The 63885-nt window shown below is 41.4% G+C and overlaps 1 protein-coding gene and 1 pseudogene across 2 annotated transcripts; one reads left to right on the top strand and one right to left on the bottom strand.

Moving 5' to 3' along the window:
* The first annotated feature begins 10201 nt into the window (after window positions 1-10201).
* LOC108787407 lies at window positions 10202-11443 on the top strand (annotated as a pseudogene). The gene is made up of 2 exons (XR_001941256.1): window positions 10202-10274; window positions 11065-11443. The product of XR_001941256.1 is annotated as a 60S ribosomal protein L37 pseudogene (transcript).
* Window positions 11444-20992: 9549 nt separating this feature from the next.
* On the bottom strand, window positions 20993-53874 carry GNB1L (G protein subunit beta 1 like). The gene is made up of 6 exons (XM_018556963.1): window positions 53744-53874; window positions 49416-49541; window positions 40698-40854; window positions 34011-34109; window positions 23446-23661; window positions 20993-21324 (listed from the first exon to the last, which is right to left on the bottom strand). Exons 1-6 carry the CDS (start codon window positions 53857-53859, stop codon window positions 21058-21060), a joined length of 981 nt encoding a protein of 326 aa, XP_018412465.1. The 5' UTR covers window positions 53860-53874; the 3' UTR covers window positions 20993-21057.
* Between the last annotated feature and the right edge of the window lie 10011 nt (window positions 53875-63885).

Here is a 63885-nt window from a genome sequence, read left to right as displayed (position 1 = left end):
ATATAAATATAAAATGGGGAAAAAAAAGGATGTGAAGGAGGTGGGAAAAAGTGTAAAAGAGGGAAGGGATCAAGGGACCAAGTTTTACAGTTGTTATCAGAACACGGTTAAATCTTCCAACAGGATCTCGTGTCTAAGATGGGAATTCTCCTAACTTTGTAGAGATTTACTCTCACCTTCTGTTGTATCTCAAAGAAAAAGAACTGAAGGGAAATCTCTTCACTTCATGTCCTCAGACAGCAAAAAGTAAGCTGACAGGGGATTTAACCTTCTTTAATCTATCCAAAACTTTAAAAAGTTTTGGCAATAGACACATTGAAACAATAGCATCTGAAATATAAAAACAGATATACAGATTGCATTGATCTACATGTAACTTCTGGCCCATTACCAATGACGGCAGGCCAATGATTATGCTTAATAAAGTGATCCTATTAACTGCCCCTCCAATATTTGGAGTGTCTCCAGTATGTTATAAAGGCATTTTGGATTTAATTTCACAACATGGAACAAAATTACCCTTGTAACCCATAGAAACCAATCAATATATATAGTATATATACACATGCATACATACACCTTTTTGGACTACTACATATTGCTGTCAGATGCTGTGGATTACTGTACAAGCGTTCTCTTTATACTATGCCACCAAACAAATCCTATAAACTATGAAAATAATTTTATAAATTTAGTGGAATTATTAGTAAAATATATATTTGTAGGGTATAGATTGATATTGTAAATAATATTTAGTGCAATTCAGTTGTGTATTAAAGGTATGTTTTGGAATGCTATGAAATGCAGAAATGTTCCATGTCTGATTTTGCTTTAGCTGAAGGAAGGTGTCACAATGTTCCCTGTTTGTAAACATTTCCAGTAGAAAGTAGGATATTTTAACTCACTGCAAGTCCTTCCTTATTTGCTGTATTAGAAATAGGGGGCTCACTAATTAAAAACAGAGACTTGGGGACCACCCAACTTGGATATTGCAACCCCCTCTGGGGAGGTCACAACCCCAGCTTTAAGAACCAGCGGGCGATGACATACGATCCTGGAATATTTTTTCCATAATCTCACTGCATGTTCATCTAGGAATGGTGGGGCTGTGTGCGCTGTGTTCACAGTGAGCAACATATGCTTTTCAGGAAGCCAAAAACCTTTCAGGACTCGTTTGATGGATAAGAAAAAAAATATTCTGTCCAAGATTACAAACCCGTCTAGCATTTCTGGCATAATATTGTGAGTCATAAAAATAAACAACAAACAGCAGCAGCAAAACTGATACTTCTTTAAACAATATTTCTTGAGATGTAAAATGCTCAATTATTTCAAATATTTACTTTTTGTCTAAGTAATGCAACTGCTGAGAACTATTTATCATACTGAAAATAATACAATGATAAAAAAGCAAAATATAAAGATTATATACGAATGTTGAGTTTATTGTACCATAAAAAAAAATAACGCTGTTGTAGAAGCACAGTGCATCAATAAGAGATCATTAACTTACCCAACGGTAAGCATACAGGCCAGGGCTTCGGCAGAGTGAAAGAGTTTGTGAACACAGAGGCCATGGCCATTTAGAAGGAAGGAATTTTAAGAACTCTCTCTGTATATTTTGACTAGAAACTAATGCCCAGTTGACAAGCTCTACCAGTTTTGGATCCTTCTTTTTCTCTTCCATCCCCCCACCCTTACACCACATCTTTGGCAGGAAACTCTGCAGTCCTACAAGCCAAACCTAGCCTGCTCTCAGCGCCTAAATGATTAATGAACCTACAGGACAAGGCTTTTTAAAGAAATGTTTTTCTACCCATCAAGCACTACCACTGCAAAAAAACATTATTATAGGGAGTGGAGACAGGCCCTAGGTAGTCCTGCTTTCTAAACAAGTGTCTAATGTAATGTTTGGGATATATGTATGAATGAGTGTATATACAGATGTATATACACTTTGTATATACATTATTGTATATACATTATATGTGTGTGTGTGTATATACGTGTATGTATACAATCAATAGGATATACACACACACATGTGCTCTTATATTACACACAGGAAAATAAATAAAATGTCACAGATTCCTCATAAATATGTTTGCATGTGCAAAGTTAACTACATTCCCACAATTGTTATGGATCTGATTAAGACACAGGAACAGTGCATAATAATCAGACCCACCACAATTGGTGTAAATTGTTAAACATAGGTATTTGTGTAGCAGCAAAATGTCTTTAAAAATAACGTTTATCAATACATTAAAGGTGTCATGTTATATCATTGTAAAAAATAAATAAATAAATAACTAAGGGAACTGGTTCCTATCAACAGCTCAAGAACACAGCTAGGTTATCTGGCTTTTGCCTGAACTGTTTGTAATGTGTTTTTTGAGAAACTGATGTGAACATTTTATGTAAAGTGCAGTGGAATGTTCTGCCCAGTCAATTTGTCCCAGATTAGGAATATCACTGAAAGTCTGAAAACAGCAGCAATCAACCAAAACGATCCAATACACCCAATCAATATTTCCTATAGTATCGGTGGGCTGTGGTACCATATGTTGGTATCCGTAGACATTTGACCTTATTGCCAGATTTGAAAGTAAATGGGTTGGACAAAAATGATCTCATATCTCAAGTGGACACCATTAGAATTAATAATACAATAAATTACGTATGTTTCCCAGTTTGCTTAATAAGCATTTACAAAATAAACATTATTCTCAGCTTTCAATATATAGCTAATAAAAAGACAAGTACATGATAAACAAAAGCTCTACACACAATTTCTAAAATTTAAAGTAAACCTTTCAGTATTATATTGGTATCAGTTAGACTGTAGCATTACATGGCATCTTTGGGTCATCAATTTGATAGGCGACCTTACTAGCCAATAGGAATGTGTGAAAGGCTGGAGGGGCAGAACAAGCTCTTGAAACTACCACGAGATGTTGAAATCTGCATATTACAGTGACCTGAGACCTGGCAACTTAGAGCACTTCAGAAGACCTCCAGAAGACCTCTAAATGTATGTGCTTGCATCATAGTGCTGGAACCTGTTGATTACCATTATGGTACTGACAGGTTTACTTTAAGAAAAATGATAGTCTTGTAATGGACCCCCACCACCACCACTGGTAAAAAGTAAAAAAAAATGAGTTTAAAATGCTGGACTGGAAACTGCTACCTTCCCTGCAAAGTAGATTTTCCTTGTAAAACTTGGTAATATTTTTTTAGTCTTACACATTATGAAGAACATTTTTTTTAAAGTTTGTTTTAGCAATAGACATACCACTATGCCTATATGTAAACACATATGCACACACATTTTTTTTACATTCCTTTTATTATTATAAATGCATATGTGTTAAGTATTACATTATAGTACAAACTGCATGATGAAAAGCACATTTCTATGAAAACATTGTTTCATGTGCTAATTAGTAAACGTCTATAAACTATACTCATTTGAAATAAAAAAAAACAGCATGCCTGGGGAGTGACAGGCTTAATTTATCATACAGCTCCCATAACTCAGCTCATGCAGAATAACAGAGTGAGTCAGCACCACCCATTCCAGATGCATAGAGCACAGTAACTGCCCAGTGCTTTACATGAACTTTCAAGCCCAAGTCAAGGCCTGTACAGTTTCTATTAGTAACTGAAATGTAATCTATTTGAAACTATAGCTATGCATTTCCTGAAGAAGCACAATACCAGCCTACTTTAGTGAACATCTAAATCTGATTAAGATGAAATATATAGGCTGTCATTGCTGACCTACTTAATAAAATGCTAGTTGCCTGGCTATAGCTAGGTTCTATGATTTTGGGTCATAGACTAAGAACAACTATGATAAGATCAACATTTTACTGTCAAATTCCAAAGACTCTTTAGGCATTAAAAGTTCTGTCATCTGATGGCTAAATGACAAGGGGTGGTGCTTAATCTTCACTAGGAGAAATGTAAAGGCCTTGTATATAGCCTGAGCCTAGGAACCAAGGAACGCCACTTTGAATAATAAGACAGGTAATGGTAGAAATCACCTGGTACCTGAAGTTCATGACTGCGATTACCAAAAGGTACATTTTAGGCCTGATCAGAAACACATTAAATACAAATTCTGGCCTCTCACCCCCATTTTATTTCAGCTTGGGAGAAGGATCTTCAAATTTCTTTGACTGAAGAGGAAGTCCAAACGACCTTGATACTCACCCACAAACTCTCCATTGCCACCTCAGCCCAAGAAATGGGCTATAAGATCTTATCTCGCTGGTATTGATGCCGACCCTTCTTCATAAGATCATCACTGTATTGGCACTGCCTTCTTGAGGAAGGTACTGAAGCCCAAATTTGGTAGGACTGCTCGTGCATTTTGTCCTTCTGGGCTAGCATTTTTAATTTCTACAATCAGGTTGTTAGCTCCTTATTGGCTCCTTCTCCTAAGATAGCTCTTCTTTCGATACTACCCGGTTCCATTCCTTAAGTTAAAAAGGACCGTCTTAGATTTTTTGTAGCTGCATCACGAGCATTATTCCTTGGCAATGGAATACACAGGTCACTCCCACTATACAACAATGGATAGCAGAACTGTGTACTATTATGCACTTTGAAGAGTTAACTGCTCATATCCATGACCGACAAACACAATGTATGGACAAATGGACACCCTGGATTTTGTATATGGATCCTGATGCCTTCTGTGCTTTATGATGAGCTGCTATTATTTCTCCTCTGTGGGTCACTGACAGTGCAATACTCCTTGTGCCTAGTTGGTGTCTGTAGTAAGGGATCTTACTTTGCTTTGTGGAGCCGATGGGGTTGCTTTTGCTTTTATTTTGCTCTGTTATTTTTTTTATTGTCCTTGTCCTTTTTCTCTCTCCTCCCTTGGTATCTGATGTATCTATCTTTTTCTTTACCCTCTTTCTTCTTAAAACCTACCTTCCTTTCTGTCTTTCTATCCTTTTGTGTAGGTGTGTACCCCTTGTTATGCTCCCTTATTGCTATGAAAGACTATTACAATTGTGCTATCTAATAAGAGGTCTAATAAGAGATAACTTTAGGTCCCATGGGCTCAGTGGCTGATTTAATTTTATTGTATTTTTTCCATTTGTGACTCTTTCCTTTTGGCACTTGAGTTTTGTGCCTTTTTATTGTTTGTCTGTTGTTTATTTGAAAAAACTAAGAAACTCTTATTATAAAAAAACCCGAAGAATTCTGGCATAAACAATGCTCTTAAGATCAGTGGATGGCATTGAGAACCATACTGTGACTATGCCCAGCTTCAGTAATCTCATGGAGGACAGGTGGCCACACACAGTACAGCATAGGATTCAGAGGTCTATAAAGACCAAAAGTCTACTAGTAACTATTTTATGTCATATTTCTTTTAAGTAAGGTGGAAGCCCATATTATCTTATGATCAAACCAAGTAAAGTTATTTAAATATCTGCTTTCATTTGCATGTGAATTTTTTTTCCTAATTAGATAAGTAAAGAAAGACTTGTCCTTCTTTATTAAAAGAGAACTATGGGGCAAGTGTTTTTCCCCATAGTTCTCTTTAGAGTCACAGGAGGACATACACTGACGTCCTCCCATGACTCAAAGCTCCTCCCATGACTCAAAGCTCAGTATATAGCGGGCTATTCCCCGCGATATACTTAGAGCCCTGCAGCAGGGACGGATCCCGACAATACTGTCGAGATCCACCCAGCTGCGTCAGTGACAGCTGTCTCTGCCTATCTAGAGGCAGAGCCAGCTGTGCCCACCCCTTCCCCCATTCATCCCTCTAGTCAGCGCTGGAGGATCGGAGAGGGGAGTCCCTGCGGGGAGCGGTGACTGACAGTCACCGCTCACTGCAGGGAGACGATCGGGAAGTGAGTGGATTGGCTGCATGTTTCTGCTCACTTCCCGATCGATAGAGCTGACCTGTGACAGCTTCTTTGTCACAGCTCGGCTCTAACTATGAGGATGAGTGGAAATCACTCACCTCATAGTTCTCCTTTAATGTATGGAATATTTTGCAAGATAATTACACTTATGGGGTACAGGGATTACAGGGCATTCAATTACAATCTAAAGTTAAAAAAAAATCAGTGATGTCAGCGCCAGATTACTCCCTAATCTGGTGCATCATGTTTATGTACATCATATGCCACATACAGAGTAGATTCCATACTTTATATAGGTCTCCAAGAGCAGCAGAGTGCTTGCACTTGCACTCACTCCTTGCAGCTCCAGAGTCCTGGGCTTAATACCCCCCAAAGGCACTCATGTGGGGGTCTATGTGTTATCCCCATACCTGCACGGGTTTGCTTCAGTTTCCTCCAACAAGCCAGTGACATAATGGTATGTGGGTGCATGCATGTGACAGTTATAGAGCATTAGGTTATGAGTTCATAGTTGTTATTGGCACTGACATCAATTGTTCAATGTTCTTTATAAAGCAGCGTGACAAAAATATCCCCTAGTCATTGTCAATCAAACGTCTTCTTTAGACAGTGTCACTGAATATATCAAATACATTTTACATAAGTTATCTCCCAGCAGTGCCATTCTGGGGCATAACATATGGAACGTGTATTGGGATTTGTATTTCCTTATAGAACAAGTTGGAACACCTATCGCCCTGGAGAAACCGAAGTCTAGGCCATGCTACAGTACTTACAGAAGTGAACTAGTTGAAGTGAACTGAGCTAAAAGATAAGAGACTCAGGAAATAAGAATACATTTATCGGCCAAACCTGACTTTCAAGACGGTAAGCTTTGCTAGCAATGCTTTGCATTCAGCCATTCATTTGAATATGATCCAAAAGAAACCAATTTACAGAATGTAAACATCATACAAACTGTTAAATGTATCACGTAGACAAAATAAATTCACGTGATGTTTTTTAAACAGCATTAGGCCATTAAATGCTTTTCAGAGCTGCAAACGGGCTCGCTTAGAGGTTGATTCACTAAAGGAGTAGAGGCCATTCACTTAGCACGGTGTATGTCCACTAAGAAATTAAATAGGCTAAGTGAAAATTTACAGAGCAAATTAACATTAACTTTATAAAGTGATCATATTTTATTCCGAAAATCATTCCGATAGTCTTTTTCTATTTAAAAACACACAAAGACACATACATATTTTTTTGTTATGGTGTTTATAGAGAATAGAAAACATTAATTACCCGCAAGTTAGTGGATGATGGGAAGACACCCTCTATGGGTCATTTTATATATCACAGATATTGAGGTGATGATTATTTCGCAGTGGCCAACAAAAGGCAGAGAAGGGACTAAAAAAAAATCAGACTATAAAATATTCCATTCTTGGAGACCACAACACCAACAACAATTGTAATCCATTTTCCACAAAATCCTCGGATCAGGTTTTGCAGAGAAGGGACTAAAACAATCAGAATGACCTTAACTCATAACTGTGTAGCACAATAAATCCTTCCTAGAACAGAAGGTATTCACATGTTACGTGAATATGTCAAATAGTAAGAGAAATAACGTCACCAGCACTCCAAAGTATAATAAAGCAATAGTCCACTTATTGACACATTGCCATTCAAATGCGCCAATAAATGGACTATTGCTTTATTATACTTTGGAGTGCTGGTGACGTTATTTCTCTTTCTGATTCTATCACGGTCACTACAATCTGATTCTATCCGTGGTCACTACAATCACCCACCCGACCATACGGGTCTTTTCTGTTCGGTAAGGAGTGCAGCGAGATCTCTTGATTTCTGAATTCGTATGTCAAATAGTATTCACATGTCAAAAAAAAGCATAGAAATCAAGGTTTCCATACACTGCACTGATGATGGCCAAAAAGCCTGAAACAGCCTTATGTAGTTTGGAATAAATAGCTCTATAATATCAGGCTATATTTGCACTATACACCAGCAGTGCAATTGCAACTGAAGCCAAACCTTAAGAAACAAAATTGGATGGAGTTGAGAGGGATTAGAATACCTGTCAGAATTTATTTGATGTCTGTGTTAGTGAGATTCACCCACTCTATTTGTCCTGGTGACCGTTATCAGTGAAAGTAAATCCCAAATTTTGGGGTGTCATTAGAACAGAAATAGATGGGAAATCTTCCAACCACCAGGAATTTATCTTCTCTTTGAAGGGATTTCTTCTCACTTCCTGTTGTAACTATGGCACAGGAAGAGAAATCCACTAAAATGGGATCCCTTACTTTATCCAAAACTAAAAAAAAAAAGAAGGTTTTGGCTTCAGTTCTACTTTAGGCCATTAAAGAGACATATATAATTAAATTCCTCTTCATATTATAGTTCAAAATTTCACTTGATTAAGTGAAAATTTACTTTCCTAATAATTGCCCTGCTACCACTACACAATAGCAATAGGGCTATGACATGGCCATTCCAGGTTGTTCCCTCTGTCACTCACAATACTAAAAAAAACAGAACCAAATTTAATAAAGCGCCTAAAAAGTGTTCAGGTGCACGATAGAACCAAAGCGATGTTACCAATATTTGATAAAGTCATAACAACATTACTTTACCTACACCAGACAAAGTACCAGGTTCATTGGCTACCACCTGAATGAGAAGTCCATAATTATGTTTCCCACAATTTCCCACCACCCCTAATTCACCACTGCAGCCCCCCAAATATTCTTAAAACTTCATGACTGGTTTAAAGTTATGCATGTGGCATTGCTCAGCCACTCAGGCATTGTGGGAAGTAGGGAGGTGAATCACATGTTCTATGGAAATACCCTTATGTATCCCTACCTGACAGTCACTGTTCTCTGCAGGTAGAACACTGTGAGCGATCAGCGGTTACACCATACTCATCAGTTACATTCAGCCTTCGTTATAGACAATGGCAGTGTCCCATGCTGCCTCTAAGCTGCGGGGAGAGTATATTTTACACTGCCCGCACTTCTCCTTTAAGACATGGTCAGGGCCAGTTTTAATGGTGTTTCAGTACTACTTCAGAGGAGCCAAGGTAAGAATTTATGAATCAAGCTGTAAACTTGCAGTAAATCAGTCTTAGAATTAGCCTTACTGCTCCTGTTTAGCATTGCCTTGTAGTGTAGAATTGATAAATGTTCGTTATATTTGCATTTTTGAAATCCAGTAATAGAGCTAAAGAGGAAGTGATAATGCAGAGGGGAGTCTGCTGTAGCTAATGGAAAATGCAGTTCATCCCCAATGCAATGGTGCACAGTAAAGTCTAGTACCACTCTACATACAGGTGAAACTCGAAAAATTAGAATATCGTGCAAAAGTTCATTTATTTCACTAATGCAACTTAAAAGGTGAAACTAATATATGAGATAGACTCATTAAATGCAAAGCAAGATAGTTCAAGCCGTGATTTGTCATAATTGTGATGATTATGGCTTACAGCTCACGAAAACCCAGATCCACAATTTTTAGAAATTTTTTGGCAGTGTGGGCAGGTGACAAGTCCTGCTGGAAAATGAAGTCAGCATCCCCATAGAGCTCGTCTGCGGAAGAAAGCATGAAGTGCTCCAAAATCTCCTGGTAGACGGCTAAGTTGCATTAGTGAAATAAATGAACTTTTGCACGATATTCAAATTTTTCGAGTTTCACCTGTATATAACACGGTACGCTGCTTGCAATAGCACCACCTGGATTTAACTTTTCAAAGTACCGCAGCGCGGAATACTGAAAAATGCCCTGGATGGGAAGGGGGTTTAACACCGCGGATGTCAACTGGTTAAAGTAAACCTTTGCTGAGTGAACCATGGTAGCTGCCATTATTGACCTTCTTCTGAAGAGGCTTACCTCTTAATACAGGCCTTCTTGCCAATATTGTGCAATACATTCATTTTATTATTGTTGTTGAAACTGAAATACAAAATAAAAGTGATTTCAAGACATGGTTTTGATGGTTTTTGCATTGACTAATTGTTTGACCTTTTTGTTGTTGGCATGATTATGACAACATATAGAGCATTTTTCCAGAGTATTATTATTCAGCATAGCAACAGACAGGGTGTCTAACCAATTGCCTTTACAAGTTTATCGAGCAAAACTGTAATAACAGACTGTGGGTCCTCAGCACTATTTTATTAACTCAGCATAGAAAGGTCTTTATGGTGCTAGTTGAGGAAAGACACTTTATAACAGATGCACCCTACAGATAGCACAATTCAACAATTCCATTTAGTGTGCTGCCAAGTCTGCATACCATGAAAAGCATGGACGATGGCCATGTTTGTGAACAGAACAAGGACAGTGTGAATTGTTCTGAAAATAGCCCAGGTAAGGATGGGATGAGCCATAGAAAAAAAAAATGACTTGAAGAACTGCTGGCAAAGCTCTTATTAGCCCCTGCAGAGTAGGGGTAGCCCCACAAGGCTACCCCCACACTGCAGGGGTTAAATGCTCGTTTTTGAGCTGGCTCCCTGCTTCTGTGGTATCTGAAGCCTGTCTGCTCCTATGCTGCAGCATTTAAATGTTGATGTCTCAGCGTCCCCACAGTGTATAGAACATGATAATTTACGGGATCTTAAACGCCTGCAGTGGAGGGGTAGAGAGGCTGGAAGGACTGGTCTAAGAGCAAGCCGGCTCTGTGGTTTGGGTGAGTATTAGCACCTAGACAAAAATGAGCAGTTAACCCTTGCATTGCAGGGGGTACCCCCTCTGCAATGGTTAATACAAGTTTTGTCCAGAGTTCTTCTTTAATATTTGATCGACATGCTTCTGCAATTTCAGTAAGAGGAACATGAATGCGTATCTTAACGTAAAAGCAGAACTTTAATATAGCGCAACTTATCAATTCTGTATGTGGTGGCTGCAGTTGTTTTCTTTTTTTTTTAGGATTTTTTATATTTACCTGCTGATCCAACCAGTAAATCTGTTATTTTTCAACTTCCTACGACAGCAGAAGTGGCTGATAGATGGTTGAGACAAACAAATTAACACATTGTCAGCTTTTATTCACTTATGTAAAATCTTTATTCATAAAGGGAAAAAAAAAACGTTTGCTGTAACTGCTTAAAAAGTGTTATTTGGAGTTCAGATTTAATTTGTTAGTGAAGTTCATCTACAGTTGATATAAAAAAAATCTACACACCTCTATCCTATCGGGCGCTGGGAAAGATCACGAAGGGAACATCGTCTTTCGTAAAGCGCCACAATAAGACGCACACTCTGTGCCGTCGCTGTGGGTCTAAAGCCTTCCATTTACAGAAGTCAACCTGCGGCAAGTGCGGCTACCCAGCTAAGCGCAAGAGAAAGTACAACTGGAGTGCTAAGGCCAAGAGACGCAACACCACCGGCACCGGCCGCATGAGACATCTGAAGGTTGTGTACCGCAGGTTCAGGAATGGATTCAGTGAAGGTACAACACTTAAACCCAAGAGAGCCGCAGTTGCAGCTTCCAGCTCCTCTTAAGAACTGATATTTGTAAAAAATAAATGTGGTCAAAGGAAAAAAAAAAAATGTGGTCAAAGGAAAAAAAAATAATCAAAATCTACACACCCCTTTAAAAATGCCAGGTTTTTGAGATGTAAAAATCAGACCAAGATAAATCAATTCAGATTTTTTTCCACCTCTATCTGGACAATTCAATTAAAAACAAACTGAAATCTTTAAATGGGGAAAAATAAAACTAAAGAACTTATAATAACATGGTTGCATAAATATGCACACCCTTAAACGAATACTTTGTTGAAGCACCTTTTGATTTTATGACAGCATTCAGTCTTTTGGGGTAGGAGTCTATCATTGTGCACATCTTCTCTTGGGAATTTTTGTCCACACTTCTTGCAAAAGCGCTCCAATTCCGTCCTATGGAAAGGGCATCTCCTGTGCACAGTCCTCTTCAGGTCACCCTGCAGATTTTCAATAAGATTCAGTTTCGGGCTCTGGCTGGGCCACTGCAAAACTTGATCTTCTGCTGGTAAAGCCATTCTTTTGTTGAATTGGAAGTATGCTTTGGGTCATTGTCGTGCTGAAAAGATAAATTGATCTTCCGGTTTTGTGCCAAAATTGACTGACGTTTGGAACTGTTCATAAGTCCTTCCACCTTGGCTAAAGCCCCAGCTCCAGCTGTATAAAACAGCCCTAAAGCATAATGCTGCTACCACGTTTCACTGTGGGTATGGTGTTCTTTTGGTGATGCACAGTATTGTTTTTGCACCAAACATACTTTTTGGAATTATGGCCAAAAAGTTCAATCTTGGTCTCAACCGTCCATAACGCATTTTCACACAGGCTTTTGTCAGACTTGATGTAGGTTTTTGCAAAATGTAGCCAGGCTTGGATATTTTCCTTAGTAAGAAAAGGCTTTCGTCTTGCCACCCTACCCCACAGTGCAGCCATATGAAGAATAAGGGAGATTGTTGTCACATGTAGTACACAACCAGTACATGCCAGAAATTCCTGCAGCTACTCTAATGTTGGTGTAGGCTTCTTGGCTTCCTCCCGCACCAGTTTTTTTTCATCAACTTTGGAGAAATGTCCAGGTAACGTCTTAGTAATGTCACTGTTGTGCCATATTTTTTACACTTGTTGATGACCATCTTCACTGTGTTGACAGCAGGTGTGTACTGACTAATATTTAACATCAGTTTGAATGTAATTGGTCAATTCTGAACACAGCCACATCCCTAATTATGTACACTTATGCAGTCACATTATTTTACAATTTCAGTTTGTATTTTTAATTAAATTGTACAGATTACAGATGGAAAAAATTCTGAAGTGATTTCTATAATCCACCTAACACTACCATCTCCACAGTCACTGACGGCGACAATTCGCACGTTCAGACCCAGATTTTCGGCTGACAGTCCAGTCTTTAAACACTTTAACAACAGCTGCTCTTGAACATTTAAGGAATTCTGCTGTTTTGCTGATACTCGCTCCATGGCTCCGAGCGCCAACAATTATCCCGAGTTCAAAGGCTGTTAAATAGAGTTGTTTACCCATATCTTCAGGAAAAAATCACTTCTACTGTCGTGGTAAACAACCTGCTTCCCTATTTATAATGGTCTGGCCCTCTAGCAACTTCAGCGCCAAATTATAGCTAATTATAGCTAATTTGCCTACAAACGTCAGGTGGTCAACCTAAAAAATGTGGCCACCCAGTGTATAGGAAAGGGATTCCCAAACATCTCCTCTACAGGGCCTATGCAGTCTCTCACATACACAAAAGCTGATAAATATTGTGTCAGTACAAATAATATTTTGTGTCACTAATAACACTCAAGGCTACATCGGAAGCTTGAATCCGATTGGTTACATGACAATTAAAATGGGGATATTTCACAGTATGGGCTTCAGGAAGCAATGTGAGGAGCTGTGTGATATTTGGCTGCAGTGGGCTATAAAGAATTCAGACCTAGCATCAAATATTTCATGCAAGACAGGTAATGTGTAAATGTAACACTTTCATGTATTTATTACATCTTAGAGATAATAGTACTCCTCCTGACAATGCCTTCATTTGCTTTACTCTCAGCCCTGGTTCACACCCAGGCGTTTTTGAGCAGTACGAAAAGCGCTTTTAACTGCCCATCACAAGAAATCCCATGATTTTCAATGGCCCTGGTTCACACCTGAGCAGAAAAATGCCAGACGCATGAAAAGATACAGGAGCTTCGTTGGGCAGTTAACAGCGCTTTTCCTCCCCAAAGACTTTATTGGAAATGCCCAAAAACGCGTAACAGAAGCATGTTGTACATTTTCGTGAGCGTTCTTGCGCATTTATATGCGCGTTCTTCTATTACCCACAATGGTTTATAAGCTGCCAATCAACCCGCATTTCTGCATGGACGCGCATTAAAAACGCGCATACAGATGTGCACAACGCGCATATAACCGCATGCTGCTAACGCTGGTATAAACACACAAAAACAGTGTGAACCAGAGCTAAGGGAGGACAGCATCATTTTTGTCCGGGCATCGCCCTGTGACAGCATCTATTCATGGACAGAGATGATGGCTGAGAGATGATACAATTGAGTGAAGCCTCTCCCCTTCTTTAGTAAATCAGCCTGTGTGTGGATGCACCAATACTTTTGATACATCCCTCTGGTCTTGGTGTAAATGCTATATAAATAAAACTGAAACTCTGGGTGTCCATACTTTAACTATTTCAGTTAAGTGGAAGTTATATGTATTCATGTGTCTGTAAGGAAAAAAAAGGGTGTAGGTACACCCAGTTTCTGAAATGGAAAACATATCCCAAAACGCTGATGTTGCAGGGACTGCTGCAGATAAACGTGGAAAATGCATGTTACAAGTAAAACCACTCAAGGTAGGTGTCTTTTGATTTCAGTCATTTTGTGCCCCAGCTGGAGCAACCTAAGCATTTTTTGCCAGCTTTAACATTTGCCTGAACACTTCAGTAGTCTATTATAATGACCAATAAAGTTTATGTAGGCAAAGATATTAAAAGCAGGGTCAGGTTTAAAAAAAAAAATGTTTTTGAGATGTATGGTGTTCCTTTCCCATAGATAACATAAGACCCCTCCATAAATATCATTTGCAGCATCTCATAAATGTTCAGAAGCTACCAACACAAGAAAAGACACAGAAGGATGATGCTGGCAAAATGTTGGTAAAATGAGAAGTGTCTGTTGCATAATTCCCAGATGATGGCTCCTCTCAGCAGGTGTATCAGAATAAGCTTTTGGATAGTCTTCTGGGTCATATTTTAAAGCTTCAAGAAAACCTCTTAATTTCCAATACAGATTTATGGTAGCCATCCACATTCCTATAATAAACAAAGAAGCTGTCTATGGGAAACTTGGTGAACAGTCTCAGATGTCGAAGAGAATGTTTCAAATATGAAAACGTGGTACTACTAGCAAAATTCTGGTTGTCACATTACCTTTAGCAGAATTTCTTAATCAGAATGTTGATATTCTGAAACAGATAAATGACTTTATAAACTCAAACATTATATCAGTAGTACTAAAAAATTATGGCTTGCTCATAACACATTTCTTCTTACATCCACCATTTATACCAAACAGAAAAAATATTTAGACATTACACTTCCTCATTACTATATATGCAGTAGGGGATAATATGATATGTTTAAACAATATATGAGGTAAGCTAGTGCTTGACAAAAGTACTTGTCAAAATGTCCTGTATCAGGCCCGATACCTATGCTAGCATCGGTATCAGGACATCCCTATTGTGAACAGTAAAAATGTATCAAGGAACCACAAGCATCATATTTGTAAATGTTTTTGTGGAATTTAGGTTTCTATCCTAATGGAATATTTTGTTAAAAAAATAAAAAGTAAACAACAATATTAAATCAAAGTCCTAACAGTAGTACAAGCAAAAAAATTAAGTGTATTTTTTTTTCTTTTAATTGATGGCTTCATACTCAGGTGCCACACATTTCCATGATGAATAGCACACTTGGCAAATTAATCGTATATGTCAAGTACTAGCTTACCTCATATATTGTTTAAACATATCATATTATCCCCTACTGCATATATAGTAATGAGGAAGTGTAATGTCTAAATATTTTTTCTGTTTGGTATCAATGGTGGATGTAAGATAGAAATTTATTGCTATAGTGTACTGGACGTGTGTAATGTATATGTAGTACATATATACAGCACACACCTCCACTACACTCCAGCAAGAGTTACAATTCTCCGCTGCTAACATGATCCATAGTACATAACATCCATACATAACATGTAGTTGTACTACGGATCATTTAAAATCACCTGCCCCTTTAAGAAAAAGTATCGGTAATTGGTATCGGCAAGTACATGAGGGGAAGTACTTGTACTTGGGCCTGAAAAAGTGGCATCGGGATATCCCTAGTTCACAACAATATCAAATTTCATTCATCTGACTCAGCGAGCTACACAAAAGGTTTGCTTCTGTATAAATGTTTTATTTCATTTATAATACTTGTATTTTGATTGGGGACATATATTGGTGGATACATTTAAAAGAACATTTGTTAGATTTTTGCAAATACCAAAAGACCATTAGATGTTATCTTCTGTAATAAAATAGGAAAGTATTGTATCTAGATACATACATAGAACAGACCACAATGGCTGTATTGTTTTACTGATTATTTACATTCCAGAAAGGAAACTTTGTAGTAAGTGGAGTAATATGAAAAACATTAATTCATACACACTTTTAGACAATGTTGCAGTGCTGAGAATTCCTGTTAGTGTGAAGATGCTCTATTCCTGTATGTATAATCTTTTCTTGGCTGGACCTAACAATAGGTTTATACTTGGGAATAAAAGAAGTACTCACATATATGCATATGTGTTTTCTAATCAGTTTGGAATGATCCCACAACCTAAATGCCAGAGAGAAAAGCAACCCAAGTCAGCACTTGGGCCCCGTTCACACCTCTGCATTTTGTAGCTTGAAGCTGCAAAACGCTCAACACAAGAAATCCCATTGGTTTCCATGGCCTCTGATCGAACCTGAACTTGTAGCAAAATGCCTGTAGGTTGGAAAAGTACATGAACATCTTTTCAGGCAGGTGTATATTTTACCCCATAGACTTCAATGGAAACACATTAAAACGCATTAGAGGTGCTTTTCAGCATTTTGCAGGCGTTTTTGAATGGTATCACAGGTGATACTGCTTTCCTTTGGGCTATATAGAAAAAAATACCTGAAGCTGAACACCTTCAAAATGCTTAACAAATCCCACATATACAGGCATAAAAATGGTCAAAAACAGAAGCTACATGTACAATTTTAAATTGTACATATATTGCTGTAACACTGTTCTTAGACAAAGATATTCAGTCAGTATTTGTCAAATGGACAGTTTACCTGTCAATGCCTCAGAATATGAAGACATATAAATGAAGGGCTTCATAGAAGCCAGAAAGATATACAGAAGAATGACACATTTACAAATATGTTGATTTATTAATGGCCTTATGGGTAATACTCCTTTAATGACGTTCCCAAAATTGGACAGCAAGAGTGTAGCAGCAAACTCCTATTGTGCATACCTTATATGTTAAGCATATATGCACGCAGAGTTCAGTCATGTATCAGCAGGTATGGTTGTAATAAAGAAAAAAAACTACAGGCTATCAAAATGCAGTCACAGGTTTTTTGCTAATGCATCTTGAGTTACATAGGAAGGGACAAGGTTTGCTGCACAAAAAACTGGATTTTGTACTCTTTTAAAACCCGTTTCTTGAAGATCATTAGGGACACAGGATTAATAGAACTTGGAGTCATAGTGCTGCCTACAGGAGGAATTAGACATTGGCAAACAAAAAGCCATTAGCCAGCCAGGTATAAACCCTCCAACTCCCATGATGCTTCAGTTTTTAGAAAAGCAGTATTAGGAGATCTTAAACACAGACCAGATGGGAGCTGTGTCCCTGAATGAACTTGAAGACATGGGATTTACGGAGATTTCAAAAATCCTGTTTTTTGACACAGGATCAGTAGAATTCTGAGGCAATTGGGATATCTAAAAGCAGTTCAACCGAGGGGTGGGTAACACAGCAAACAAAAAAACTCTAACAAGTCCACAAAACAACAGCCCAAAAACTAGGGGCTGCCTGCCGCTCAAAGAGCTGCCTGGAGGACCCCACGCTTGCAAAAGCAGAGAGGTAAATATCCCCCTGGCACAAAGTACAGAATGTGAGAACAGGTGATGGTTTGCATCTCAGTCCTGCAGAGCAGACAAGAAAGAGCTTCAGTGGAGGAAAGCTATAGATCAGGATGAACTTATCCCATGGAGCCAACAGAGCATCTACTGCCACAGTCGGTACCTGGAGTCAGAGCTGCACAGTTTGTGGTTGAATCTGAAAGCCAAACAACCTACATCTGATATCCCCAACCTGCGACAGATGTTTAAAAAAAATGCTGGGCAAAGACACCATTCCCTTTGGTCCAGGCATTGTCAGCTGAGAAAATCTGCCTGCCAAATGTCCATGGCTGAGATGTGGATGGCAGAGGAAGCTGGAATGTTAAGTTCTGCCCAGTACATAATCTATCCGCTTCTCTTAGCGCCGCAAGGCATGTGGTTCTTCCCTCATGATTGAGGTATGCCCTGGCATAGCATTGCCTCACTAAATCCTGATCAAATGGCCTTGCAGTTGAGTGCCCCAATATAGATGGGACAATCGAATCACTTGCAGTTCCAGTATGTTGACAGTGAGATAGGCTACCTCCAGCAACCAAGTCGCTTAGGATAGGGTGTCTAGGACTCATCTTTAGGTGGTCAGGCTTGATTATCAGGGGCATGCGATTGACCACAGATAGCACCTTCTTCTCCCACAGACAGAAAGTTGACTTGCAGCGAGTGGAACTAAGCAAATGGGCCTGCCTCAAATGAGGCTGCCATCAAACCTATAATTTTCATGCAAAAGCAGAGATCTGGTCAGCTTCTGGACTGTAGAGTCTGAACTTGAGAATGGAGAGGTTGGAGCTTCTCTTCTGGAAGCAAAGCTCTGGACTAAGCAATATCCAGTCCAAGACCCATGTACTCTAGTTGGTTCCAGCACCAACTGTTAAGGTTCAGGATATAACCGAACATTTTGTAGAGTCTGAGAGGTTGTCTAGTTATCCCATTATGGGAATGACCTGTGAGCATGGTAAGGCTAGCACAGGGGCTACAACCTTGGTGAAAACTTAGGGTGGGGAGGACAGACTAATTGGGAGAGCTACAAACAGGGGGTGCTGTGTGCCCACAGCAAGGTGCAGGGAACATTGTTGCGCTGGAAAGATAGGGAAATGAAAGTATGCATGCTTGATGACGTCCACAGAGGCCCAGAAAGTCATCCAGATGGAGGGAGTCTATAACTGACGTGGTGGACTCCATGTTACGCTTCTGCACTCGAATGAAGACATTGAGGACTTTCAGATCCGGGAAGGGGTGAATTCTTCTTTTAACTTTGGGTATAGTGAACAGGTTTGAGTGGAAACCTTGAAACGGTTCACCTTTTGGAAAAAGGTAGTGGTTCTGCCAAAGCAGCATGGTGGTCAGTTAGACCACCGGTGGTTAGACTTTGAGCATAGTTTGGCAGATTTTACAACCTGAATCCGGATTGAGGCAGAAATTGAAGCTTGAGATTGTATCCCCTGGATACCACATATTTTACCTATGCATTCAAGATGTTTTTGGTCCACTTGATTGCAAAGGTTAACAGATGCCTCCATCTCCTCACTGGGAGAAGGACTTGTCTGCAGGTTTGCAAGATTTGGGAGTCCAATATCTGTGATGAAACTGGGTCCCTGGTTTTCGAGTTGCACTTAAGGGCCTGGGAGAATCAACTCTTTTTTAATTTCAGAAGCAGGAGGTTTTCTAGACTAAGGCTTAGGTTTTGTTTTGCTGGGACTTTCCCCTAGTGACATCTTTGATAAAGCTGTCCACAGAGGCACCAAAGACACCATCAAAAAGCAAGCACTGTGGTTCTGACCAACATTTAAATAATTCTCCACATATTAATAGACAGGAGTATGCTGAATATGAGGTGTACAATATCCAATAATCAATCAACACACTTGTACAAAGCAGCAGGCATAAGTTCTAAACACTCCAAAACTGAGAGATCAGTAAGGATGGTGTCAAGTTCCGTGGACATCTATTTTGTCAAAACAGCCAAGGTCTGGCAGACATGGCAGGTTGCAAAAGCTCGCTACATGCTGAGTTTTGGGTCACAGGAGGACATTAGTATATGTCCTCCTGTGACCCTAAAGAGAACTATGTCAACAAAAAGTTTGGCCATAATTCTCTGTTAAAGCAAGAATTGGATGGCTCCATGACAGAAACTGCCCACATCTTGGTAAATGCCTCCTCCATGGGATATTGCTTAGCAAAATATTGACAAAACAATTTGTGAGGAGTTTCCTAGCCTGTATAAAGATAAGTGTTAGTAAGGAATTGACTTTTGACAGTCTTAGGACCTCTAGGGAGCCTAAACTAATAACCTAGTGTTTTCAGACACAGGTTGCTCCAGTTTTAAACATGTGCGCATTGTGTCAGTAAGAAATGGTAGGGTATCCTTAAGCCTAGCAGTTTGACAGGCAGTGGTAGGTCTATGGTCTTGATTTTGTTCATAAAATATAACATTGCTGTAGAAATTTCCTCCCTGTATAATTCAGGTGGGGGGGGGCAACACTTGAGGGAGATGGGAAATACTTAGAGGACCATGTGGACTCAAGTAAGGGACAATGACCCAGGCTGTCAGCATCGGCAAAGCCCTAATTATCACAGTTGTAGTCCTGCAAAGTGCTCTGTGCCAAACAAGGATGGCACTGAAGTACAGGAGAGTGCCACAAACTTCATGGACATAGTCCCAAGGAAGTCTTCAGGGATCAGGATCATCCCAGTGGCTATGTCATGGCCCTGGCCCTGTAAATAACTTTGTTGCTGACAAATTAGTACCCTAGGTGTCTGGGAAGCACCATTAGCAAAACCTAGTGTCAGAGGATCAAATTACAGGCAGGACCCACATGTTCATCATGGAATGATCTGGGTACGGCCTCCAAGGCAGTGCCAAGGACTAGTTGATACAACTGCACTGGGAGCTCACCTTGCAAGGAAAAAAGAATCTTGATTAAAGAAAAATATTCCTGTCAAAAGTAAAAAATGTCTAGAAAAAATGGTTTAACTTTTCTCTGAGTAGAAAAAGAGTCCTATTCTCAGAGGACACTACCAAAAAACTAAAACATCATGGGAGTGAGAGGGAGTATACTTGGCCGGTCAATTGATTTTTTTTCTTTGCTAGGGTCCAAGTCCTCCTGTAGATAGCAGTACAACCCAGTTGTCTCAGAATTCTACTGATCCTGTGTTCCTTAATTAACAATTAAAAAAAACATGTTTTCTGATATGTTGCTGCATAATATTTTATAGTACGAAGGCAGCAGGTCAGATAAACAGTATGAAAAATATGTTTTCCAACAGGGCTACACTCTTTTGGACAGGAAGTGCTGTATTAGGCACTTCTAACACCCATATTTATTTACAAATACAGTACTTAACACTGTTGAGCTATTTGCTGTAACCTTTACATGATATTTGCCAAAATATACTGGTGCAGTGAACAAAACGTATTGTCTACGTTTGTGAATATATTGACCATATGCTAATGCGATGATCTTTTGATCCAGCTGCCAGCAATCGTTCTTCAGGTATAATATGATCTGAAAAGGCCACACAGTGCACACTTGCTGAATGGTACTGGAGAACAGCTAATGGCTTCATCTTCTTCCACCCGAAAATTCGAACGCGGCAGTCCCAGCCTGCAGCTGCCAGTATCTTCTTGTCTTGTCTGATTGCAACATCAGCAATGCCTGGATTGACAATTCCCTGGGCTTTACAGATCTCAAAATCAGAAAAAAAACAATACAAGGATCAAAGAGCTGAACATAATGTTACATAGCAATAGTCAAACTGAAGGAGCTTTCAAAATTACAGGTTAATCAATAAATGTTTAGAAAGGTGCACTATCACTGTGAAAAAATGTTACTTTCTCTTGGAAAGTGCTGCTGCAAAGATTCCAAATACAGAGATATTAGCTATAATGGAACCTAAACAATTCACTTCCTTATTTTTCTATTTTTTCTTTACTAGGTTATTAGGTCACTGTGGGCGAGGGGCCTGCCTGCGCAGCCCACGCCCCCTCCCGCCCCTGAATGCAGGTGTTTTTTCGTTGCTAGATCTCAATGAGCTCGTCATTTGAAAAGTAGATCTCCAGATGAACAATAGTGGGCGCCCCTGGGCTATAGCATAGCTTTGTGACATTGTCTTCAACAGAAAGTATACCATTATACACTTAAAGGACAATTAAACCTTCGTTGATTTTTTTTGCATATCTACTGCTAGCGAGTAATAGATTTATGCAAAAACATTTTAAAAAAAAGTTAATAAAACGGTTAAAACTTACCTGTGCCTCTGCTGCACACTCCCGTCCGAAGATCTAAAGATTCTCAGGCAGCCTCAAAGGATCATGGGGCGGGCGCTTGAGCAGTAGAGATCTTCGGCCAGGAGAAGAGACACAGGGTAAGTCAATGCAGGCAGCGTTCACCCGCACAGACTCCGTGGAACAGGAGTCAGCGCTGGATCAGAGACCGGCACCAGTGCTGGAAGGGCTCCTGAAAACTACTGGAAAAAGGAAGATGTACTATAGCCAGGCTATGTACTGAATATTACAGGCCTACGGATGCATTGTTTTATCATTATTATACTTTACTCCAAGTAATGCTTATTAGAATGTATTTATTGATTTTCATAATGGAACTGCAGTTGGACTAAAGCCCAGGGTTATGTTGCCGAAGAGACTACACACAAGCATGCCAATTGGAACATGAGAGGAGTGAGCCACTGTGCTCATTTCCACATGATGTCATTAGCTCAGGTACCTGGAATGTAACATTCCACACATCTGCTTTGCATTATTAATGGATGAGTGGGAAAGGAAACCTGAAATCATTCACTATCCCTATCATTTATGTGGGAGGCACATCTATTTATTTTATTAATGCTCACTAAATACCATTTAGGGAAATACATTAGATAGCACATGGAAATGATCAAATGTCAAAACTGTCCAAAAGTATTCAAAAGCCAACACATACTATCATACTACCACTAAACACTACTAAAAGAAAAAAAAGTAATACAAATAATAACATGTATAAATAATTTAACACATCATAAAATGTAATTTTATTGGTATCTATCTACCAGTAGCTTCCTCATTTCCCACCCTCGGCTTATATTCGGGTCAATACTTTTTCCCAGTTTTTTTTGCTAAAATTAGGTACCTCGGCTTATATTCGGGACGGCTTATACTCGAGTATATACGGTATATAGATTACTAATACAGCAATACCATTGGGGAGAACGTAGCATTATAAATGATAGATAACGACATAATAAAGTAATTATATATACCGTCAGATTTACAAGTATTAAAGTATATGTGAAGCCAACATTTTTAATTTTCAATTCAATTTGTAAATAGTTATTTCAACTTGGCACATTTTACTTTTTGTCAATATAAATTAGGAACATATTTATAATCATTTTAATATATCTTTATTTGATCAATTTTTATATGCATGCTGCAAAATACTGAACTGGAAAAATATATACCACACGTGCTACATCCACACAGAAAGTTATCTAAAATTTTACAACCTAATTTCTACCTTTTTAGTCTGAAAGAAGTTGTCTGAATGTCACCAAAAATGGCCACAGAGTTTGGTTTGTCATATACACAATCATAAACAAGTGTAGGCACCTTTACAACTTTCATGGGTTAAAATAAACATAAACAAATAAAACAGCCATACTACATATTTTAAGGCACTCAATCAGAACTATGATGTTGAAAGTAGGCAATGATGAATTGGCAAAGGGCTGCTAACTAAACATTCTTGTAGCAGCAGGACAAGTATTGTATGGCTGAATGGGTAGACCAGATGGGATGGTAGTTTTTACCTTGAGGTTCTGCTGCTCGTCAAGAGTCCAGACACTCAGTATTTTCTCAGAGGATCCTGAAACCCCCTTGGCATTCATGCAGTCAAAGTCAAGGCTCATAACAGGTTCCTTGTGGCACATAATTCTGCTCATTATTTTCTGTTCTAGGACATTCCAGAGGACCACAGAGCCGTCTTCATAGCCAACAATGAGCAAGGGACTTGACCCCGAATTAGGCTGTTGGGTAAATAATAGCAAAGAACATTAACAGGGTTATTCACAAAAGGGTTAAGGGTCAGCTTTTTTGGCCTAGATTGTTCACTTCTCCTGCCTTCTCCAAACTCTTCCCCCTTTTGTGAATAACCCTGAAAGTCATTCTGAAAACTAACACAGTATATAGAAATGGAATTGCACTTCTAAATCATATAAATTAAGACATTTAAAGTACCTGCAAAAATAACACCCACCAATCAAATGTATATGTTCCATGTAATGAGGAAACGTGGCTCACCTGATAAGCAGCTATAGTTGTCTTTCTGAAAACTAAAAACATCATGCAAGAACTGACCTGTTTCCTCCTCTCATCTGGTGTACCCTATTGTTCCTTGATGCTTCAAAGAAATGTTGAATTGCTTACTTGTGTAAAGCAAGTGCGCTTGGTGATTTGAAGCCAAGCACTATGGGGTGATTTATGAAAAACTGGAGCAGACAAAATCAGGAGTATTTGCCTATGGCAACCAATCAACTTCTCTCTTTAGTATGTTCAGTGAAGCTTTAAAAATGAAAGGTGGATGCTGATTGGTTGCCATGCACAGCTGCTCCAGATTTTGTCTGCTCCAATTTTGATAAATTCCCCCATGTATATTTTAACTTATATACACTGATTGATGCAAGGAGAATGTAAAGTTACATTGGCGGTACATGCCATCGGTCACGGCTCCCCCAAAATCATATAGAAAAAAGGAAATATAAATTCTTAGCTGCAAAGCCTGCTGGAGTACGTATTCCAGAAAAACCACCATGGCATCATAATCAAGAACTCTGTGCATCTACACCATATCACGTGACCCAAATGATGAAAAAACAAACAGTCTTTAAATTGTTTCTTCACATTAGTTACTACCCAATGTCTATATAAGATTTTTTTTTCTTTCAGGCTGGAGTTAAGCTAAAAAAAAAACGATCAAGTGAAAAACGTCAGCTCTAACTAAACCCCATCAAAAAAACTAAACACAATTCTCAATTGTTATCTAGAACAAGAATATTGTAAACATATATTTTACTAAAAAAGTATCTGACCAGTTGTGAACAATGATTGGTATAAGTGAAACATGTGACAACTAAGCCAATTCTTCAAGATGAACTTAGAATAAAGTGCGATTATATTTTGCACAAATTAGTATGGTGGTCCTTTTGTTCAAAATAAATGCTTTTACTGAAGGGTAAACATAGCCTTGGCCACTACTGTAACCAATAAGATATAATTTGATTAATGATGCCAAAGGTCAAAAGCCATGACACACTGACCAGACACCTCATTTATTTTAACCTCTGAAATAACTCAAAGGAGATGGAACCTTGGTGGATAGAGTGTCAAGTTTCAGAGAAAAGGATTCATCATCTCACCAGAGTGAATTATAATAACCAGTCAGACAGGAACTGGTCAAGCCAGGATAAATATCCCTAGGGAATGTCAGGTTTAAAGCCTCAGTCTGTTGTATCATAACTGCCATACACTCAGCAGAGCTATGGAATGAATTGGCTATAATGATGTATTCAGAGAAGTGGTGCTGTCATTTGCTTCCCTTACATGTAGATTTCTAGGAACTTTATTTTTCATTCACAACTACTCACGTGCCACAATGTATAAATGGCAACAACTTACTCATGTAATGACAAAGATTGTGATATCAAAACAAGACAAGGTAAAGAAAAGTAGGACACGATATTGCTCTTTTCCAGCTGATCTATTATAAAATGTTGTATATATTCATTCATCTGGCCGTTCTGCTTTTTAGAATTAGTTTGCATTTTTTGTTTATATTTGTGTGAATTCTCTGCTGACATGTTTATATTCACTACTTAGTCATGTATCTCTGTTCACATTCAAATTTGTTTTACTTGTGATTTTCAAATAATGTTTTGATGTACATTAAAAGAGCTAATTGTTTTGCATTCAAAGTAGTTTGTTGAGAAGACAAGAAACAAGAAAGTATTACTCAAATTTATTGGGGCCCCTTCCATGTCGTTCCATAGCAGGGGGCCTCTATTCCCAGAGCACACTTGTAAATAACATCACAACATCTACCTCCCAGGTGTTTACCTCCTTGATGGACCAGAATGTGAAAAGTGAAATTTAGGGATGTTCAGATACCAAGTACCGTACTCGGTACAAGTACAGATACTTTTCCAGCTCCAGGACTAGACTAGAGAAAAATTCAAAAGTTAGGAGGCAGCGGTCATTTGTAAGGAGCACGGAGCTCCGGGGATTTGTACATCCTCATTTTAATACAATATTGTTTTTTATAAATATATAAGTAATGCACAGATACTATTTTCCACTGATACTGATACTTGTCCAAGTACTCACAGATACAAGTACTGATACATTGTTGTTTATTGTCATGTGACAGTTTTTCTAAAGCAATACAGACTAATGATTTCAGGACAGTGGTGGAGCGCCAGAGCCAGGCCCCAGCTGCAACCCTGGTACTTCTCATGAAAATGCCAAGTATCGGCACTGGTACCTGAACTGGTATTTGGACATCCCTGGTGAAATTAGGTGGTTTTTGTGGAAAGCCAATGATACAAGCACACTATAATGCCAGATCACACCAGCTGCTAGATGCAGGAAAAACATGCAATTTCAGTGTTTTATCCTGAGAAAACCCAGGAACTGCACAAGTTTTCAAAGAATTGTATCTTAAAGGAGAACTATGAGGTGAGTGCTTTTCACTCACCTCATAGTTCTAGCCAACCTGTGACAATGAGACTGTCACAGGTCGGCTCAGTAGATCGGGAAGTGAGCGAACAAATATCGGCCTTCGATCACTTCTCGATCCTGTCACAGCTCTCTGCCGTGATAGGGGAGGGACTGGATTCCCTCGTCCGATTCTCCAGCGCTGACTGGCGGAACGTACGGGGGAGGGTACACACTCACGCAGCTGGGCGGATCCAGACATACAATTGTCGGGATCCGCTTCAGCTGCGGCGTCTCAGTATACCGCGGTATGCTGAGCATAGGGTGACGGGAGGACGCTAGTTTGTGTCCTCCCGTTACCCTAAGGCCCTAACCCCATAGTTCTCCTTTAACCTTGTTATTGATGAACCATTTTTTATGTATTTAAAATGCATTTTATTGACTTGAAAATTTACGTAAGACTCCCAAAACTATGGGGCATATTTATATAGTTACACTATAAAGTAAAAAATACAATACTTTTTGCACAACACACACAATATAATCTCCAAACTTCCCTTTAACTATAAAAGAGGAGACTGTGTTGAGTTTATAAATATAATACCCATTTTTTTGTAAAATATAAAAGAAGAGGTGACGACGTCTAAATAGATACCCAACATGCCCAGGTTAAAAATTGAGTGTCCGTTAAACGGCGATAAAATATGGTAACTCAAATTTGTTCATAGGCGACGCTTTAAAAGCCTGTACAGGTCATCAATTTAGAGGTATCTGTTCATATTGGCCCTAGAATTACTTATTTAATCTTATTTTTTGTAACTTTACTTAACTCCTATCACATAGGGGACTTACAAGCCCCCTATGTGATAGCATACTAGTGGTGACAGGTACTCTTTAAGGTGACATTAGGGGTCAATTAGACATCTAGTGTCGCCTTTCCACTCCAAAAAAGCTATTGGAGCACTGATGGCGCTCCAATAGCTTATTGCCTGGCTTCTCCTGCCGAGCAATGACAGCGGAGGGACTGGAAGTAATGCAATCAGTGTCGCTTCCGGTCCCATTCAGCAGGGAGGAAATTGGCGAACGGATGTCTAGGCTGGGCTGCACTTCACCGGCCCAACCCGGCAGTCGGTTTAACACATGTAAACAGAGTCGCTGCTGGGAGTCTCTTTAAACCCCGCTGCCAGCAACCTATGACATACGTTGGTGGCAGCGATAGGGTTAAGGCAGACCTAAACCCAATATATAACTTAATCCCTTCTGAAATTGCTCTACTTAATAAAACATCCGGCAGTGGTTCTATACATGTCCTGGCCTTGGTACCGGCAGCTTTACTGTATTACAGGTTGGGAGATGTGAGCAGGTAGTTTACTACTCAGACCAAGGCAACTAATCAGTGGAACTACCTGCATACACATCCCACCCAGCACTGAAGACTGCAAATAACACCGGGACAGGACACAGAACTAGTCTAGACTTGCTGACTGGTATGTATTACATGGCTGATTTAGCTATTTTAAATTAGACAGAAGAGGGAGGCATGAGAACACTTTAGGTTGTGTATTAGTTCTAGGCCTCCTTTAATATGACGTTTAATAAACTGTGCTGATAAGTCCCTAGTGAGGTATTTATTAAGTGGTGAGAAGTCAGGTAGGAGCTCAAAACCATGAAATATTTGGGCCCTTCTCTTGAATTCACCATGAATTCTCGGTGATAAGTGCACAAAGAGTACCGGGCATGTATGTTTAACAAACCATGAAATTATCATTGGGATAAATATGGAGAAAGGCCTCCTAGATTTATCAACAAAGTCAGACTTGTGTTGAAGAAACACCAAAAATAAAGCAAGCAAGCGAGTTACCATTTTACATATAACTATTAAAAACTGCTGGATTGATTGTGCTGTAAAAGAATCCATTAGGGTGCTTTGCAGCATGTAGCTATTACCTCCCATCTTCATTGACCCTCACAAGGAGGTTATCACCTATATAGGACTACTTTTTGGGTAACAGATGCATCAGGAAATACGTAGGAAACATTCAGTTTCATAAGTGACTTTGCGTTCCACTTTCAACTGCTGCCCCAAATTCACACAGGATTCATTTACACCAGCGGGTGCACGTTATGGTGCATATAATGTGTACACTGGCGTGCATTGTAACAATGCATTCCAGCGTTTTTTTTCTCTTAATTCTTACCTTAAGAGTTAATTTACACCAGCCTAAAAACCACGCTAAAAACCAAGCACAGTGGGGCAGAGCGATGAGTTGTTTTTGCACAAAAGTGTTGGGGGTAGGTTACATGTTAATGTTTAATTTCAAGGGTAAGGTAAAGTGTGAAGATATAAAGGACAGTTGATACGCAGGGCACAGCAGGGGTGCTTACGGTTAAAGAACAACTCCAGGCAGAATAAAAATTACCCTCTGCACTGCAAGGGTTAACTGTTTGTTTTTGTCTTGGGTCTAAAATAAGAGAGATATATATTTACCTAATCCTCAGTCCCACCTAGCTGCTAGACCAGTCCCTGCAGCCTCTTCTCCCCTGGGCTCTGGCAATTTAATGTCCTGTGAGTCATCACATCTAATACAGTGCATTAGATGTGAGGACGCCGAGGGACATTCCACAGCCGGAGCGTAGAGAAAGGCGAGTGGTCACTGCCGCAGGATCGAGGCTCGGCTGAGTATATCTTCTTTATTTGGTCCCTAGAGAAAACCGCACAGTTAACCTTGAATTTGGGGAGGTAGCCCCACTGCAAGGGTTCATTTTTATTCTGTCGTTTATTCTGAAATCCAGGCAAACCGCTTAATACACATATGAAATACATATATGGGAGTTATTTTACCTCTCAAAAGATTTGTATTTCTGTCCATCCAGTCCTGAGATTTACACAGCTCTGCCCTCACAGCACGGTCCTGTCTAGAAGGGGAGGGGGACCTGATCTTTCTCTACAGCAGTTTCAATTTTACTTACAGTCCCCCCACCTTGTCTATGTCACACTGTATTCTTCTCCTATCAGCATGCTCCTTGGACTGCAGCAAACCTGATTGGTTCCTTGTGCTGCTTTTCCCAGTAAAGACGCAAAAGGCTGATACCAATTCAGATTCAGGTAGTTGCACTGCTTGCATTAAAAAAAAACAAAAAAAAAACCACATACATTTAATGATTTATTAATGAGTAAAGAGCTGCATTCATTTTGCCCTTTATATCTGCCTGGGGTTTAGTTTTAAATGAACATTTATTTTCAGCACCATGAGCCACATGTCATGTTGATGAGAGATGTGGGAGGTGGGGGAGTGGCAGACCTTAAGAGTTGGAACCGGTTATTTCATTTTTATTTATATTTTGTATTTGTATAATATTTTATTTTGGAATTTGTTTCCTATGTTGTTTTCTTTTCTATTTTCTGAGTATTTATTTTCTTATTACTCATTTATATGAGGATCTGTACGCTTTCAAGATATTACCGGTTGTGTGTATCTCCCTTAATCTGTCAACATTACAGTTTGTGTGTTTTAACAACATAAAAAAACCTTCATATATTATTTGAATCTGTGAAATCATGTTTGTCACCTGATTCCCTTCTATAGCTTACAATCATGAAAGAAATACCTTGAGGTCATAAAGCTTTCAACAGCACATTCACAAAACATCATGTACTGCACAATTTGTAATTTACAATATGTGATTGTTCAGAGGCTTTCCTTATCTGAACAATTACAACGTGTGTAAAACAATAAATCAGACGCTCACAATTAAAAAAATATATTAGTATAACAATGATTAATAGAATGCTGTTCAAACAATGCCATTTCATTTTCTTCCTTGCTCATAATATCTAGGGTGTGACATTAAACGGCACTTTAGTGGAACCACCCAATATTATGACATCATAAGGGGAATATTTATAAAGCTAATAATCAATTTTCATCACCAAATACCCATCCAAAGATTCCCTTTCCTTATAGCCGATTAACATTTGTGGGCTGGATTCATCCAAGCGTTTGCCAGATTGAAGTACTTTTTCATTAAGATTGAAAAAAAATTAGCCCAAAAGTGACCAGTCAGACTTCCCCATTTAAATTATGGAAAAATGCTCCTGTCACGATCTGGATCAGGCTCGGAGTCCAGTAGTTGAAACAGCAGGCAAAGTCGTGGTCAAACAGGCCGGGTTCGGTACACAAGCAAACAGTAGTAGTATAGGAGCAGGCAGAAGCGTAGTCAGAGATGAAGCCGAGGTCAGTAGCCATAAGGTATCAGGTATGAAGCGGAAGACGATGATAGTCGGTAAATCAGCAGCCAAAGGTCAGTACATGGGTAGCAGTATGAGGGGGATCATATCACAGAACCACTGCCAGCTACAGCAGAGGCCCTGGGTTCAGATGCAGTTCCTGACAGTTCCTCTATAAAACTCTATTTTGCTAATTTGGTTCTTGGCTTAAAGCCCAACTAAACTCAGTTTAAATCATCTAAATACATTTCAGGTCCATCAAAACAAAAGGTGTGCAAATCCTTACATTTCCTTCACAGCAGGGGTCTAAAACACTCTGTGCTGGGTCCGAGTTAGGATTCTCAAATCAGCAGGGAACATAAGCTTTTCTACTCATGCTGCTAAAACGATTGGTTTTAGCGTGTGGGCTGGTGTCTGTGTGTGCCAGCGGTGGGGGCAGTGCTTTGGGTTTTTACAATGCACCGTTTTCATTTTTCTGAACTTTATTGAAATGTCACAAAGTGGTATTGCATTAATTTTTATGCACCACAACAGAGAAATGGACTTCAGGTGAAAGACAGTGCGCTGCAGAAAATGCAGACATGCTGCATTTTCCACCCAGTTTGCTGGGGAACTCTCCACTCTGTTATGTTGTGAACAGAATAGAAGCCAATTTTTTTTTTATGTCCCCTTGCGAAAACCTGTGTTGCTTATATGCAGACAAAATGCAGGTCTCCGGGCATGTAAATGTAAATGAGCCATAAGACTTTGCACACCTTATGGTTTAACACACCTGGAATGTATTTTAGCTGATTTAAACTGAAAGCGCCATTGGCTTTTATGTGAAGTTCTGGCCAAGCTAGGATTAGGTCCGCTTCCATTTGAGCTGTGCAACTTCTGGTGCCTCCCAGATTGGTGATGTAAGCCATGGCATTGTCCAACTGAATCCTGGTCAGGCGGCCCTGTAACTGGGTGGTCCAGCACTGAAAGGACAACCTATAGGCCTCCATCTCCAGGAAGATGATCAGGAAACGAGATTCCTACACTGATCAGGTCCCTTGAACCAAGCGGTTCCCCAGCCTGACAGTTTGGTATCCATAGTTAGCACCTTCCAGACCATAGGCCATAAGGATTTCCCAGATTCAAATGTCGGGTTGGAGATCCACCATGTTAGAGAAAGCTTTGTCTTGCTCGACAAGTGAATGGGGAGGTCCAGGGACTGAGCCTATTTGTCTCACTTAGCCAGGATGCTGAGCTGCAACGGTCTGGAATGAAATTGAGCACAAGGAGGCTACCCTCAAGCCCAGCACCTTCATGCAAAAATGAATGGTCTGGCAACTCCTGGACTGCAAGGTCTGACCATGAGAACAGAGAGATGGGATCTTTTTCAAGGAAAGGAAGACCCTGGACAGGGCCATGTCCAACTATTCAATGCTATAAGGGGGTTCCAGCAACCACTTCTGGAAGCCCTGCAGAGTTTATGTTGTCCGATCAATGATGTAAGGCAAGGCTTCCAACATCTGTTCTCTGAGGAGAAGAAGGTCCTCCAGGTACACTGCTATGGGGAAGCTCTGAGTCCGAAGAAGAGCTAACACGGGAGTCAGCACCTCGGTGAAGACCCAAGGTAAAGGGGACAGGCAATATAAAAGGGCAACAATTTGGTAGTGTTGCATGGCCACAGCAAAAGGCAGGTAGCGTTAATGGGCAGAAAAAAAATGAGGATGTGCAAATATGCATACTTGATGTTAACTGATGCCAGAAAGTCTACCAGGTGAAGGGAGGCAATGACAAAGCAGGTAGACTCCATCTGGAATTTCTGGACCGTCAGGAACCCACTGAGGATCTTGATATTAAGAATAGGATGAACACCTACCTAGAGTGAAAAGCTTGAAGTAAAACCCCTGGAACTCTTCCATTTCTTGGTATGAGGACCATGACCTCCTGGGGAAGAGCTCACACAGAGCAGCCAGAACATCCAACTGTCTTTGGACACATCTTGGTAAGTTTGACAGCAGAAAGCAAGGAGCAAACCTCCAGCTTGTTACCCTTTGTTCCAAAACTCTGAGAGACTGAAGGGAGACAGCGAAAGGGAAAGAGAGGGGGCCCGCTTATGCCTGCGGTCTGAAGACACTAACAGTGCACTAATTTTTCCCATAAATTCCACAATGACAGTAAATTCCTCCCTGGACAGGCCAGAGCAGGGTGCCCTGGAAGGTCCAGAGGAGAACCCTGAAAGGGGAAGTGAAGGAGTCAGAACCCTCCCCAGAATCATTGTTAGGCAGTGACTCCTCAGAGGTAGACGTCCCTATGATCTGTCAATTGCAAGAGGGGAAAATCCCAGTATTCACAACTGTGGCGGAGTATGCTTGGTGAGCCAACACTGTAGGCAGCAGCAGTGGTCATTAGAGATCTGGACTCCTATAGCATCCAAAGTAATAGCAGCAGCAGGACAGCTTGTGTACCCAGGTGAGCCAACACCACAGGCAGAAGCAGTAACCCGGCGCAGTGGCTGGCAGAGATCTAGGCTCCCTGCAGAGTAACAGCAGCAGCAGGACAGCCTGTGTAGCCAGATTAGCACATGCCAGATAGGAAAATGGTGGGTGCATGCACACTAGGAATCCCAATGCCCCCAGGGAAAGGCACCGAATTAAAAAAATAGAAGAGGGCAGTGAACCCCCTCTGCTGCTGGAACCCCAGCAGTGACCCACCGGAGGTAAAAGGAAGAAACTAGGTACCTGGGCAGAGACAAGCCCTGACTTACTACCATCAGAGCAGTGGATAACTAGGCAGAGTGGTCATGCCTCATCGAAGCTTTGCCCTCAAATTGTTTCCCACCGAAAAGGAGTCTTTCAGGGACAGCGCTCTACCACAATGGATCATGGCCCTGGACTTGTAAAGCACCCAGCGACAACTTCCAAGCTGTACAAAGTGCCCAGGAGAGTTCCCCACACAGGATTCAGTGTCATAAGCACATTAAGAACAGTCCAGCCCCATGTCTTCCAGATATGGTGCGCCAAGGTGACAACCGTTTGGATAGCTGCTGCAGTTGCTGTTCACAGCTTAGGGAAACTTTCTAGATTCTTCAGCAGGAAAGTTCAGAAAAATGAAAGAGAGAAAGCATCTATTACCGAAGGACAATAGAAAAAAAACTGAGGCAGCCTAGGAGTAGGAGGTTATACAGGGCTGTTTTACAGCTTCCATCAATTTGCCAGTGTCCAGTCATCTGAAGGTAGCTGCATAACCCACCTGTTGAGGAATTCTATCACCGTGGCCTGTGATGAATAATCAAGAAAATGCCGTCGAAGATTCAGCAGCTCAAGTCACAGACTAGTTGGAAAGCCAAATCATAACCTACAAAAAAACTCATGCCTGCTGTTTCATTGTTATAAAACATCATGGGAAAAGTTGTTTCATTAAAAAAAAACACCAAATATGGTAATTCAAATTAAGTGTGCTAACCTGCCAAAGTTTTATGCACATCACCATTCCGCACTTGCTGTCTGCAGCAGGGTCCATGCAGCCTAATATCTTTTTGGATGCCAGGTCTATAACCTGTACCTGTACATAAGGGTAAAAAAAAAAAAAAAAAGAGTGAAAAGTACTTTAAATAAAAGTGGTATTTAAAAATATATATATATATTTTACACACACACACACAGGCTGGGTTCACACCTAGGCGTATTGAATATGCACGGTTCGTGTCACGCGTTTTTACCGTTTTATCCACCTCGATCGCTTCTTGTGTGGTATATACCTTGATTTTACTGCTCATATATAACATCCTCTAAAGCATGAGAAACGTCAAAGTCACAAACTAAACATCATTAAAATCCATATTCCTCCTTGCACAACATTCACCATAAAAGTGCAATCAACAGTTAGGTCACATATTTTTCACAGCAGAGCTGCCCAACTGGAGGCACGTATGAGTCCTGTCCGTGCACTGTGCAGGACTGACTTGTCAAACTGACAGCTCAGTCCTGTAGATTACACAGGGAGAGTGCAACTCTCTGCTGTCAGTGACAGACACCCTAAACAGAGCAGGAAAAATGTCTTTCACAGAACTCTGATGATTACACAGGAAAGCCTCTCTTGCCTGTGTAATGTACAGGACTCAGATGTCCATTTGACAGCTCGGTTCCACTTCGCATTAAACTCCAGAGTTAAATCTTAAAAATGCATTCCAGTACCTTAACTATTCATAAAAATGTGTCTTATTTGTGTATCACTCTGTAGATCAAATAATCTCTGAATTAGTGCTAACACTGTCCTTCCTTCTGGAGGGTGGCTACTTATGTTCCCCATGCTTCCTGTGTGTGTTGTAAAGTAGCCACCGCTCTAAGCTCGCTACTGAGATGGACTACAATCTCAATACAAATGAGTAAACTAAACATAAGATTGTAGTTTATTACGGGAGTGAGTTTAGGTAGTCCTATTAGATTTTTAAAAACTTTTTAAAACATATTTTATTAATTTTCAACAGCGTACAACAATAAAAGAAAACAACAATATGGATACATTAAAAAAAGGACAATGTTGAGTAACATAACACAGGATGAAAAGCCAGTGATGCAAAAAGCCATACAGTAAGAAAACAAAGGAAGAGTACCAATGTACTCAAATCACAATGTTAATTGCTGAGTAATGATACAAAGAGCAATAGGCCCATATGGCCACAAGATTTAACTAATAGCCCCATGGGTTAGCAGAAAACATTACTCAATGTTCTGAGCGCCATAAAGTATTGTAATTAGAGATGCAATATACAGCTTCAAACCTCAGTCTCATAACATACATTATGTGTCATCCTGCAATCATAAAATAATGTTCCACAGCTCCAGACCTGCCCATTGTCCTCACCAAGCAAGCTTAGCTTGGAGAACAATCCTCCGGCAACTCTAATGCACCTAGGGTCCCACCAAACTGTTCCTCCAAATACTTCCTATTAGGTTTTAATCCTTCATCCCTTTTTTAAGCCTTCAATACTCCTTCATCCCCTTTTCCCCTGATTTTTGTTTTTTAATCGCTTCAATGTAATTTAAAAAAATTGTGCTCATTCGTTTTTGTAGTGCAGATTGAGAAAAAAAAAAGCCAACAACAAAACTAGCTACCTGACTTTTCAAATGTATTCAAAGGCAAAGCTGTAATTTGCAATTAAAGCTATAATGTAGTCTCCCCCCCCCCCCCTTTTTTTATTTAAATGTGACCAGCTTTACATATGTATAATATGTAATAATATAGAGTGAGTGCACGAGGGCAGCCATTTTTCCACATTACATACTCTCTCTTTTTCTCTGATTTTTGCAGTGCTGCACAATAGTTGTGATTTACTGCTTCTTCCAACAATCTAAGTCTAGGAGTTGGTCAACTCATTGAAAACTATGCACTCCTTGGGTGGCTGAAATCTTGTCCCAGCAATTGTTGGGATGCAGAGGCACAGCGATATCACTGACAATTCCCTCTCGTGATTGATCTACAATGCTCTATAGAAATTACAGTAGGAACAATATGGAAGGCAACCAGATAAAATGCAGGTGGAATCAAAAATGTATTGAAATTAGAACTATGGGGGGAAAAATATATGCATGCTGCAGTCTGTCACTAGCATTAAAGCAGAACTCCAGACAAGAATAAGCAGCCCATGAAAACCAGCTTTTACTTCAATATTGACCTTTAATCCAGAGATTTACCCGCAGTATTTTTATATACCACTAGATGTCCTCAGTCTGATGACCAGCATCATTCAATCCACTTCCTCTGAGCCTAGGTTGTCAAAGATGTACAAAATTGTGTGTATCTTCCTGCACTCCTTACCGGATCTCTTAGGAGATGATGTCTGTAATAGGGTGCTTGTAGCGACCACGGAGGCACCGTGTAGTCAAGTAGTAATTCCAAAAGATGTCACCAGCACTCCAAAAGTAGATTCAATATATTTTAATGACAACGGTCATTCAAAATCACAAGTACTTTTGGGGCCACGTTGGGTCCCCGTCATCAGGCTTATTCTGAGCCTGATGACGAGGACCCAACGTGGCCCCGAAAGTACTTGTGATTTTGAATGACCGTTGTCATTAAAATATATTGAATCTACTTTTGGAGTGCTGGTGACATCTTTTGGAATTAGGTTGTCATAGATCAGCCCTAACCTGTTACTGGACATTGAAGGGAGAAGCAGCACAGTGATGAACTCATCTCTCTGTCACTCTACTTTCTTTTCCTATCAGCATGATTCTTGTCAGCATATGAACTCATTGGCTACTTGTGCATCTTCTTACTTTTTCATTTCAGCTCATCACGAGGCTTATACCAGGTGTCATTTATACCTGACTACAGTGCAGCTTTACACAGCAGTTTTTTGTTTTTCTGAGCCCCATTCCCTCATACCATAGTTTATTTCCTGTTGATCCTGCCATTAGCATAATTATTTTTCCACCTCCTGTAAAGTGACTATGCTGTTCATTCTGCAGTAAAACTGCACATTATCATTGTCACGCTTTTGGACAGAGTAGTCTTAGATGGGTTTGTAGCTTTCTATTGACTTCATGTAACCAACAAACCAATGAAAGCCTAACTGTTATAGCTGTAAAAAAAGATTTAAGCCATATGAATAAAAGGGACCTTGTAAGCACCCCTAATAGTTAGATGGTTTCTCCCGACTCCACTGCCTGCTACATTTGCAGAACAGCTTGGTCTTTTATAGGAAGTAGTAAAAAGAAGACCTCCTGGAATAATCAACAGGCAATAAAACTATGTTACATGGAGGATTTTTGATTTTGCCCATAGTTCCACTTCAAGGTAAACATTGCCATAATGACTTGAAATATGTGCTCACTGAAAATATGCCATGCTGTCCCTTTAACTATATATCATCTCCTTATGAATCAAACAGGAGCCAGACTTGTACATAGAGGACATTTTAAATGCGAACTTGTAAGCTTAGATTAGCAGTACTTATGAAGAAAAATGATTGCTAGTTTTGCCAGAGGCTTCCAGTGTCCTAATGAGGCTGCATCAGACTAAGATAATGGGTACGCCCTTTCACAAATTAATAAACTTTATAAATGCATCCGATGACACAACCATAGAATAGAGTGTAACTCATAAATGCAGCTATAAACAGATAAACCCTTACGCATTACATTAACCAGGATAAAATGTATCATTCGTTGGTCAGCAGCCAGACATAAAGACTTCCTAAGAGGAGATGGAACTCACAATTTTCAAACGTTTTGAGCCCTGTACTTGTAGTAACACATATACATGATGCACATTACTACAGGTGCTTTCACATATACTTGCACTTAAAATATATATTTAAGTAGTGTTCAAATTACAAATTTTAATATTTTTTAACATCGTTTCTTTTTACTCACCAAGGTAGCATCATGTTGATCAGAAATGAAAGCCACTAGATTGACAATGTCATAACAGCATTTTATTCCATATAACTGCCCTGTTTAACAAATTTACATTCAACAAAGAACCTTCCATTTGTAGCTACTACAGCTTTGCAAACCTTTAGCACTGTAGATGTCAGTTTTTGAAGATATTCAGGGGAACTTTCATCCCTCACACTCTTTAGCTCTTACTAGGGATGGCATTTTTCTCTGGCCCTACAGTGAGGCTCTTCGTGCAAGGGCTCGATATTGCTGAGATCTGGTGATTGTGCCGGTCAGTCCATCACACACAGGTCTACAGCTTCCTGTTTCTTCACCAGATTTGTGTTGCCTTGATTTAGAAGTATGATTTAGATTGTTGTTTGCACCAATCAAGTGCTGGCTACAATGAACATTATGTGTAGCAAGCTTTCTTTCTTCCTTACCAACACCAAAGCAGCCTCATACCGTTACATTTTCTCCTTCATGCTTCAAAGATGCCATCAATCAGCCCTCCAGTATTCTTTTACTTGCTTTACTTCTCAAATATGTTTTCCTCTTTAATCCCAACACCTCAAATATAGTAACAGAGTCATTCTTTCAAACTGTTGGTACTATATAAATCCTGTATAATACCACTACTACTACTACTAATGGTGTGTCAGTGGCTTGTTGTCTTTCAATTCCAGAAATACACTGAGACAATAGCTTATGCATCCAAAAGACCCAACACCCAAACATAAGCGAAGTAGCCTGGTATATGCAGTGCACTGAGGAATGGAAACATCTGTACATTTGGGAGACAAAACTTATCTTTAGCTTAGCACAGGTGTACAGGCTCCTCATCTGTACTGAAATAGCTTAATCTGATGTCATTGCAAACGGTCACCTTCTTACGGTATGCATTCGAAGCTGCAGCAAGTCAGATAGAGCCCGTCTCATTTCCAAGCTAGAGGACATCCAGTATCATTTAGCATTTTCCACCCCAGCCCAAATGTTCCTGGCCACCCCTTTTATTCATCAGATGCCAGTTCTTTAAATTATGGAGGCTCCACGACACTTGTGGGCTTTACCTAGGGCGGTCTTAATGCAAATGCATCCTGCCTAGGAATATCTACTCCTTCAATGTGACATCCACCCATCAATACATTTTGATATCTGCATACCTCCTTCTCAGAGACAGCCCACTGCCTTTATCAGGGCTGAGGGTTCTCAATAGGAGTATTGAGGCAGGGTGTTCCAGCGATGGAATGCTCCTCAGGTCCTCACATTCAATACAGTGTATTGGACCGTAGACCTCTGGAGCGGATAACGAGACAGGCTGGAGGGACCGGTCTAACAGCCAGCTGGGCTCCAAGGATCGGGCGAATATAACTTTTTTTAAACCTAGACGAACACGAGCACTTAAACCATGCAGTGCGGAGGAAGCCCCACTGCAAGGGTTAGGAAGTTGTTTTACCGTAGTTCTGCTTAAAATAAAAAAGTATGAATTATTTAAAAAAACAAATATATTTCTTAGTGATTCCAAACTTTTAAATGCTAATGTGCATTTTTAACACGTGGTAATGCACTTTTTATTCTTTTGCTAAAGCATGTGAGGGGAAAATCATCAAGAATAAAAAATTTTGTTGTGCAGTTGCACTAAAAATACTCGATACAGGTATCTTTTTTGTATCTACCAATCATTTTAATGGACATGCTTCAAGGACAACTGCATTTGAGTCCTCTCCTCACAGTAACCACTCCCAAAGTCTTATACTCATCTCAACTCCTCCATGATCCTTGCTGTATAGCGTGCTGGGAGCCTATTTTCTGGAAGTCTCTACTTCCTCTGCTTATCTCTATTAATACCTATAGAAAGATTGTCCACCGGAAATTCCGCGATCGTACGATAATCGTGCAGTGTATGGAAGGCGTGTGACCGTTTCTACTGTACGGTCGCATGACTTTTGTATTTTGAGCATGTTGGAAAACCAGCTGAGAATCGTACGATTTTCGGCTGGTTTTTAACATGATCGAGAGATAACTGCTGAACGGGCCGGTGTGCATTGCAGTCATCGGAAACACGCCCCTCAGGGGGGCGGGCTTGCGATGATCGCAAGTACGATCTGCCTCTCCAAGATGGACAGATCGTACGTTTTTTACATTACTTTACAACCTTTGCAAGACAAAAGTCTTGCGAGGGTTGTAAAGTGTATGGCCACCTTCACAGAGAAAAGGCTGTGCAGTTCCCAGCACACAGCAAAAATATTCAAGCAACAGGGATAGGTTCACCACTTGGGAGGTAATTTAAAACGACAACTGCACTAGCGGCTATTCTTTAAGAGAACTCTTTAGCGCGATGTTCAGAAAAGGTCCAAGTGACGTTGTCTACATTGCAGGACAAAGCCTCCCTAGCAGCACGTACTACCTTTCCTTTGATACCCCACACTTTAGGACTAGTTCACCCTAGCCCCAGTGCGTTCCGGTCCGATTGGTGAACTGATGTGCCATGCGTTCCGGTGTGGGCGATTGCACTGCTGCCGGAGAGCGTGGCTGTGGTGCCATTGACTTCAATGCAAGAATGCGTTCCGGCAGCAATCGGGCCGAAGCGCATTGGGGCTGGTGTGAATTAGCCCTTAAACGGAATTGTCAAAGCACATATTTGTTTTAACATTTGTGTTTAGATTTACTAATTTGGTGGAAAGGTAGGGAGGAGGGAGATATTAGGGCCATTTTTACAATGAAAGTGCGGTTATCCTTTATAGATAACTAAATACATATTTCTTACCTGTGAGCTTTCCTTTCCTGGCATGGCTAGTAAACGATGCTCACTATTTAATAAGGAGCACTTGCAAAAACCAACACTATCTACAGCAATAGAGTCAGTCACTTCATTTCTTCCTTCTGCCAAATTCCAAGTATGTATCTGCAGATCACGACCCTGACTGGGAGAGAAAGAGGAAATATTAGTATGTACTGACCGTATCATGATTATTTGCAGGAAAATTCTTGTGCAGTGTTACACAATTCATTACGGACAATCGCAAAACCATATACTTCTTATATTATGGTATGCCTGCTAAATCAATCACATGGATGATTAGGATTTAAATATTATGTTATACACATAAATGTATGGTATCAAGAGGAAGTGTTCGGGATAACACTCCCACTGCTACTTTCTGTCACATACCTAAATCGATGAGAGATTGCTTTTAGTGACACACCAAATCTAATTAAACCTCTATTGCTTTACTGTACATTTGTACTCCTCATACAGTATTATAATAAAAAAGCAGCAACTGTAGTACCATATACTCTATATGGAGAGAAATTGTAAAGATGTAATCTTTCCCCTTGCTTACTGTTTTTGGACATATACCTAAAGGCTCCTGTTTAAACAAGACTCAAATTCAGTTGCTCTGTGATGCAAAAGCCTCATAAATTAGAAAAAAAATACCCCCCTTGAGTCATTCAAATCCCCTTCATTTGTGTCTCACATAACACTGCAGCCACAAGTGGGAGGATTTCAGCAGACCAGTCAGTTCTGCCAATCCAGAAAGCAGTGGGCAGGACTAGGTGTGGCCATGTGCTGATTGACAAGCTACAGGCCTATGAAATCACCAGTGACAATGCTGATAGTCACACCCCCTGAAACATCTTCTCATCTCACTGTTGCGCAAAAAGCCCATTTGAATGAGTCCTAAAAGGTTTACTAATAAAAAAAAGAGAAAGGAGCATTTCCTGCAACAGCCTTTATATTTTGCACAGACAACTAAAATCACAATCTTGAGTGCGCCCACACTGCTGCTATGACTATCCAATTTGCTTCAGCTGGTCTCTTTAGCTATAAGGGCAGTGTGCTGCAACACAAGTGTTTTCATGCACTAATCCATAATAGAAGTCACCAGCACTCCATGATACCTGCAAGAAGTAAAGCACTTTTTATTAAATTGCCACATGTGTCATACAGCCAACATTTTGGGGCCGCGCAGGGTCCCTTCTTCTGGGTGACATAGTGATAGTCGTCACTGTGTTGCCTAGAAGAAGGGACCCTCCGTGGCCCCAAAACGTTGGCTGTATGACGCATGTGGCAATTTAATAAAAAGTGCTTTACTTCTTGCACGTCTCATCGAGTGCTGGTGACTTCAATTATGGACTGCATCTAACACGGCACCATCCGTGTTGTCACTTTGAGCACCAACCCTCCGTTAAGGTCTGTACGCTGTATGGAGTGCAGGTGATTTTGTGTTATTGTTTTCATGCACTAAGGCACTGCATGTTTGGGGCAGCACAGTGTCGTGGTGGTTAGCGCTTCTGCCTTGCAAGCACTGGGGGTCTCTGGTATGAATCCCAGCCAGGTCACTGTCTCGAAGGAGTTTGCATGTTCTCCTTGTACTTGCGTGGGTTTCCTCCAGGTACTGGGGTTTCCTCCCACACTGCAAAGACATGCTGGTAGGTTAATTGGCTGCTGTCTAAAATTGGCCCTTGTACATATGCATGTGAGATAGGGACCTTAGATTGTAAGCTCCTTGAGGGCAGGGACTGGTGTAAATGTGCAGTATGTAATTCTCTGCGTACAGTCAGCGCTATATAAATACCTGTAATAACTAATGTTAGGTAGCCCATTCATTTTAATCTGCTGTAAATGTGCCTCTATGTCAAGATTTTTTTGGTGGGTGTCCCCAAGTTCCCTCCTAAAGAGATAACAGGAAGAGAGTTGAATTGTCACCAACGTATCTGGAGATTTCTCTTCACCACCTTTTCCAGTCACAATAGTCATCAGCACAGAAAGCCAGAGTGAATGCTCCCCGCCAGGACAAACAGCAATAAAAAAAACAGAGGTTCTAAGTCTTCTACACTCTACCCAAAACTGGTTTGGCTAGAGTTTTACTTTAACTGTCCATATAAACTAAAAGTACAGCAAGCAAAATAATAAACCATTATGGAAAAAAATTACATGTCCACCAGCAATCACTTGGATCATTGCTCTTCAAATATCACACTACAAACACTGAGTCAATTTCACCTTACGTGTAAAACTGCTGAATTAGCATAGCTGACAGAAGATTCATTGTACATGAAGCGTAATTGCCGTTACCATACGGACCATTAAACTAACACGATATTACAGAAGAGATATGATTTTGGTTGAAAGACAAATTGGGATCAGTGTCTATACTGTTAAGAGATGGTTTGGCACTGCCTCTTCCTGGAAGTTTGGTTCTATTAAAAGTACCATTTAGATTAATATATAATAATGACACCTTGAAAAAGCATTTACACGAACTGAGGTTACAGCAGATAAGTTTCCATGAAAAGCAATAACTTGTTAATTACCTTCAGGGTAAAATTACAGACAATTGCAAGTAGAGTACACGTCTAGCCAACAGTTTTCATAAATCTGATCCAATTATTTGATGAAAGATGAAACATGATAGTAGTTCTACCTAGAGCAATCAGTTGGTTAAAAAAGCCATGCAAAAAAATCTTCTGACAAGCCACTTACGAGACACACAAGGGTTTCAGTAACTGCTCTAACAATACTGGAAAAACTCTTAAACAATAACCTTTACCCATAAAATACAATTTTTGTATTTCCCGAAAAATCTTGCTCTTCAAGTCCATTGGGGGATACAGAAATTCACAAACAGTCAGGTACTCCTGCCTACAGAAGGTTAAAGCACTGGTAAACGCAAAAAAAGTAAGCCAGCCCCGTATAACCCCTTATCTACCGAGCATGCCTCTTTTGTAAGAAAGCTCCACAGGGCCAGTAAAAAACACAGAGGGTGGGATCTGTGTTCACAAATGGACTTGAAGAAATAAGATTTCACGTAAAGTACAAAAACTTATTTTCTCCATTGTCCAATGGATGGCATTCAAAACCAGTGGGGATGTCGAAGAGCAGTCCAGCTGAGGGGTGAGCAACAGCCACTGACAGACCAAGGTATTGGGTACCGTCTGGAACACAGAGGTACCTGAAGGACCAACTGCTGAATCTGAGACCGATGAGAGCCCTAGCAAGACAGGGTGCTCCCAACCAGGACAGATATGCCACCATCAAGTGGAATAGCATCTCCCGGGAAACATTGAGCCTGAGTTAGTAACAAGACCAAATTTAAGGTGTGTTCAATGAAAAAAAATACAATCCATAAAACAGGTAAAAAAAAAACCACCAGCCAATCTACAGGAGGAGGCCAAAGCCTCAGAATTCTAATTGCCAGATCAGGCAAACAATCGTGCAGCGAGATGTCAAGAAAATGTGAGAGCGCTCAAAGCATGAAATCCTAACAGATATCATCCAGCCAAATAAACATTAGGACTGGTAGATACAAACTTCAAGGATACTTCTCTTAAAGAAGAACTCCAGGCAGTAATGTTACTAACCCTTGCAGTGGGGCTATCTCAGTACTACAAGGTTTAGCTGCTTGTTTTTGCCTAGGGTACAAAAAAAAAAGGTTATATTCACCCAATCCTTGGAGCTGGCAGTGCTCCCTCCAGCCTGTCTCCTCTTCTGCTGAAGCGATAGTATGTCCCACAGCATCCTCATTGTATTGGACGTAATGACTCACAGGACCTTAGACTGCTGCAATGGAGGGGGAGAGAGGCTCCAGGGACCCGTCAAAGAGTGAGTCGCCCCCGAGGTTCAGGTGAGTATAACTTTTTTAACTGTCAGTTTAACTGCCTGTCATTGATATCCCTTGAGGTGAGCATGCGGTTCACCTGCTTGGTGGTCTGTCTGTTAAGGTGGATCACTGGTGCATTCCGTGTGAAAGAACCATTGATTTATAAATTCCCTCTCCCACTGTCAGATATGGGGTCCCGAAACCTTTGGGGTGTTTTTAGTCCTCATAGAGTAAAAACCCAAATAACGGATGGAAGGTCTTCGTAGCTGCAGAAGCTCTACAAGACTCAAAGCCTTTGAAAAGCAGGCTAACTGCGGTGACCAGAAAACAGCCCCACCAAAGATAGACTGTATCAGAGACAGTAACAAGAGCCACAGGGCCTACTTCTGGGCAGAAGGACCAGTTTCTAGGTGTAAGAAGATGAGAGGTCCAGAGTGGACAAGGAAGTCCCTGTGGACACAGCAAAGGCCTCAGCCTGGGCACAAGAAGATGGGAGATCCAGAGTGGACAAGGAGGTCCCTGTGGACACAGGAAAAGCTCAGTTGCATCTGTCAGAGCTAAGTTAACCTCCAATGAGGATGAACCTATGACAACAGGAGTCCCCGATTCTGGATTATAGGTGTTGGTTCCTTCCAGGGTACTAGGTAAATGACCCCAGAACCTCTAGGGTAGTACAGGCTATGGTCATTCTGGTCACTATAGTCCTCTGTGTGCCTTTGTGAAGACGTGTTACGTACGCACAGTGGTAGTGCAACTAGGACCAATGTGAGTCTTCAGACACAGGGTCACACCTGGGGCTGTGTCATGGCTCTGGACTCAGAAAGAGCTCTACGGCTTACATAGCCCAGTGGGGTCTGGGTATGGCTGCCAAAGTTAGTGGTGAGGAGCAGCCGATTCAGAAAGCTCAGTTCTATGTAAAGATGAGCTCAAGCAGCAGTGTAGCAAGAAATCTTGATTGACGCCACAGAGAAAAAAAAATACTAGCGGTGTAGCAAGAATCTTGGTTGTGGGCAGCAAGTACAAAAAAATACCACAAAGTTAAAATGCTAGCAAAAATGTGTTAAACTTTTTTCAGCAGAGGTGAAGAAAAGGCATTCAACCTCCAAGGACACTAGCAAAGAAATGAGGTATGCTGGGTAGAGGAGGGGTTATATGGGGACTTACTATTTTTCTGTTCCAAATGCCTGTAGGCAGCCAACTGTTTCTGAATTCCTGTGTCTTTCAATAGACAATAGAGATAACATAAAAAAATATAAACACAAGGGACAGCGCCCTCACCTCATGAAGCACGTTCAATTCATTGGATATTACGAAAGATTATAAATGCTCACAATTAAAATTCATGTACACAGGTGTTGTACAGCAATCTCCAATGATAAAGGTGGGTTGCGGGCCCCGTCTATGGATGGGATTGTTATCAGCTTACCAACTACCCACCTTTCTGTAACACCTGTATATACTGTATGAACTTAAATTGTGAGTATTTTCAATCTTTTATAATATCCAATAAATTAAACATGCTTCACGCGTTGAGGGCGCTGTCCCTTGTGTTTATGTTTTGCATGTCTATGAGAATTTCACCGGCGAAAGGGACTGGCTGCCTCCCTCGTAGGAAACAAGTGGAGTAGAAGAAGATGCAAGTCACTAGTGCTGACTTGCTGTTTGGATTTGTTAGACAACAGTTTATGCCTAACCTGTTAATAAATAAAATGATGTATTGCTGCATTATATGGCAATGAACTATGCTGCTCCATTCTGTGTTCCATCTTAGATGCTTTTTTCATTATTCTACATTCTGCTTAATCTTGTTATTTGATCACTACTAATGACAGGAAGAATGTAAAAAATCCAGAACTTATTATACATCAAACTCAGAAATATTTATACCCTGATCTGTGAACAATTGGGGTACTTTCTAAAATATACACCCCCTTGGAGAATGTTTCCCCGGGTAGTCAACCAGTTCCTATTAACAGATATGGCAAATCCAGTAAGATCTAGTTGATCCTGGTCATATGCCGCCAACAAAATATGTTTAAATGAATGGAATTAAAAAGTCCAGTTGTTCATAACTTACCTATGAGAAGGATATGTGTGTTCTATCTAATTGATCCACCGAATAAGAATATGTCAGCTCCAGGTATACAGTACATTTCATCAATGGGGCACCAAAACCCCTGGCTGTCAAGTCTCCATGTTTACCAAAATTGGTCAGTGGCATTCGGACTATAAAGAGAAGATGCTTTCTCCTTATATCTCACTACAAAGTACAGAAATGCTAGCCAAATGCTGTCTACTGTGCCACTTACATTACAAATAGTTTTATAGCCAGGAAGGTTTCTTTCTCTTGCATATAAAATGTTATACTAGGCAATGGATTTTTAAGATTTCTTTGGTTCATCTATACAACTAGGTAAACATAGTTAAAAAAGGACAAAGGATTTGTAACTTTGTTCAACCAATATGTGATCTGCACACTCCTGCCAGACGCAACATGCAGCTCCTTCTTCACTGCAGTAGGACCTCTTGGTCAAGACAAACCTCCTGCCAGATGATTGGACAATGAATTATCAGCAGCATTTGTGAGGTTCCTCTGTCCAGACTGTTGCGTATAGTGTAAATGGCTCCCAGTGCTGCCCCTCTCTATTTTTTTTATTCTACAAACAGTAGTAAGTCTAAACCCCTTGAATTACATATGTATATTACTGCAGAATATAATGGGACTTTCTTGTCTATTGAAACCTATTTTAAGTACACAAAAGTAAGAGTCTTAAAGACAAAACAGTGAATGACTCCCAAATCCCAACATTGATGTGAAGTACAACACTTGTGTATTTATTAAAATAGCATCCAATACCCATTGAGTTAGCTTTTAAACAAATGTAGTCACAATTATAAAATGCCATAATTACCTGTAGATGTTGAAATGAAATATTGCATTGCAATATGTAATATTTCCCAGGATAATTGATATAATAGATAGCAGCCCATTGGCACAATATTAAGCAACTCTTGACAGGTAATTACAACAGTAGCGAGACAACTATCCTAGACTAGATGTATCCTGGCACCAAAAAAAATAAAAGTCGGGCTCCAGGATATTGCTCCAAATTATCTGGCCCTATCTTGCCAACACACTGGGAGTTATCTCTGAAGGCTTGTACACAAAAAGAAACATAAAACATGCTCTAATATACAACACACATACTGTAATATTTAAAAATATCTAATCCTAAAATGGTCCACAAGAAGGTTATCGATTAAAAAAAGCAACATTACAAATATTTCCTTACATATTTTGTAATATTATGTAAAATTATAAATGGTTACATGAATCTAACATGATGCAATGTGTCTTCAGCTGTTGGGAGCAGGGCAATATACCATCCTGGTAAAGTGGCACTAAACTCAAGAGTTAAATCTTAAAAATTCATTCAAATACCTTAACTTATAACAAAATATAACTTATTTGTGTATCACTCAGCTGTAGATCCTCAAATCATTTCTGAATTGGTGCCGACACTGTCCTTCCTTCTGCAAGGTGGCTACTTTTGTTCCCCATGGTCCCTGTGTGTGTTGTAAAGTAGCCACCGCTCCAAGCTTGCTCCCGTACTGAGATTGTAGTCCATCACGGGAGCGAGCTTGGAGCGGTGTCTACTTTACAACTCACACAGGGACCATGGGGAATAAAGGAAGGACAGTGTCAGCATGAATTCTGAGATGATTTGTGGATCTGCAGCCGAGGGATACACAAATAAGATACATTTTTATTAATAGGTAGGGTAATTGAATGCATTTTTAAAGATTTAACTCCTGAGTTTAGTGTCACTTTAAGGCAAACAAGTATTCTCCTAGTATACTGGCACTTAATGCTTGCTGGAACCCGATCTCCTAGAAAGACCTTTGTAATCTACAAATCCCATTTCAATGCCCTGCAACCTCTTATTGCCAAAAAGCACCTAAACCCAATATATAGGCAATTGAAAACTTATTGCAATATGCTCCCAGTAGCAATAATGTCAATGATACACTCCATATTCATAGTATGGGGATTATTCACTATTGAGCCTTCGCCTCAATTTGGCCACTGGAGCCCTCCAGTTTAGCCGAACCGAAGGGCTGCTGTACGGGCTATTCACAATATGTTGTGTGTCCCTGTGCCTTAAAGGAGGTTGGGCTGCCTCCTAGTGAACCTGCACCCAATTTATATTTTGCTACATGTGCTCCAAATGGAGACTCCTATAGGTTAGAGTTAGGACCGCACTACACATAGGGGCCTTGAAGAGGCAGTGCGGCTTTCACATTTTCTGCAGAAGACGTGTATCTAAAACCTATTTTTAACCTTAGCGGTTAGACAGGTTTTTGTTGCATGCTGGCTGGTGAGTGTGCTGGGAAACTTTTTCCTGATGATATGAGACAGGACATTCTCAAATCCAGCAATTATGACATTTTCTGGGAACATCTTCTAGAAGGAGATCACAGTCATAATTTTCTGATGTTGAATGTACAGGATTTTGTCAAAAGTGGGCATCTGTCCAACTATGGTGAGGCTGGAACTTGAGTGGTTCAGGAACCAAACCTGCTTTTTTCATTTTTTAAGGTATGCAAATGTTTACCGTGGCAGAAACTGATGTTCACCCTGAAATCTTGAACTATTTGTATCCTGTTAGATTCAGATGATTATGAAAATGTTTTCATAATCTATATCAGGAAAAATGTATAATGCCTTCCTCTTTACTTCCAGCAAATGTTATCAATCTACAGTATTAAAGAGCAAGATAATTGCTGGAGGAAGAAATTATGCAAACAGGATCATATAGCAAAGAAACGGTATCTATAATATCCTAAAAGGAGAAAGACAGGTGCTAAGGTTTTATTACCTCATAAGAGAGTCTTTGTTGTGAAGGGTATGGATCCAGAAAACGGATTTGCTATCATGTCCATTTAGTACAGCCTCTGTTCTCCTTGTACTTACATTCCACACATGAATCAACCCACTAGATGACCTAGTCATAAAAAAATCAGATATAACAATATCTTAAATTAGGCATATTTCAGATATTATAGTGGGACAAATTCTACCTGCTTGCTTGGCCTAAGTAAAATCACTTGCTGGGAATGAGTGCACATATATGTCAAAACGATTTGTCTGCTGATGAGACTTGGAATAGTGAGAATCACTATAACACTATTTTCCAAACTGTGGCCACAGGTTAAATACGGTCCTTGGCTTGCCTTTAACTGTTCTTCCTCAAAAAAGAAGTCTATGAATCCTCCAAATCATGGAAACCAACACACTTCCTATCTGGCAGATATCTTTTCTCAACAGCCAATCAGCTACCAGTCTTCCAAGCTGCATTTCCATTTAACCCCTTCATGACTGAGGCCTTTCCCCCCCCCCCATTTTTTGCACCTATGTTATATTCCACATTTTAGGCCTGAAAATTACTTAAAAATCCCAAACATTATATATTTTCTGAAAGACAAGACCCTATAGAATAAAATGGTGGCAGTTACAAATTTTTATGTTGCAAGATATTAGCGCAACTCCTTATCAAACCCCAAAATTTAAAGAAAAATTTACTTAAATGGCCCAAAACACAATAAAATACCAATTTTTAAAATAAAATATAAAAGATGGAGGTTACAACGAGTAAATAGATACCCAACATGCCCAGGTAAAAAATTGTGTGCATCCGTGAAACGGCGACAAAATTCAGTGACCCAAAAAATCCATAGACGACACTTTAAAAGCTCCCACAGATCATCAGTTTAGAGATACCCAAAAATACTGGCCCTAGAATTATTGCTCTCACTCTGGCGTGCACGGCGATACCCAACATGTGTAGTGCATTCTTCGTTTTCATACGTAGGCGCACCCGATGCGTGTTTACGTGAGGACGCGCATGCTCGCGGGGGCGGGGAATGTTTTTTTTATTTTTTCTAAATTTCTTTTATTTAATTGTAAATGTAACATTTTTTTTTATTTTTTTATGGAGCCACCGATCGTCTATATGTGAAACACCCGGTAACAGGTGTTTGCATTGGTCGGGTTTTTCCTGCCCGTGCGTGCCCGCCAGGGGGCGCGCGCGGGCAGAAAAAAAATGCCGTCTGACGACGGCAACCCGCCAATGCTGCATTGCCGTCGCCAGACGCCATTTTTGCTGCACAACGGGCTGACGGCAAGTGGTTAATTGCCATCACATAGGGGAGCTTACAAGACCCCCATGTGATAGCAGATGGTGGTGACAGGTACTCTTTAAGGTGATGCTGGGGGTCCAAAAGACCCCCAGTGTCACCTTTACACTACAAATAAGCTATTGAAGTGCAGATCACACTTCAATAGCTTATAGCTGGGCTTCAGGAGCCCAGCACTGACAGCTATGAGACTGGAAGTGATCAATCTGCATCGCCCCCGATCACATAGAACGGGGAGGGGGTTGACAAACGGAGGTTCGTCCATCTCCTCCCCGGCTTCCCACCGACACCAAAGAAGCCGGTGTTCTATCGAAAGTTCCAACTTATCGAGATCTACAACTGCCTGACTTCCGGTTTAGTTAGAAGTTCCTACGCTCTGTAAAACGCTCAACATGTGAAAACCAATGATTGTCTATGGGAATGGTTCCCACCTGGGCGTTTTACAGCGCATAGGAACGTGCTGCAAAACGCCCAAAGAAGTACAGGAGCTTCTTTGGGGCGTATTTGCCGCGCGTATCCATTAGGATACAGCCGGATAGCCCTCGGAAACGCGCGTTTGTCACACGGTTTTTTACCACGTGCAGCATGAAACGGGCGGCAAACGAGCCTATTCGGTACGTCTAGGTGTGAACCCAGCCTAAGAGGTTTGGCCGAGGAGGCTCTACTGCACGTGAGCCACCCGCAGCATTTCCCTATACACATACTACACAGCAATAAAGTGTTAAAATGAAGTAGGATCACACTAATCCAGCACTTTATTCATCTGACGTGCCCCACTCAATTTGGCCACTGCTTGAGTGGGGCAACTCAGATTAATAACGTGCTGGATTAGTGTGATTCTACTTCATTTTAATACTTTATTGTTGTGGTGTATGTGTATAGGGAAATGCCGCGGGTGGGGCATGTGCAGTAGAGCCTTCTCGGCTAAACCTCTTAGTTCTAACTAAACCGGAAGTCAGGCAGTTGGATCTCGATAAGTTGGTTCGATAAAACACTGGTCCTGGGCCCGTAGGAGGGGCAACGTCGTTGGTCGTGAAGGGGTTAAGCCATGCTTATTCTTGTATGCTTGCCTGAGCAATGATTGTGTTCCTAGCACCAGGCCCCCGTTTCTAGTGGCTCCTCAGCCTGTGTTCCTGTTCTTAATGACCCCAAGTGTTCCTGAGATACCATTCCGTTCCCAGTGACCCCCAGTTTTCCTGAGAGAAGTTCCAAGTTCCTAGTGATCCCCAGTGTTCTGTCCTCCTGTGTATGGTTGTTCCTAGTTCCTAAGCTTCCAGAGACCCTGTGAACTCCAAGAGAGCTCCCCTCGTACCTGCAGTCTTGGGCCTTGCATAGTCCGAGAGAGTTCCCATCTGTCAGCACATAGGAGCTACCAGCGTTCCTGCACCTGTGTGCTCAAGGAATTCCTTCTGAGCTCTCAGTGGCTTGACTCCTCTTTCTTCCAGTGCTACCAGAGTCTTTTGTTCCTATGTAGACAGCACCCCTGTGATGCAAGATACTCACGCCCTGCATACCATCTTCCCAGACCCCCAGTGCTGCATGACACACAGGTTGTGAGTATCTGTACCCCCAGAATCCCAGTGCTGCGAAAGACTCCTCACCTTCCTGTGTACCTGTGTTTTCAGAACCCCAGTGCAGAAAGAGACTCACACTCCTGTGTATCTGTGCCTTTTCTTCCCCAGGCCTAAAAGAGTCTCTCACTCCTGTTTTCCTAGCATCTCAAGTGCTCCCTGCATCTTGTGCACCTCCAATTGTCACCCAGGGTGTCCAGAACTGTCTGTATCAATATGCTAACTGCTGAGCCCCCTGAGGTCCTCAATGTCCTCAGACACTGTTGCCTGAGGACCTCTGCACCTCTGATTCCCTGTCACCCTCTGTATGGCTGACTTGTACACTCCAAGAGACTGCTCCTGTGTACCCAGTGCTTCAGCCCTGCAAGAGACTTTCCCTGCTGCCACTATGTTCCCAGTGCATTTCCCTTCTTCTGCTGTACATCCCAGTGTTCCCTTGCCTCCACATTATCTGGTCAGCAGTAGACTTAACGGGTGTGCTTGTGGGCCACAAACTGGAAACTGTCCTGCAAAGTAACCCAGTACCCCTTGCAGGGTGCTCTGGCGAATACCAGGCACTCTTTGCGCCTCAGCCATACTGCCATCATGCTTGAAGGCTTCACTGTGAGTCTACATTCCTCAGCCATACATGACACACTCTACCCTGTTACCCACCAACCAGGGCTTAGTGCCTGAGCGGTCCATCACCAGGCCTAACTGTTGTCATGTTGAGGGTAGGGAGCATGTTTAGCCCTATGGAACTACCAACTGCCAGAAAGTTAGTATTTGCAAAGGACCCTACATGAGTGGATCAGGACGGTGACAAAGCATGCTAAAGATAACATAGGTTAGTTACATAAACCTGTATAAAGAACAGATTTTAAAAGGTTCACAGGTACTTCCTCTTCTCCTCCTTTTTTATTCATTTTTTAGCCGTGCTATGTCTGTGGTAAAGCCTTACCCCTACTTCATATCCCTATATGTCCAATCAACAAGGAGTTGATCTATAACCCTTCTGACCAGCGTATAGCTGGGTGGATGCCGTTTGCACTACACTACTGCCACTAGATGGCAACTAAGGATAGGCTGGGCAAATGCCATTCTACACACAATGTCAGTGTTAAGCTGGCCATACACCTATAGATTATCTGCAGATTTTCTATGGTTAGATAGAAAAAGTGCAACAGATTCCTCCATCTACGCTAAACTGTGTGGATGGAGGAATCTCCCACTGGGCCAAGCTTCAGTATCTGGCTATTTAGCCCCGCTGGCTCTCAAAACACAAAATTGTTCAGGTATTTTGACAGCCAGCGGGGCTGACTAGCAAGATAATGAAGCTTGGTCCAGCTGGAGATTCCTCAATATGATCTTCAGAAGTGCTTGTATACATTTTGGTATTACCAATGAATAATTACATAGCATAGCCCAGCCCAAATATATACATTTTATATGAAACATACCCAGAGAAAAGAAGTGGAGGACATGGTTTATGAGCTCTGCAGTGAAAATGAAGGCTATTGACTTCTGCGCCAATTCCTCGAAGGTCACATTTTGGATCCGGTGGAAGAAGAGCCATTATAAATACTGTATTCTACCTAATAATGAACAAAAAAAAGGCAAATAATGTTTGCATCATGTATGTATGTATACATTCTAATACATAATGTAGGTGTGACAGAAATCTCAAGAGGCTAAAAAAGCCACGGTGTTGCTAAAGTAATGGCATGATAGGGATTGGACAAGTTAGAGTGACACTAAACTCAGGAGTTAAATCTTAAAAATACATTCATGTGCCTTCACTATTAATAAAAATTAGAGGCGCACCGAAATGACAATTTCAAAACCGGAACAAAACCGAAATGAAAAAATATGTCAGTGCGAAACCGGAAATGTTTTTTTTTCTTTTTCAAATGTTTAAAAATATTTTATTTTTTATAAACGTTTTAAAGTTTTTACATTTTATTTTTATCAAATATTTTTATTTCTTACTTTACTGTTGGGGGTTCTGGTAAATATTAGGGTTAGTTCACACCAGAAACTGCATCACAACTGCGTGCGTCTGCACAGTTGCATTGCGATCCGTTTTGATGCATTTGTGATACGTTTTTTTTTCTCTGCATGTCCCTGGATGATGCCACAATCAATTCTGGTTTTTTTTGTATGCGTTCCGTTGCGTTTGCACTGCATTTTGATGCGTTTAGTGCAGTTAGATGCACGTAAAATAGGACAAGCAGTACTTTTTCTGACTGCATCTGAACGGACTGCAATGGTGTGAATTAGGCACAAGAAAGCCCATGAGAAAGCATTGTGATGTATTTTGACTGCAGCAGTTAAAATAAACGGACTGCATCACAACTGCATATGGGGTGTCTAGACAGACCCCTGATATTTCCCTTTTAAAATAGAAAAAGAGATTTAGGACACAGAGTCCTCAATGTCTTTTTCAGCATCCCCTGTTTTCAATGAACAGGAATCCTCTATACTGAGTGCTCCTGTTCATTCAAAACTTGTAGAGATATTCTGTACCATGTCCACAATCACGAATGAACAGGAGGTGATGTAGATCACTTCCCATTCATTCATAATTGGGGACACAGTAAACATTTTTTGTCCTCCATTATTTACACTCAGCGATCACTAATCACTGACTGCTTGTATCCTGCTCTCCATCCTGACAGCTGTCACAGGAGGCTGAGTGAGTGGTGCGAGGTGGAGAGCTCGATCTCCTCTGACAGCTGACTTCTCCCTCACACTGCTGGCCCAGCCTCCTGTGACAGCTGTCTCCGTCCCCACAGCCCGTCTCCTGATCTGTCGCAAGAGGCTGAGCTGGGCGGTGCGGGAGGAGAGCTCAGCCTCTTGTGACAGCTGACTCTGCCGTCACACCGCCACTCTCCATCCTGATCTGTCACAGGAGGCTGAGCGGTGCAGGAGGAGAGACGCCGTCCGCTCACATCGCTCTCCTCCCGCAGCGCTCGGCTCCTGTGACAGTTTCTCTCCTTCCCGCTGGGACACAGAGCAGCGCCCAGTCGGGAGGAGAGAAAGCACAGATGCGCCGCTATTACAGCTGAAGACGGCACTTTCGGCATTTGCCAAAAGTGCCATTTTGGGCCGATATGTTTTGGTCGACTAAATTTCGGTGAATCCCTAATAAAAATGTATTTTATTTGTGTATCACCGTAGATCCTCCAATCATCTCTGAATCGGTGATGACACTGTCCTTCCTCCTGGAGGGTGGATACTTTTGTTCCCCATGGTCCCTGTGTGTGTTGTAAAGTAGCCACTTCTCCAAGCTCACTCCTGTGATGGACTACAATCTGAAAACAAATTGGTAAACTACGAGATTGTAGTCCATCATGGGAGTGAGCTTGGAGCGTGACTACTTTACAACATACACAGGGACCATGGGGAAGAGAAGTAGCCCCCCTCCAGTGTCAGGATGAATTCAGAGATGACTTGTGGATCTACAGCCGAGTGATACACAAATAAGATACATTTTTATTAATAGGTAAAGTATTTGTATTTTTAAGATTTAACGCCTGAGTTTAGTGTCACTTTAAAGTGCAGGTAAAGCCAAAACTTTTCTCTTACATTTGGATAGAGTAGGGAAGGATCAGAGGTCCTGTCAGGTTTTTACTGCTATCTGGGGCTCTGTTGTCCTACCGACAAGGCTTTAAAACACAGGAAGTAAGGGAAATTCCTCTACTACAACACATGTGCTTTTCTTTAGCAGAGATGGGGAGGGCTAGAACCCGTCAGATTTGTATCTCTCTATTTGTTGCTGTTGTGAATTTCCCCTCACTTCCTGTCTGTGAAAACTAATGTCAGCAGGACAGGAAGTGAGGGTGATTTTTTTCTAACAGAGCCCAGGACAGCAGAAAAACCCGTCAAGATCCTTTCCACTTCCTTCAAAACTAGAAACAAAGGGTTTGGGCTTGACATACACTTTAAGAGTGCTACCTGCCTGTAGTGTGGGAACATAGAAAGCTGGCTAGGAGAGAAGAGCACAACAAGGCCTGGTATCAATGGGCATTTAAAGGGTAAGTTCACCCTTAGGCCATCTCCAACAAAATCCCCTGTGCATTCCAGCATTCCCAGCACATTAGTGTACAGCTTTAAAAAAAAAGGGGGCCGTGTAGGCCATAGAAGACCCCCCCTCCTATGCGCCATACGTTAGAAGCGCACCACCAACACAAAAGGAACGAGTGCTCTCGCTCGTTCAAACGCTGCGCATACACTCCCTCTCTGTTGTACACCACTGAGCTTAGCCGCTGCTGCTACAGAGGGAGAGAGAGCAAACTGCATATGCGAATGAGCCAGAGAATTCGCTAGTGGTGTGCTTCTATCACCCGGCACATCCCGCTATTTAGGCAGGGCCGAGGAAAAGCACATACCTAGGAGTTTTTGCAGACAGGCCGCGCAAGGCCTACAGGTATGCAATGCAGACGGTATCTTTTTACTAACTGATCATGTAATGTGCTGTGGATGCTGGGATGTAGGGGAATGTATTGTAATTGTACCTAAACGTGAGCTAACCTTTTAATATCAGTTTGAGATGCTTTAAAAGAGAAATGTGGGGCAACCTTTTTTTGACCATACTTCTCTTCAGGGTCATATGAGGACATACTGTGTCCTCCGGTGACCCAAAACTCAGCATATAGCGGGCTATTGGCCGCTATATGCTGAGAGTGCTGAACCTGGCCTTGGGGCGGCAGGGGGAGTAAATCCGGCCCTGAGTGCAGAGCCACGCCGCAGCTGGGGTGGATCCCAACAATACGGTCAAGATGCACCCCACTGGCTGATTGTCCGCTCTAGAGGCAGAGCCAGCTGTGCCCGCCCTCTCCCTGTCCGATTCTCCGGTCATCACCGTTCTCTGCAGGAAGAGGATCGGGAAGTCAGCGATCGGTGGTATGTGATCGCTCACTTCCTGATCAATAGAACTGACATGTGACAGCTTCAGTGTCACAGGTCGGCTTGAGTTATGGGGATGAGTGTCTTTCACCCCATAATTCTCCCATTAAGGCTTGTCAACATCAGCCGTGTGCTAAATGTGCATAATGTCCACTGGATGGCAGCAGTGAGTAGCAGTGCCTTGAGTTGCTACACAAGGCACTGTTTAATTTGGGTTTTTGTTTTTTAAACTTTATTTGTAGTGTACAAATTGTACAATCCATTCAGGTCTCAGCACAGCAGTGTGGCCATCCAGCGTGCTGCCAAAAAAATGCATTTTTCCCACAGCACTCTGCACATCATTGTGGTCTGAACAGGGCACACAGAAAACCATTATCGGCAATGCGCCCTAGGAGGTGAATGATGTCAATCAGTTGCTGGAAAACACCAGTCACCATTATTAGAACCATCAAGACCTTACAGTTCCTTTACAGGTGCAGCCCATAGTTGGACTAGAGAAAAGTGAGGTCACCAGGCTGGCTTTGATGTTAGCGATGGGCTCGGGCGTGTTCGCAGCTCCACGCGCTGAGCCCGCCAGGAAGCTGACAGCGCCAATCACAGGCACTGAGACATATCCCGATCTCTGCAGCTGCGGACCGGGATAATGTCTCAGTACCTACGATTGGCGCTGCGGCGCTGTCAGCTTCCTGGCGGGCTCGGCGCGTGGAGCTGCGAACACGCCCAAGCTCATCACTATTTGATGTCTGGCAGAGCTGTGTAAAGCTTAGGACTGGATGGACAGAAATTAACCATCTCCCTTGCATGTAGTTCATCTGTTTGGTTTTTGCTGTTAGTCTGGAGTGCAGCTTTATTATAGTAAGGTCAAGAATCAGCTAACACGAAGATGAAGCCTAAAATAACCATAACATATTAAAATAAAGGGGAATTACTCGGGAAGATTCTTTCCTGCAAAGGAAAAACAAATGGTGACGCATGGAAACGGTGAATGCGACACTTTAATAATATTAAACACATAGACCTCGCTGGGGCACTTGTATGAAAGGGGTTATAAGAAAATAAAAGAGAAACTACCTTCCATTCACCGCACGAGAGAGATGATCACCCCGCCCACTCATGACTCGTCATACCGTAGCTACCCAACCATGCCTCGGTGTAGACTGTAGAGAGAAACCCAGTAACTTCCGGCTTTCCGCTTCTTCTCACGTGATCGGTCATGTGATCAGTGGCCGCTGGAAGGGGCGTGTACAGAAAGCTGACAAGAAGACAGCAGGAGCGATGTATGAGTGACAGAAAGTGTGTCATTGTACAGCGCTCACATGTGGAGACATGGGGACAGGGTCAGTGAGGAGATGGAAGGCATAGGGGGAAGTTCTGGAGTGCAAAAGTAGATCGAGTAGAGGAAGAAACGGCGAGAGGTGTAAGGGACGCAGGATTCTTCAGAAACAGGAGAAAGCTCGGGGTTCAACATGAAGCACAGGACGAGGATTGAGAGGAGAAACTTCTGTGTTTAGGAACTTGCGCCCACGTGCCTGTAAATGCCAGTACACCTGTATACAGTTACTCTGTCCATACATTCCTATGGACAGAAAATCTCAGCAGCTGGGGCTCCTGGGCACCACAATACAGGTGTATTTTACACTGTATGCAATGTGTCTGTATTTGCACCCGTGTGCATGTGCCCTAAACATGTGGGAGCATAAGGCACGGGAAAGTGTTGATGTTCTCCTGAAATCCTGTAATAAGCAGATGTGCTGCACATATTTTCAACTCTTTATGCCCTTTTTGTGATGGAATTAAACTCACCAAAGTAATGGTTTCCCAAAAGAAAGCTCAAGTTAGAAATGTTCAATAAATCAATGAAATATAGTATGTCTACTAGTTCTCAACCTGTGTAACCTCAGGACCCACATTTGTCCTTGGTCATTAAGTTGCGACCAAAGTCAATGGAAAACACGGCATTGCGCGCCCTGTAGAGGTGCTGAAAGCCAGAAAATGAAGTCACTCCAGTCCAGGGACCTTTACAGGACATGCAAGGAAATTGTGAGCAATGCATGTATGGATGGAGCTCCCTCGCGGCTATAGCTCCAGCCCACCCCATCTTAAGCTGACTCTTGGTGCTGAGTAGCATATAAATTGCTGCTTGGCGTGAGAACTGACAGTGCTTAGAAAGTGGAAGACACGTGGCGACCCACTGAACACAGGGTTGCGACCCACTTTTGGGTCACGACCCACCAGTTGAGAGCGTGTGTAGTATATGCTGTCTGGTGGTATGTCATAGGTGTCATTAGACATGTGCACCAGCAAAAAAATGGTTTCGTTTTGATTTGATCCGAGCACAGGGCTAAATGTCATTATCTGCACGGTATGCTGTGTGAATGGGAACACAACAAACATATAGAGGGGTTTTTCAAATTTGACTGTAAAAGTGGAAATACACTTAAAGGAAATATGAGAATATTGGTTCAGGCATTTGCAGAGTTATATACAAAAGGGTGAAGAGTTTGGAGAAGGCAGGAGAAGTGAACAATCTAGGACAACATAGCTGAACTGGAAAGTGAGCTGAATTGGAGAATTTTTCCAAATCTTCTATGTTGTCCTCGATTGTTCACTTCTCCGGCCTTCTCCAATCTCTTCACCCTTTTGTCAATAGACCTGCTAGAGATTTTGCAACATGGACACATTTTCAACATTGGAAAATACCTGTATGCAATACTGAGCACCTCTGTGCATTTGTGTTTTGCTACTTAAAGTAGAATTCTAGTCAAAATGATTTGTTTCAGGTATTTTTGCTCATAAACGAGACATCTCCCAATAGAACACAAACACCAATAAAAGCTCAACAGAAGGTCTAGCCCTTTCGCAACCATGCTAAAACATGAATACATTTATTGTTGTGTCCTCATTGGAGATCATTTTACCAGCTTCAATTTCCCGTTAGTAGCAGGATCAAAACAGAAAGTGCGGGGAAGTCTGTCCAATAAAAAGAGATACGGTAAATGCCTAAGAGAGGCTTCTGGGGGTATTATCAAAATTGGAGTAGACAAAATCAGGAGCAGTTGCGCCTAGTAACCAATCAGCTTTAGTTTAGCTTTGCAAATGAAAGATAAAAGCTGATTGGTTGCCATGAGCAACCTCTCCAGGATTTGTCTGCTCCAGTTATGATAAATTCCACTCTCTGTACTCTATCCAAAAGTAAACTGAAGAAGCTAGATGTCTGGCTAGTACACTGAGCAAAGTCAGGCAGCGTTATTTTCATAGTTCTTCCAGCTATGGGACACAAACAACTGAAGCAAGAGGGTAAACATGACAGCTAAAAACTAGAATCTGCAGAATGAGAGTGAATCTGCAGAAAGTAGAAATGGCAACCTAAAACATCTACTGGCCCTCAACCTCGTTGCCTGCTCCGGGTTAATGAGGCGGACTTGTCTCACTTTCTTCATATGACAGGGAATTATCAGCTTGCAGACATTTTCCTATCAATAGGACAATCTCTTATAATGAGGTTTACAACCTTAGCAAGCAGTTCGTATTCCATATGTAAGCTTTACCTGGCTTGGTCCTTGAGACTACATGATGATCCACCTAGTGGAAGTTCTGTGAAATCCACTACAGCCATAATGCAATATCTCCCATCACCAGATAGCAAAAGTAGCCATCGCACTTACACTTTCTAAAATCAATCAGTTGGTTAGGGTTTTTTTGCCAAACCATTGCAAAATACAAACAGAATTGGGAAACAGACATTATTTATGGCAATGTGAGTGGTGGGTAGAATTTGACATTCTTACCTGTGAGGAGGTGTGTTAGTAAGGCTGCAACTAATGATTATTTTTATAATCGATTAGTTGGCCGATTATTTTTTCAATTAATCGGATAAAACAAATTAAATGCCATCCTTCATTTAAAATAAAATACACAAATGCAGCGTTACAAACATTCAGTTTACTTCAGAATACAACTGCATACACAATTTTTTGCAATCGCACTGCACTGGAAAGTACAGCATTGCAATACCGAGTGTTCCAGTGCGGGCGATCACACTGTGGGTGGGAGGTGCGTTTGGGGGTGCCGTTGAAATGAATGGCACTGCAATGCACCTCCCACAGCAGAATTTGTCAGACCGAAACCAAAATTACTTTTTTCCCACCTTTTATAATTAAAAAAAAAAAAATTGTATTGTAAGCACATGGCGCTTGAATAGCTTCAGCCCGGGAATGGCAGCAATAGCCCGCTATATACTGAGTTTTGGGACACAGGAGGACACAGTATATGTCCTCCTGTGAACCTGAGAGCACTATGGGCAAAAAAGATTATTTAATACTCCTGATAATTATGGGGTCTATTCACTAAGCTGCCGTAGGCAGCCGAGTGAACGACCGACCTGAAGCGAAGTGAGCCGAACGCTGTTTGGCTACTTACTTCAGGCTGGTACGGCTGATTTCAGCCGTATATCGGCTGAAATCAGCCGTACATCGGGTGGCTTCGGGTCGGCCGAACATGCTCAACATGTTCAGCCAACCCGAAGTGCAGAAGGAGTTCGACTCATCCGATTCAACATCTGGATCAGCTAAGCCGAACCTCCGGCAGGCTACTCACTGCTGTTTGGTCTATTCTTATAAATGCCGAACAGCAGTGAGTGAAAAGCCAGCGGCAATCGGCTCGGCTGTTCTGCTCGGTCCCTCTGTGGTACCGAGCAGAACAGAAAAATAGTTTAAAAAGTACAAAAAAATAAATAGAAAACGATTGTGCGGAGCTAGCAGTGACAGCTAGCTCCGTGCAATAGTTTCCTATTGGCCGGCGGTTCTGCTGCCGTAAAAAAAACAAGAAAAAAAAAAAACATCAACGGCTCGATGTCAGAATAAAAAGAAAAAGCATATGCCTTCGGCTCGACTGAGCCGCTCGGCCGACTTCGGGAGCTGTACGGGCTATAGTTTATAGTCTCGGGGGGGATTTGGATGCACAATCATTGCGTCTCTCCCTGGATGCACAATCACCATCATTGCGTCCAGGGAGAGTGATTGATTCCTAAAAGAATGTAATCATATCACGTATCATTACATGCGGTGTAGAGGCGTGAATGTAGCCTAATACACTTTGCCCCCGCCCCCCTGTACACGTAAAAAAAATTCAAACCGCCACACACATATATAAATAAGTGTGTGTGTGGGGGACACACATGGACTGGGTGGCGGCACGTCGGTCCCGGTTATCGTTGGTCGATTGGTAGGGTCTGCTGCAGACCTTCCCAATCGATCCTGCACAATCCTTTCGGCCAGCGTTCACTGAAAGAGCGCTGGCCGAAAGAATCCTGGTGCCGGCGCAGACTCAGCTACACGGTCTGCATCCGACAGAGATGCAGACCATATAGCTGCACCCACAAGTCAGGTACCTGACTTGTGAGCTGGCTGTGGGCCACAAAGTACTGGCTCGCAGGCCGGTACATTTGCCGCCATGCCGAAATCTGCCGCCCGAGGCAAACGCCTTGCCCTGCCTAGGCATGCAGACTGCTTCTACAAACATTTGTGAAATAATGGGTCGCTCTCAGGAGCTCAGTGATTTCAAGCGTGATACCGTGATAGGTTGCCACCTGTGCAATAAGTCCATCCGTGAAATGTCCTTGCTACTAAATATTCCGCGGTCAACTGTTAGTGGTGTTATAACAAAGTGGAAGCAACTGGGAACAACAGCAACTAAGCCACAAAGTGGTAGGCCACGTAAAATGACAGAGCGGGGTCAGCTCATGCTGAAGCGCACAAGTCACCAACTGTCTGCAGATTCAATAGCTACAGACCTTCAAACTTCATCTGGCCTTCAGATTGGCACACTCATACTAAGACATTTTTGGAAAATGTCATGCTCCCAACTTTGTGGGAGGAGTTTGGGGATGGCCCCTTCCTGTTCCAACGTGACTGCGCACCAGTGCACAAAGCAAGGTCCATAAAGACATGGATGAGCGAGTTTGGGGTGGAGGAACTTGACTGGCCGGTACAGAGTCCTGACCTCAACCCGACAGAACACCTTTGGGATGAATTAGAGTGGAGACTGCGAGCAAGGCCTTCTTGTCCAACATCAGTACCTGACCTCACAAATGCGGTTCTGGAAGAATGGTCAAACATTCCCATAGACATACTCCTATACCTTGTGGACAGCCTTCCCAGAAGAGTTACAGGTTGAGTCAGGTTGAAAAAAGACACAGGTCCATCGAGTTCAACCTAGAGCGATACAGAGAAAAAAAAAAAAGTTGAAGCTGTTATAGCGGCAAAGGGTGGGCCCACTCAATATTGAACCCTACGGACTAAGACGGATGGCAATAAAGGTCATGTGAGTAAAGGCAGGTGTCCCAATACTTTTGGTAATATAGTGTAGTTCCTCCAGCAGGCAGCAGATCGCGAGTCTCATGGAGGAATTTTTGAGACTCTGTCATCTGGCCCCATTCACAAGTATGAATGGGTCTAAAGTCTCACCAAACATTTTCTGAGTTGCTCCTGTCCACCAGGTGACAAAGTGCTTGTAACACCTTGTCTTGTCTTTCTAGCTGGTGTTGTTCCTAAGATAGCATGATTGACAATACAACCCCTTCCTGGTTCCACTCTCCGACCTTGCATCTAGCAAGTGTACACATTCTTAATGAGTAGTAAATGACAGTGCTTGTCTCAGGCATCAGGCACTTACCTGAGACAAACATCGTCACTAG

This window comes from Nanorana parkeri, unplaced genomic scaffold, assembly GCF_000935625.1.
Source record: "Nanorana parkeri isolate BGI_ZX_2015 unplaced genomic scaffold, ASM93562v1 scaffold260, whole genome shotgun sequence".
In the NCBI taxonomy this organism is placed as follows: Eukaryota; Metazoa; Chordata; class Amphibia; order Anura; family Dicroglossidae; genus Nanorana; species Nanorana parkeri.
Note: the sequence above shows the minus strand (reverse complement) of the source record. Positions and strands in the feature narration are given on the sequence as shown.

Coding starts and splice junctions, on each gene's coding strand:
- GNB1L (XM_018556963.1), bottom strand. CDS start 53,859: ATGGCTCTTCTTCCACCGGATCCAAAATGTGACCTTCGAGGAATTGGC. Junction 40,855..49,415: donor AACAAAGACTCTCTTATGAG/GTAATAAAACCT, acceptor TTTCTCTCCCAG/TCAGGGTCGTGATCTGCAGA. Junction 34,110..40,697: donor CAGGAAAGGAAAGCTCACAG/GTAAGAAATATG, acceptor CCTTATGTACAG/GTACAGGTTATAGACCTGGC.